The sequence below is a fragment of the Rhinolophus sinicus genome, chromosome 4 (assembly GCF_057876585.1).
Source record: "Rhinolophus sinicus isolate RSI-liver-muscle chromosome 4, RSI-T2T, whole genome shotgun sequence".
Lineage (NCBI taxonomy): Eukaryota > Metazoa > Chordata > Mammalia > Chiroptera > Rhinolophidae > Rhinolophus > Rhinolophus sinicus.
Window position 1 is genome coordinate 50099824 of NC_142504.1, and position 72089 is coordinate 50171912.

The 72089-nt window shown below is 39.6% G+C and overlaps 1 protein-coding gene across 4 annotated transcripts; it reads left to right on the plus strand.

The window, feature by feature from the left end:
* Positions 1–16671: 16671 nt before the first annotated feature.
* Positions 16672–48266, plus strand: PIK3CG (phosphatidylinositol-4,5-bisphosphate 3-kinase catalytic subunit gamma). Of its 4 annotated transcripts, none has more exons than XM_019745391.3 (11): positions 16672–16774; positions 19035–21041; positions 23979–24044; positions 24157–24382; positions 25943–26046; positions 29083–29229; positions 31099–31189; positions 31984–32114; positions 33019–33130; positions 34357–34514; positions 47115–47543. In XM_019745391.3, exons 2-11 carry the CDS (start codon positions 19047–19049, stop codon positions 47391–47393), a joined length of 3309 nt encoding a protein of 1102 aa, XP_019600950.2. In that variant the 5' UTR covers positions 16672–16774; positions 19035–19046; the 3' UTR covers positions 47394–47543. The 4 variants fall into 4 exon arrangements, with proteins under 4 accessions (XP_019600950.2, XP_019600952.2, XP_019600949.2 ...); XM_019745393.3 differs by having other exon boundaries at positions 16717–16850; positions 47115–48266; XM_019745390.3 differs by lacking the exon at positions 16672–16774 and adding an exon at positions 16863–17048.
* Positions 48267–72089: the final 23823 nt, after the last annotated feature.

The following is a 72089-nucleotide window of genomic DNA, read 5'->3' on the forward strand; positions in this document are numbered from 1 at the left end:
TTACAAAAGATGTTAAAGGGACTTCTTTAAGAAGAAGAAAAAAAGATTTAAAAAGTAAATTTTAAAATGGCAATAATGAGATATTTATCGACAATTACTTTAAATGTAAATAGATTAAATGCTCCAATCAAAAGACATAGGGTAGCTGAATGGATAGAAACCAATACTCTTGCATATGCTGCCTATAGGAGACTTACTTCAGACTGAAAGACACATACAGATTGAAAGTAAAAGGATGGGAAAAGATGTTTCATGAAAATGAATAGACAAAAAAAGCTGGGGTAGCAATACTTACACCAGACAAAATAGACTTTTTTAAAAAGTCTATAACAAGAGACAAAGAAAGACCCAATAATCCCACTTCTGGGTATTTATCCAAAGAAAACCAAAATACTTCTTTGAAGGGACATGGGCATCCATATTTTCATTGCAGTATTATTTACGATAGCCAAGATATGGAGGCAATCTGGATATCCATCAAGATATGAATAAATAAAGAAGAGGTGGTACATATATACAATAGAATATTACTCATCTACAAAAAAAGAATGGAATCTTGCCATCTGCAACAACACGAATGGACATAGAGGATATTGTGCTGAGTGGAGTAAGTCAGACAAAGACAAATGCCATATGAGTTACTTATATGTGGACTCTAAAGAACAAAATAAACAAACAAACAAAACAGAAACAAACTCATAGATACAGAGAACATTTTGAGGGTTGCCAAATGGGAGGGGGCTTGGAGGGATAGGTGAAAAAGGGGAAGTGATTAAGAAATATAATTGGTAGTTACAAAATTATCACAGGGATGTAAAGCACAGCACAGGGAATATAGTCAATAATATTGTTATAACCATGTATGGTGCCAAATGGGTACTAGATTTTTCAGGGTGACTATTTCATAAGTTACATAAATGTCTAATCAATATGTTGTATACCTGAAACTAATATAACATTGTGTGTCAACTATAATTTAAAATTTTTTAAAAATTATTTCAAAAAAGAAAAGAAAACACTAATTCAGAGAGGAAGTTATATTAAAATTGAATAGCTAACTTCAGGGTACTATGCTAGGTGCTAATTTACATACATTAAAAAAGCAGTCATACTGAAGCTAATTTAAGCTATTTCTACAATAGAATTCATCATAAAGTTAAAAGTTCATTATTATTTCACACATTTTCTTTAATAAGAATTTAATTCATTCAAAACTACATATGCTTATTTTGCTACGTTTAAAGATTATCTTTCGTCTGCAAGGTTCAAGACTAAAATTTTAAACAAATCCTTTAGAATCTAAAATATAAGTATAAATTATACACTTAAAATATTACCAAATGTTCAGTAATTCTTTTTTTTTTTTTTTTCAGTAATTCTTAAATACTAGGTTTATCTTGACATCAGCTGTCAGCAAATCCTTGAGTCAAAGTAAAACATATATTTGCTTAAAAGAATGGAGGAATGGATGAAGTCAGTCCCAGTTAAAAATAAACTTGAGCCCCCAATATAATAAGGGATGGTAAAGATATCGGGCCTTCAAATGTACTCCTTCCGGCTTTCCCATTTCTGCTAACAGTATCATTAATTCCCTCATCCACAGGCTTGACCTTTTAGAGATTCCTTTGCCTCTGCCCACTCCTTTCATACCTATTTCCAGCCTGTCTACAATGTTACTAATCTTCATCTTATTTTCAGAGCAACTACATGTTCTAAGCCATGGGTGTTTCAACTTGGGGAGTGAAATGGCTTCTGCTCCCAGTCTCTCCTAGTCCCAGTGTTCTCACCACTTCAGTTTTTTCTCGCCACCTGAATGTTTCGTACGATTCTGTGACTGCCCAAGTTTAAGAATGCTCAAAGGCTTTTTATTGTTTGTCACAAGAAAACCAAATTGGGAAACTGCGCCTCAGTTTCTTGGATTATAAAATGGTTGTGCTGGTCTTGAGGAGGGGTTTGCAAACTTTTGAGCAGCTCAAAACATACATAAACCAGATTAAAGCAGGGCATCTCAGGTTAAAGCATACGAAGGAACCAGACACTACCACTCCCACCACTTCCCCTTCCCCACTGCCCAGCAGCCTTTACAGATAAATCACTGACCTGAAAGATCTCTAAGTTCCTTTCTTGCAGCTGTAATGCTCTAGCATTCTCTCCTGAACTTAGATTTAATGTCCTCCATCAAATGGTCTTGCCTTCCTTTACCAAACTTAGGTTTCTCCATACCCTTTCAGGGTTCAGGACACAAGCCCAAATGCCTACGGACAGAGTGAGACTAACGCCATCCAGAAGTCCATCCTTCATCTAAGGGCTTATACGTCTGGAGTTGCCAGATCTTTCCACTTTTCAAAAGAAGCTTGAAATCTGGCTCTTCTTTTCTTTAAGATTTTTTATTGGGGAAGGAGAACAGGACTTTATTGGGGAATAGTGTGTATTTCCAGGACTTTTTTCCAAGTCAAGTTGTTGTCCTTTCAGTCTTAGTTGTGGAGGGCGCAGCTCAGCTCCAGGTCCAGTTGCCCTTAGTAGTTGCAGGGGGCACAGCCCACCATCCCTTGCGGGAGTCCAACCGGCAACCTTGTTGTTGAGAGGACACACTCCAACCAACTGAGCCATCCGGGAGCTCAGCGGCAGCTCAGCTCAAGGTGCCATATTCAATTTTAGTTACAGGGGGCGGAGCCCACCATCCCTTGTGGGACTCGAGGAATTGAACTGACAACCTTGTGGTTGAGAGCCCACTGGCCCATGTGGGAATCGAACCGGCAGCCTTCGGAGTTAGGAGCATGGAGCTCTAACCGCCTGAGCCACCGGGCCGGCCCTGGCTGTTCTTTTTAAAATCTAGAGATTTTTAGCGTTAGTAGCTGTGATGGTTAATTTATGTGTCAACATGGCTGGGCTAGAGCTCTGTTATTGAATCAAACATTAATATAAGTGTTGCTGTGAAGAGACTTTGTAGATGTGGTTAGTATCTACAGTTTACTTTAAGCTAAGGAGATTACCCTAGATAATGTGGGAGGGCCTTATCCAATCAGTTGAAGGTCCTAAGAGCAAAAATCTGAGGTTTTCTGAAGAAGAAAGAATAAGAAATTCTGCCTCAAAAATGTAACATAGAAATCCTACCTGAATTTCCTGTCAGCCAGCCTGCCCTCCAATCCCCACAATCACATGAACCAATTCCTTAAAAATCAATCAATCATTCAATCAATTTCTATATATCTAGATACAAACACACACACACACATACACAAACACACATGTACAGTCAACCCTCTGTATCCATGAATTCAACCAAACCCAGATTGAAAATATTCAGAAAAAAAAGTTACATTTTTCCTGATGTGTACTAAGTAGTTAAGCATTTGATGGCTGCATCTGTACTGAACATCTACAGATTTTTTTTCTTGCCTTATTCCCTAAACAATACAGTATAACAATTATTCACAGAACATTTACTTTGTATTAGGTATTATAAGAAATCTAGAGATGATTTAAAGTATAAAGGAGGATGTGCGTAGGTTATATACAAACAATGCCATTTTATATAAGACAAGCATCCACAGATTTTGGTATCCATGTGTGTGGGGAGAACTGGGGGGGCTGTCCTGGAATCAATCCCCTGTGAATACTGAGGGAAGACTGTATATAGTATATGTCACACACACACACACACGCACACTCACACACAAGGTTCTGTTTCTCTGAAGAACCCTGACAGATAATAAAAACCTCAAGTTTTTGTGAAACTCTGTAGGTCAAACAAAACACATATGTGAACCCAGATTCCAACTGCAAGACACCAGTTTGTAACCTCATTTTCCCATAACCCAGCTTGTCTCCTCATCTCCTCAGGAGAAAGTATTTCCTGCGCACCTGGTCTTGCTTCCACCGTGCCGTTTTTCCCCACCAGGAAAGTCTTTCTCATTTTATCTTCCCAGACATCCAATGCTTCCTAAAGGCACAGGCACAAGGCTCTTCTCTTTCAGGAAGCTTCTATAATAATATTTGATGCCATCATAATCTCTACACATGACTTTTAATTCCTGCTACATTTAATGTTCATAGATAGATAGTATGTGCTATGTTATGCTTTATGATTGTAAATTGCTCTCAAAACTTTATCAGCCTTGTCTCTCAAATAATAATAAAGATTTCACCTTTAGAGATTGTCTGCCATCGTTCTGCAATTAGTACTTAAGACACATTTTGCTCTAGAAATTAGAAAACATGAGTTCCACTCTCAACACTGCTATGAGTTAAAGGCATTTCCTTGGGAAGGTCACCAAACATCTCTGAGCTGTAGTCTCTGCATCTATAAAACAGGATAGAGCTAGTTAATGGCTAAAATTTACTCACTGCTTACCATGTACCAAACACTATTCTACAAGCCTTGTATATATTCATTCACTTAAAATTTCATGAGGTAGATACTGTTACAGAGAATAAACTAAAACACAGAAATATGCAGTAACTTGCCCAAGGCAGGCTGGCAAGCAATGGAACCAGGATATGGACCCAAGCAATCTGGTTCCTAAGTAACGTTGCTAACCATTACACTAAACAGACTCATAATACATATTGCATAATTCCCAGCAGCTCTAAAATTCTATGATTTAAAATCACCTTCACTTAGTATGCTCTTTATTATAAGACACAATAGGACTCATTAAATGTTTGTTAAAATGAATTAAGTGTGTGGACTAGATTTGACTGAGACCATTGTCACAGGTCACCAGTGATGGGTTCTAATCACAAGAACTGACTTGGCCGTCACTTCTACACTTCATCCTTTACTTAGATTTTAAGTCACTTACAGGTCAGATTTTACTGAACACTATTTCCTACAAGGCAAGATGAACATACTTTTCTAGAATTCATTTCTAGACAACCCTTTAAATATGCATCATGTGCTACTACTGATCATATAGTTGGTTAAAATAGGCATTTCCAGCTGGTAGCACAACCTCAGAATAAGTGATAAATTTTTGCCAATAGGAGCAGAAAAAACAATGCCTTTAAAAGACGGGAGTGGGGTGGCCAGATGGCTCAGTTGGTTACACTGAGAGCTCTGAACAACAGGATTGCCAGTTCAACTCCCACATGGGCCAGTAAGCTGTGCCCTCCACAACTAGATTGAAAACAACGAGCTGCCGCTGAGCTTCTGGAGGGGCGGCCAGATGGCTCAGTTGGTTAGAGTGCAGGCTCTCAACAACAAGGTTGCCGGTTCAATTCCTGCATGGGATGGTGGGCTACGCCCCCTGCAACTAAAGATTGAACACGGCAACTGCACCCTCGACAACTAGACTGAAGGACGATGACTTGGAGCGGATGGGCCCTGGAGAAACACACTGTTCCCCAATATTCACCAATAAAATTTAAAAAAAAGATGGTGTGAAATTGGATATAGCAGATGCTGTCAATAACTTCTTCATATCCCTTTGGCTCCCAGAGGTCTTCAGGAAACAGTTCCTACACACACCAGCAGCTTCCAACTTCAAGCCCCTATGTCTCTGCCCAAGGCCATGCTCAGCCCAACACAGCCCAGGTCAGAAGTGCTGAAGGACTTCTGTGGTCAGGAGCAACCCTCAACTGATGAGGGATAAATAATCAAGTTCCTCCCCCATCGGTAGGGTGGTTCTGGGCATGTTTCACACATTTTCTGGGAGCCTCTCAGAGGGATGGAGCCTCCGTGCCCCCATTGGTCATCCACACAGCCTTTATTGGCCTCCCTGCTTCTGTTTCCCCATCTCACTCTTCACTATGCTTCCTAGGATCATCTGCCAAATAAACTACTTGACCCAAATCCTTGTCACAGTTTTGGAGATTGATGTTTTACAGGAACATAGACTGAGACACTGAACTTTTCATTCCAAGTTGGTTCAGTTTCTAAAGCTGCAATCTTCATTCAAATCAACATGGCATCGTACTCCCCATAGTAGCCATCTAACAGTCAATGCTTTGAGTGTGCCATTCGGGAATGTTACCAATTGCGCATGACAACCCTGTAAGAGTGCATAAATACACATGGGGGCGGGGGGGGCGAGGGGCAGAGTGAGAGAGAGAGAGAAGGAGAGAGAGAGAGAGAGAGAGAGAGAGAGAGAGAGAGAGAGAGAGGACGAGAGAGGACGAGAGAGGACGAGAGAGGACGAGAGAGGGAAAGAGGATGAACAAGAGGAAGGAGGAGGAAGAAGAATATCATCAGCAGCAGCAGCAGAAGCAGCAGCAGAAGCAGCAGCAGCAGCTGGGGCAACACATCCTAAAATGTGCGTACTCTGGGGAACATTAGTTTCCACAGAATTTTAATAGATTTTACTTGAAAAAACATTTTAATGTCAAATAAATTTTGGAAATGCGGGGGTTGCTTAAAGAGTAGAGGGTAAAAGAAAATGGATCTACTTTCTATAGCCAACTTACCTTGCTCTTGAGCCTCTGTTCCTATCAATAGGGGAAAATTCGTGTTCAAATTAAAAGTCCTTCCATCTAATCAATTGAAAAAAATCTCTTTTGGGTAAATATTTACTCAAACTTCAATCTCCCAGTCAGAGAGGTCTCCCGCTCAAAAGGGTCACCATCTCTCATATCCCAAGGCAGCCTATAGGCACAGAGGCAGGTACACAAAACCTCACGACCAAGGAAGGATGAGGAGGCATGTGGCCCCATGTGCTGTCCTCTGGGGGTCCTCTGTGGCCTTTGCAGACATGGACCCAACTGTCACTTATAAAATCAACTGGAGAGATTGTTGGAAATGCAAAGCACCAGGTCCTTTTGATTCAGAGAGAAGGGAGTGAAACTAAGAACTTGTGTTTAACAAGTCAACCCAAGGGTTCTAATGTAGCCAGGCCAAAGCCTGGCATTTGGGACACACCAGGATAGCCCATTCTGTTTTCTACCAAGCTTTGAACTTCCTACTATATAGTAAAAGGGGAAAGACTCATGGCCTATTGTCTCCCATTGAGCTATATGTCATCTTTATTCAGTATGAGGCATATTGGGGCAGAGGATATAAGGCATCCACCGTGAATCTTGGCACCGGTGGCAAATATACTGATGTTGCAGTTAAAATACAGTCATCAGAATTTTTAAAGCAGAACTAAGGAGACAGAAAGAGAAAAAGGTCCTCTGTAACTAATTCCAGTTATTTCAATACCATTAAGAAGGAGGAGGTTCTGAGAAAAGCCACACAAAATCCCTGAGGGGAACAATCTTTGTGAAGAAAGACAAAAAGAACTATATATGATTTATTTTTACTAAAATTTACATCTGAAACTGAAAATTATACCTCATTTTTTAAATGCTGGAAAAAGAAATTACTTATAATTTTTCTGTAATTGTGTACCTTAAACATGAGATGTAATGTTTGCTGTTTCTCCAGTACTTTTTTTTTCCAGGACTTTATAGGGGAACAGTGTGTACTTCCAGGACTTTTTTCCAAGTCAAGCTGTTGTCCTTTCAATCTTAGTTCTGGAGGGTGCCATTCAGCTTCAAGTTGTTGTCCTTTTTCAGTCTTAGTTGTGGAGGGCACAGCTCAGCTCCAGGTCCAGTTGCCGTTGCTAGTTGCAGGGGGCGCAGCCCACCATCCCTTGCGGGACTCAAGGAATTGAACTAGCAACTTTGTGGTTGAGAGCCCGCGCTCCAACCAACTGAGCCATCCAAGAGGGAGCTCAGCTCAAAGTGCCGTGTTCAATCTTAGTTGCAGGGGGCGGAACCCACCATCTCTTGCAGGACTTGAGGAGTTGAACCGGCAACCTTGTGGTTGAGAGCCCACTGGCCCATGTGGGAATCGAACCAGCAGCCTTCAGAGTTAGAAGCATGGAGCTCCAACTGCCTGAGCCACCGGGCTGGCCCCTCTCCAGTACTTTTTATAAAAGAAGATTATAATATCACTTTGAAGCATTTTTAAATTGAAATTGTATTTTCATGAATAAATAGGATGGATTTATACCACTTAAACTTCATATCAACAAATTCTTCCACCCAAATCAGCTTTATATTTCAAATCCGGTAGAGTGAAATTCAACCTTTTAAAATCTTATCCAAAATATTATGTCAGCCTATTTTTCCAAGGAGTACCTACCTTTCCCTGACGTAGCAGTCAGAACATACTAGGTTGGACTGCTGTTACAAACAACTCCAAGATTTCAGCAGCTTGACCCACCAAAGGTGCATTTCCTGCCCATATGCGCAACATGAGTGAACTGGGCAGTTCTGCTGATCCCAGTCTTTTGGGCGCCAGGTTGACAAGGTTCATCTCACATGTGCTTCCAAGTTCTCCCCAGCAGACGGAAGGAAACATGGCAACTATGATCCATTTCTGCTCACTTGCATTGGTCAAAACAAATCAATGATCACTCCTAACTTCAAAGGGAGTGGGAATTGTCATCCAACTACTGCCTTCTAGAGGGACAACTGGAGTATTTGTCACCAGTCCTACTGACCATCACATCTGCTTTTGCTTTTTATCTTCTTTGGACCTTGGCACCATATAACGATCCACACTATATATCTCCCCATATAGAACTCATATGATCAATCCAACAAACTTAAACTATTAATTCAATAACAACAAAACATTTCCATCTTTTAAAACCATTGTATTAGGGCAAGATCTTTTTTTCTTAAAACTAACATCCCCAGTACATTTCATTTTGGCAGAGCCAGAGTACTGTATGTAAATCTAAAGAAGAGTGAACTTGGTGGTCCCACTGTGGCAGAGATGACTGGCTATTCACCAAAGCCTGATGACCCTCCCCACCACCACCATAGAACACAATTGTTGCTAAGTTGCAACTGAAGCTATTTCTCAGATCCTTGCAATAGGTGTGGTTACATGCTGAGTTCTGGCCAATGTAATATAGATGGAAGTACTATTCACCACTTTCAGGCCCAGCCCATAAAAATCTCTTGTCACTCTCATCTTCTGCTGGTTGTTAATGCCTGAGGCAACCTAGAAAGCCACATGTTGAAGATGACAGAGCCTCTGTCAGCCTGGTCTCCAAATGACTACATGACCCAGACCTTCCACTAATTGTCTACTCTGCTGATGATACATATAAACTTTTTATTAAAAATAGCTCTTTTTAACGTTTATAAAAATAAACTTTTATTATGCTAACTAAGCTTTTATAGGGATGGGTTAGTATAATAAATTGACAAAACACTCCAAAAGTGCGAATTTTTAAAAACATTTTGGTTGGCCTTGACAATGACAAACACAACTAACAATTCCTTAGCTATGTACTAATCTCTCTCCATTCTCTTATGTGCATTCTGTAGACAACTGCACTGCCTGATTGGAAGAGAATTTCCCAGCAAGTGAAGGAAGAACTGCATTATTGCAGAGGAGTTTGGAGAAGGCAACAGGGAGGACTGTCAGCTTCCAGTTTTGTAAAACCGTTTCCTCATCACTAAACACTTAATGTAGGGACAAGGTATAATTACAACATCAATGACTGCCTCAGTCTGACAGGCCATATTCTAAGTGTCTCATGATAGAAATAATTTATAACGCATGAAATTAGATATATGATAGTACTTAAATTTTATCATGCTCATCAAAACCCTATCCTATGTAATATGTTGCGGCAAACATAATGCTATGGCTTTGCCAAACCTTTCTTTTCCCCCATGGGCACACAGCATGGCTGTATTTTCCAGCTGCCCTTGGCATTTAATGGGTCATATGATAGAGTTCTGGCCAATGGAATGTGGGCACAAGAGATGTGAGCCATTCTCACATCTAAGATGTGAGACTCAATGGAGAACTCAAGGCCCAAGGGGAGAGCAAAAACACTAGTGGGAAGGAGCTGGGTCCTGAAGGAATGCTTAGAACAGTGCCACCCTACCCAACTGGCTTGGGACTATAATGTGAGAAAGATATAAACCACTGTGATTTTGTTATAGTGATGAACAGTTAGCATGCTCTAATGAATTCATTAGGACAGTTGTATTTGCCTCAGAGAATTATATGAAAGGTTAAAACTGAAGAGGACGATATATAAAGTATACCTCAATAAGACTGTTAAATTAAAAAAGAAAGTCCAGCCCTAAAGCTGTACTCTAACCCCACCTCTAATTCCACCCCACCCTGTTCAACCTGGCTCTCCCTAATTGTTTAACAACTGCCACAGGAAACGATATACAACCTGGCTCTTCCTAATTGTTTGACAACTGCCACAGGGGACGATGTATACAGATTTTAAGAAAGGAAAACTGTATTAAAAATGTAATACTCAATATATACCAATTACAAAAGATGAATACAAGTCATATTTGACTTCTGCAATTACAAGAGGTGCTCAAAATGGTTACCATCAGCGTCCAGACACTTCTGATTACGAGGAACTACTGCTTGGGCAATGTTGATCTAAGTGTCCACTTGTATACATTTTTTTGACAACCCTGGTATAAAGTATATCTCAATAAAGCTGTTAAATTAAAAAAGAAAGTCCAGCCCTAAAGATGTACTCTAACCCCACCCCACCCTGTTCAATCTGGCTCTTCTTAATTGTTTGACAACTGCCATGGAATGCTTCTGGAGATGACAAAGGGAGGGGTATGCTCCAGGGGAACTTGCCTTCATTGAGACACACCCACCAGGGCTTTTCCGCCATCTGCAAGTAATTCTCAGGTGCAGGGGAATAAGAGGCACGAACCTCCAATTCCCGGGGATGCAATGTACAGCATAGGGAAAAGTCAATATTATTATAACTTTGTACGGTGACAGATGATTACTAGATTTATTGTGATCATATTGTAAGAAATATAAATGTCAAATCACTATGTTGTACACCTGAAACTAATATAATATTGTGTGTCAACTATACTTTAATTTAAAAAAAACCAGACCCACAAAATGGGTATTGCAGAAAATGGGGACCCGGCTTTGGAGGAGAAAAGGGTTCCTCTGAGGTGCAGAGCAAGGTGGGTACAGTGGTGGCCACATGCAGCTGGTCCTGACCTTGCTCAGTACCCTCCATCCCCCTCTGCTCCCCAGGGAACCAGTGGGCTGAGCCTGCAGGGAGGCGGGCAAGGAGGCCTGGCACCTCCACCAGTGAGGTTCCCTCTGGCTATCACAGAAGGCCATGCTGGGCTGTGGCCTTCCTGCATCCAATACCAGGGAAGAGCCTGGCTCAGGGCCAGCACCCCCCCACTCCCCTTCCTACCTCCAGCCCACACTTCTGCTCCCTTTTTCTGAATTTGGAGAGGCGGGGCATCCTCTTGGCTTCCATCCAGCAGGACACTGACTCCTGCCAGACTCTAAGCTGAGAACTCAGGGCTTTGGAAGGAACAATGTTCCATATAAAGACCTAAGAGGCAGTTTCTGTTCACCCCCCGGGCCTCAGGACCACAGCCCTGAGAGCAGGCTCCATTCAAGCTTCTAAGGCTCTCTGCCTCCTACGACCCCCTGCTATGCCCTTGAACAGGAAAAATCCCATGAATGAAGGAACCATCTTTGATTTGGAAACTCCCTATTGCAAACAGCTTTGTCTATGGTCAGGATCATGCTATGTAAGAGGTAGATAGAGATGGGTAGGTGATTAAATAGGCATGTAGGTAGACACATAAAAAAAGCTGACAGTCTGTAGCTCATTCTAAAGGCACAGTCTCAGGGAAGGGTCTGAGTACCCATTATATGGGAGGAGTTCTTGATCCCAAGGAAGTGGTACCGACAGTTTGGTCTCATATTTCAGTCGATATTAATAAGGAACAACAAAGAAAACTAATGAATTGGGTCAGGCAGAGGGGCTATCAAGGGGATATTTCTAAAGCATTAATGGTTCCTTGTAATATTAACCAAACTGGGTTCCTTCCCAAGGTCCACACCCCACACCATTTTCTTTCCAAGTTTCCTGTTCTGAGGTTTCAGGAGGAGGCAGATTTCAGGGCTTGGGGTTAGGTGGTTAGATGGGACAGAGGGGATGCCTAGGTTTGCGCTGATCTGGTTCTTCAGGACTGTCACCCGATATTCCTGCTGCTTACTGTAAATCCAATGAACTCCACTGATTTTTTTTTTTTAAAGCAGATACTCTATACCATCTCTCCATTCTACAAATACTTATTGAAGCTCTTGTTTTGTCTGTGCCAAGCATGGTGGTAGCCTTGAGGAATTCAGTGATGAACAGAGCAGTGACTGTCCCTAAGCACTTACAGTCTGGTGGAGAAGGCAGCCTAGTAAACTGCTGTCCTTCCCAGGGAGAAGCACTATGGCAACTGCCACTTACCAGCCGTGGGACCTGGGGCAAGCCACTTAACTTCGCTGTGCCTCACCTTCACCACTTGTACATGGGGATAACAGTAGTGTCCCTCTCCTTGGGACGTGTGGGGATTAAAGGAATTAATGTATCAAAGTGCTTAGAACAATGTAAGACGCCCAGGAGGTGCTATGGGAGAGCTTGTTCTTGGTCGTGGAGACACCCTGGTAGTGGTGGAGGTGACTCATGGAGAAAAGCCTCCCCAACCCCGTGCTTTCCTAAGCCACAAAGCCCTCCCAGTAGAAGTCACACAAACTGGGGAGAAGAGGAGTTGGTCAAATGGCTGAGGGGGAGAAAGGAATGGGGGAGGGAGAGGAGAGAAAAGAACAAAGGGGAGGGGATGGAGCAGACGAAGCAGCATTGGGCCGCACAGAGGTTTGACAGCAGAGAACAGTTTGATTCAAATGTGGAGGCCATTTGGAAGAGGAGGCAGCGGGTTAAGGATAAACCGTAGATGTACACCATAAAGGTTCTGCTGTATCATGCTAGGGGATTTAGATGTTTAAAAATGAATCTACAGAATTTTTTTTCCAGAAATCTGTGAAGTGCTTTGTAAGCAAAGTTTAGCTGAATAAGGAAATTGAGAAAAGTGACCTCAGCGGCCAGTTTCTGATTAGAATATGAAGAATGTGTGGAATGGCCCATAGGCCTGGATCAGGCTGTAGACCCCTGGGGTGTATTGACTATGACTTCTTTCCTATAGTTTCTTTTCTCTGAACCTGGAGTGGCTCCCTTCTACCCACTTGGCATAACAGTCTACCTCCCTAACAGCATTCAAGGCTGTGACAAACTCTCCTCCCTGGTACCCCTTTGTCCTTACTGTCAGAGCCCTGACATTTTGTTCTGGTGCCTACCCTTGTCTGCCACCCAGGAACTCAGTGGGGGAATCCGGATTAACTCACATCACTCATGAAATTCTATCACTTATGCCAGTCATTGGCTGAGGGCTGAGCACTTGCCACCATTCTGGTCAGAGACATGAGGGATCCCAGAAGCTTCTGGGAAAGTTTTCCTTTCTGTCTGGAAAAGAAACACACCGGCTGACATGCCTCTGCCTCCTCTGTGTGTTGTGTTGTGTTGTATGTGACACCTGGCATCACATGTCCTCTAGAGTATCCAGCACAATGACTTGCATAGTATAGTTGGGTAAGTTTACATTCCATTGAAAATCGCAGATTTATGACAACTTCCTGTGAGACAAGTAGGATGGTTGTTATCCGTTTGGTAGAGTAGGGAGCTGAGAGATGAATTAGCATATATTAGGCCTGGAGACGAGCAGAGCTAAACCCAGCTCTCATGATTGCCAGTGATTTTACAACACCAAGATGCTTCTCTTACATCACACCAGACATAGACTGGAAAGAGTCAGAAAGATTGGCATTCATGCCCAGACAACAAAGCAAGGCATGAAGGTCAAGTAAATTGTTAGAGTAGATTAAAATGCCTTTTTGCATTTTTGTTCACATTGTATAAGCCATCTGAGGCTGAAAAAAAAAAAAAAACATGAAAAGATGGATTCAGCTTTTCAAGCTGAGAGATACACCCGTCTGGATCAGGTAGGAGACTTTTCACTTTAGCCCGGTATCAGAGTTGGTGCGGACGCTATAACACAGTACCACAGACTGAATGGCTGATCAACAACAGAAACTTATTTCTCATTGTTCGGAAGCCTGGAAGTCCGAGCTCAGGACACCAGCACGGTCACGTTCCAGTGAGCGCCCTCTTTCAGGCTGCAGACTACGCTCTTTGTACCCTTACGTGGCAGAGCGAGCAAGGGAGTGCTCTGGGGTCCCTTTTATGAAGGCACAAATTCTACTCATGAGGGTTTCACCCTCCTGACCTAATTCCCTCCAAAGGCCCGCCTACTAATGTCACTATATTGGGAGTTAGAATTTCAATATATGAATTTTGGGGGAACCCAAGCAGTCCATTGCACCCAGTGTGCCATGCAAATGTTATTACTATTTGCATGTACTGAGACATGAAATAAGTTTGGGAAGCACATGCCTCTGTCTCCATGTCATTCCCATATCTCCCACTGTTGTCTTTCACACACTCTCCATTTCAGCAAACTGATCCATTCACTGTTTTGTTTGTTCAAATTTTGGCTTGAAGACCTTCCCTGTGATTCCTCTTGCCTTAAATCCTGGGCCTCTCCCTGCATATTTGAAGCTTTTTTTATCCCACCCAAAGTGACCTCCTCCAGTAAAGTGTTGTAGTACGAGTATGTAATGAATGTTATCTGATACATTTAAGCCACTTGGCCTATACTTCCTAGCATGCTGCACATCTTACTTTTTCATCTGTGTATCTCGTCTCTCCAACTAGACCACAAATAATCTCTCTGAAGCCCATCACAAAGAGTCTTTCTCACGGAAATAATTCATTCTTAATCTGTTTATTGACCATTGATACATCTTTCTGTGTTCTTATTTTCTAACCTGTTCTATCTTCTCGTTCCTGTGATGGTTGGATATGATGTAGTAAGTCCAACTACTCGACAGTATTTTTTCCAACTAAAATGTATGAACACTACATACAAAGCATGGTGCTAAATGCATGGAGATTCACAAAAGAGAAAAAAAGAAGACAACAGAGAAACATATTGACAAAAACAGCGTAATGATGAGGTCTAGGGGTCTTCTGATCTAAAAATCTGGAGACAAAAGAGGCCCCAACTAGTTAAGTTTCCTCCACATAGAGGAAGTATCTACACAGAGGAAGGAGACACTGGCCACTACTTCTTCCTTGGAATATTTACTACATAGAGTCAAATTTTAGTGGCTATATTAGGATTTGGGGAAGAGGAGGGTAACTCTATTCTCAAACCACCAATAAAGCCTGACATATTTGCAAGTTTAGTCAGAGAACAGACAACCTTTGCATAATTCAACTTAGCTGTAGTTCCTGCAGAGCCAGGAAGACCCAGGAACCAGAGTCCAGCATTTCTGAAATAATGTATGTGCGTGCACGTGCGGCGTCAGGTTGGAACTTGGTCTCCTGGGTGTAACTGAACCAGGGCAGAGAAACAATCTGTTGCGGGAAGAAACCTACTGAATGGTCTGGAAAACAGAGCTGGCCAAGCTCATGTTCCCTCTGTGGTCAGCCCTACCAACACAAACCCCCACCCAGCTCACTCACCCCCCCCCATGAGCCCTCCCACAAACGCTGGGCGAAGCACAGCTTAGCAAGCTCCTGCAGTCTGACTCCTTAGTCCCTCCCTCAGAACCAACCAAGAGGTCCAGCTTTGAGATTTCTAAAGCTGCCAGCCTCCTAAGGGAGTAGTCCTATATAAAAATATATTTTGGGGTGCTGATAAGCCTCCTTTAAGTATTTGGGATGCATCCTTTGAATTTAATGGTTTAACTGCTGATGCCAACTATTATAATACGATATGTAGAAAGCTAAGACCCAAGAGGCCTACATGAAAGGAGACAGATCAGAGAACTTTAAATTATATACCACCAAGAAAACTGTGAGGCCAATGATATCCTACCTCTTGCCCTTGGGGCTCAGCTGTTGCCCATGAGAGCCCAGGTTGGAGGACGAACTCTAGTCTAGGAAACCCTGGAATGAAGGAGAGGGGGCACTGGTTCAGGATCTGAGTGTGCCTAGGGGTTCTGGAAGGAATTGAGGTCACCTGGAAGATCCAGAGCTGCTCTCAAAATGATTTAGGATGCCTTTCTATGGTCTCCACTCCCAGGACAGCCAGGAGCCACATCCCAGTGACTGTCTATCTCCCCCGAAACCAAAAACCTCCTATTTTGTCTGTAATCATTGCCGACAGTAAACCTCCACCTCAACTCTCATTCTCTCTCTCTCTCTCTCTCTCTCTCTCTCTCTCTCTCTCTCTCCCCCCCCACCCCCACCCCCTACACACACACACACACACAGTACTTTCAGTTTGAGCCAGTGATATTTTGGACCCTGAATGCTATGAAAACATAGGGAACTATCTCACCAAACTAAGGAAGTAAGCTCCCAGGCCTTGTCTTTACAAATGTTCAGCTTGGTAACTCAGGCCCCTAGATCACTAGGTTTCTCTTCCCCATCCCTCAGTTACAGCATATAAACAAGCGATCATTTGAATTACTGTGAGGAAAAATTAACTGAATGGGCTTTGCAGGACTAATGTGTTTAGTTTGGCTTCCTATCAGGCTGTTTCTCTAATATTGTGACTGTTAAGACTTTTCTTCTATTTAAAACTACCTAGAAAATATTTCATGTGTTTATGTCTCATGAATTTGTAGTTTTTGTTTGGATCTATGTAATTTTAATTCATTTCAGTCTCTCACAATTGTTTTTAAAAACTAGTTTAAAGAGTTTAAAACATATATGGTAAACATTGCTCACTTTCATGCCTCACTCTCTGTGCTATTAACAGGAAATGCATTTCTGACACTTTTCAAATGAGCAATCACACATATATAATCGACTTGGTTAAAACTTCCTTCCTGGTAAGTGCAACACTTCCTCTGCATCTGGATACGAAGGGGGACCCAGAAAAGCGGAAGAGTTTAGAGGCACACTGGGTAGGTTTGAATTTGTTTTGTTTTCAAAAATTAAACAAATGATCCTTCAGTATCATCATCTCCACTGCTTTATCAGGTATTTTTTGTCCTTTCTATTTTTTGCCCTTTGTTGGGTCTGACTTGGAATAGTGACACTTCCTTCTTAGCTAGCATATTTTTTATCTGGAACTGTTGTCTGTTCTTGAGATGATACTACCACTGAATGTCTCTGTTCCATCGCCTAGTCCAAACTACATGTGTGGATATCCACAAGGTTCCGGCAATAGCTTTGCAGGTGCATCAGTCTCTTTTTGTTTTTGTTTGGGAGGAAGAGGGAGGAGGGCACAGGAGCCTGTGTCAGCAGGCTTTGCATTCTTACAAGTGCATGCTTAGCCATTATTGTACTTAACGGTGTTTCTAACATCTCATAAGAGAACGCTTCATTGCCTCAACCATGACGGAAAGCAGTGAGTATTTAGTCCGCCTGTTTGCTTCTGCATCTTGTATCTTATAAGATTGTTTGAGATCACTGAGGCAAAGTTATTGCTGTGTATTCACTTGTATGTTGCCTAAATTCAGACCTGTTTTATTTCAAGATAGTGTCAATATTAATATATCTTACAGTTCTCCTCTGTTAGTTATTCTGTAATGTAGTGACAGACCAAATAGTGAATGTTTTAAACTGCAAGAGACAGTTGTATGGGACAGCTGGTTTCATGTATTTACTAAGTAGAACTTCGTAATATTTTACAAGAGGGAATATTGTGTTTAAAAGTAATTTTAAGCTAAGATTTGAACAGAAGTTTGAATCTAATGAAAATTGTCTTTCTTATCTTTTAATCAAGCTTTTCTTTTTGGTATGTAGCAAATGCTCCACTATTTCTTAAGGAAATAAATAGTTATGAGTCTCACTAACAATAATCCCTTATGAAAGTAAATGATATTTTCTGAAACATTAATTTTTGTGTCAATAGTTTATTCTTATTTATAATGTAGTGATACTAAATATTAAAATTAAAATCTTATTTATATTTCAATTTTAATATTTTTAGCACTTTAGTCATTATTTGAAGTGTTTCTTACTACAGTATGTCACATTTATACTTAAATGCTTTGTGCAGGGTAGGTACTTATTAAATATTTGTGGAAAGAGTGGATAAGTTGTTGAGAAGAAACTTGTGAATTCTCGTTATAAAGATGAAAATATTAGAGCAAAAAAGAAGTTAAATAATTGATTGGGATCCAAACAGCAGGTCACTGGAACCCAGAAATCCTTCCTCTCATCTGTCTAACGCAGAGAAAGATGGGATGAAATGGGACAACGTTAAAATTACCTGAATGCTCCTGTTAGGAGAGTGCAGCCTTGGGTGACTCCCTTAAGACACTGCCCTAATATAGCAATGACAGCCAGAATGTTTACACATTTCATAATTCAAAATATTAAATATCTGCAAACGTTCTTGGTTGCAACTTTACCAATTCTGATATTTCTGATTTTTATCAATGAAATGACTACCTTTCCTAAACCAGAAAGAAAAAAACGAAAAGAAAAAAGAATGGCAGGAAGTGCACTAGGCCACAGTTACCTGAACACGACAGTTTGAAAATAGAGTATGTGAAGTGAGGTTGGGTAAGGTGTCTAGGTTCCAAGGAGAAGTGTGAGACTAAACAAAGAGGAAATAAGTCAAAGGCTTGTGTTCAAAGTGGGTGTTTTAGCATCTTACAGTGCACCTTGCAAACTGGAACTGCATCCTTTAACTAGATTATTTTACTCGTCCATGCATTTCAGTATGCTTAAGAACAATGACCACTTTGACTTTGAGCCATTATAATATGTCAGACTTTGAACCGTTATAATATGGCAGACTTTGACCCGTTATAATATGTCAGACTTTGAGCCATTATAATATGTCAAACACTGTGCTAGATGAGTGCTTTATATATCTCCTTTATAAAAATTAAATTTTCAAACATTGCAAAAGTAGAGAGAATGATTACTAAACCCCATATACCCATCACCCTTATATACCTTTTCATTCTCACCTCCATCTTCTGAGTTAGTACTCCATTTGACAGGTGGGAAATAGGCTCAGAGGTCATTTAACTACCTCAAGTCACCAGACACTAAGCGGCAGGGTCAGGATTCATGGGCCCCAACCCAAGCCCCTGAATCCTCATGCGCACATCACCGTCATTAGTCTACGCCTTCTGCCATCTCACAGAAAAATGCAACCGAAAAGTGCCTTCCCCGTGACAGAGCCCTCTGTTTCTCCGCTCCCAGGTCACGCCGGGCATGGAGCTGGACAACGATGAGCAGCCCGTGGTTCTGAGAGAGGACAATCGCCGAAGACGCCGGAGGATGAAGCCGCGCGGCTCCGCGGCCAGCCTGTCCTCCATGGAGCTCGTCCCCATTGAGTTCGTGCTGCCCACCAGCCAGCGCACCAGCAAGACCCCGGAAACGGCGCTGCTGCACGTGGCCAGCCACGGCAACGTGGAGCAGATGAAGGCGCAGGTATGGCTGCGCGCGCTGGAGACCAGCGTGGCGGCCGACTTCTACCACCGGCTGGGCCCAGACCACTTCCTGCTGCTCTACCAGAAGAAGGGCCAGTGGTACGAGATCTACGACAAGTACCAGGTGGTGCAGACCCTGGACTGCCTGCGCTACTGGAAGGTGCTGCACAGGAGCCCGGGCCAGATCCACGTGGTGCAGCGGCACTCGCCCTCCGAGGACACGCTGGCCTTCCAGCGGCAGCTCACCGCCCTCATCGGCTACGACGTCACTGACGTCAGCAACGTGCACGACGACGAGCTCGAGTTCACACGCCGCCGCCTGGTCACCCCGCGCATGGCTGAGGTGGCGGGTCGCGACCCCAGGCTCTATGCCATGCACCCCTGGGTGACGTCCAAGCCCCTCCCGGAGTACTTGTTGAAGAAGATTACCAACAACTGCATCTTCATCATCATTCACCGCAGCACCACCAGCCAGACCATCAAGGTCTTGGCTGATGACACCCCAGGCACCATCCTCCAGAGCTTCTTCACCAAGATGGCCAAGAAGAAGTCTCTGATGGATATCCCCGAAAGCCAAAACGAACAGGACTTTGTGCTGCGCGTCTGTGGCCGGGATGAGTATCTGGTGGGCGAAACGCCCATCAAAAACTTCCAGTGGGTGAGGCATTGCCTCAAGAATGGGGAAGAGATTCACCTGGTGCTTGACACACCTCCGGACCCAGCCCAGGACGAGGTAAGGAAAGAAGAGTGGCCACTGGTGGATGACTGTACAGGAGTCACCGGCTACCATGAGCAGCTGACCATCCACGGGAAGGACCATGAGAGCGTGTTCACCGTGTCCTTGTGGGACTGTGACCGGAAGTTCAGGGTCAAAATCAGAGGCATTGATATCCCTGTCCTGCCCCGGAACGCTGACCTCACGGTTTTTGTGGAGGCAAACATCCAGCACGGGCAGCAAGTCCTTTGCCAAAGGAGAACCAGCCCCAAGCCCTTCACAGAGGAGGTGCTCTGGAATGTGTGGCTTGAGTTCAGCATCAAAATCAGAGACTTACCGAAAGGGGCGCTACTGAACCTCCAGATCTACTGTGGCAAAACTCCAGCGCTGTCTGGCAAGGCCTCCGCAGAGACTCCCAGTTCTGAGTCCAAAGGCAAAGCTCAGCTTCTCTACTACGTGAACCTGCTGCTGATAGACCACCGGTTCCTCCTGCGTCACGGGGAATATGTGCTCCACATGTGGCAGATATCCGGAAAAGGAGAAGACCAAGGGAGCTTCAGTGCAGACAAGCTCACGTCTGCAACCAACCCCGACAAGGAGAACTCAATGTCCATCTCCATTCTTCTGGACAATTACTGTCACCCAATAGCCTTGCCTAAGCATCGGCCCACCCCTGACCCGGAAGGGGACCGGGTTCGAGCCGAAATGCCCAACCAGCTTCGGAAGCAACTGGAGGCAATCATAGCCACTGATCCACTTAATCCTCTCACAGCAGAAGACAAAGAATTGCTCTGGCATTTCAGATATGAAAGCCTTAAGCATCCAAAAGCATATCCTAAGCTATTTAGCTCAGTGAAATGGGGAAAGCAAGAAATTGTGGCCAAGACATACCAACTGTTAGCCAAAAGGGAGGTCTGGGATCAAAGTGCTTTGGATGTTGGGCTAACCATGCAACTCCTGGACTGCAATTTTTCTGATGAAAATGTAAGAGCCATTGCAGTTCAGAAACTGGAGAGTTTGGAGGACGATGACGTTCTGCATTACCTGCTACAGCTGGTGCAGGTAGGGGATGCCTGTGTTATCAACAGAGCACTTTTCTGAGGAATTTATTTGCATGTGCACAGGCACCCCATTCAGTTGTCATCAAATGCCCTTTGTCCAGAACATCATGATTAGTCAAAGCAGATCTGATGAGGCCACCTCAAAAAGTAGTAAACTGTTCCATTTGCTTTTTTATGATCCTTGAGGGTTTGCTGACAAGCATTTTGAAGATGTTAGTATTTCCACTTTTTAGGAGAACTGGCCCTGTGGGAATACTTAGTTCTCATTTACTCTATTAATGATAGATTCAACTTAAGGAATGCTCCCTGTGCCAAAGCTCCAAGTGATTTACATGCTTTTCGTGCATTATCCCATTTAACTGTCCCAATAACTATGATGGAGATCAAGTTAATGTTTTGATTTTATTTAAAAGAAACTGAGGCACAGAGAGGCTAAGTAATGTACTTTGAAAGACCGGAGCTCAAACCCAGAAGGTCTGACTCCAGGCCCTGCACTTTTCGCTGCCTCCCGATACCCTGCATCAATCCAGTATCAGGATTGTGTGTCGTAGGGAGAAAAGGTCTGACCATGTTTATCACACTCCATGAAAAACAACTCAGATCTGGATGGGACCTTGAAAGCCTCTCTTTAGACAGGTTCAGTACTGTGTTTCCACTCCTGTTCTCATGCCTTTCCCTGGGGGTCAAGAGAGGCTAAGTCCTTTGCCTAAGGTTTTCTTAGGAAGTTAAAGAGGGGCCATTCTGCCAATCTCAAATTAGATGGTGCTGCTTGACAAGGAAGAGGAAGTTAAGGAATTAGAATAGAGATGCTGTTTTAAAGAGCAGACTGCTCATTAATTCAAGGAGTTCTGTTCTGGATGCTGGATATGGAGCAGTGATCAAAACAGGGCCTGTCTCTGCCCTCGTGTAACTTGTGGTACATGGAGAAGACTGACATTAAATGATACACATACAAGCAGATATTTAGTGACAAATTGTGATGAATGCTTTGGGAAGAAACTACAGAGTACTATGAGAAAATAGGAGTCCTGGGACACTTAATTTAGATTGAAGAAGCTAGGGACAGTTCTGAGTAGGTGATATTTGACCTGAGATCATTATGATTAGCGAGGTTAAGTGTTAGATACTAAGCTGTTTAATCATTGTCTGTATTGACAGGAAGGCCCCGGAGTTTTCTGATGAGCATTTTGGATGCCCTCATCTGTAACTCTGAATTTTCACCTTCCCATTAGGCAGATACTTGAATCATTACATTTGACCTTTGCCTTCATCTGTCAAATATATCCAATATTTTTCTCTGCCCCTGAGTGCAGGTATTGGCATAACACTAATGAAAACTTTAGAATAATCCAAGTATCTTCAGCTTTCTAGCTCTCCATTACAAATAAAACAAATTTGCATGAGATCTGTTCCAAGTCTCAAGACCACCATGAATTATTTTACATTATCATTTTCACAAGTAAACTTTGAAGAACTGGAAAATGAGTAGAGTTTTTGGAAGGGCTTCAATGAAAGAGGTCAGTAAGTAATATTTGCATTAAATCTGTGGTCGTAAATTTGAAAAAGAGTAGTCATTTGTAAAACTATTCGAGACATCTTCAGATGGCCAAATGACTCATTCCTGATGAAAATGGTCTCCTTGCTGAGATCTGCTTGTCTTTACAGAAGTGAAACACAAAGAAGGTCAAAAAGACTCACATTCAGGTTAGAATATTAAAACACTCCGAAGGAAGTACTGGTGGGGAAATAACCACATTCTCAGAATTGAGATCTTATTTGACCACACCCATGGAAAGCATCTTTGAAAGTATGGGGATAATTGAAATATTATCAGGACAGTGTTGATCATTTCCAAACTGGAAAGCCAGAGTAAGAATTGTAAATCATACCAAAAGCCCCCAGGCCCGAAAACATAAAGTAGCATGGGAATTTCTCCTGTTCCTTCTGAAAAACTAATAGACTATGTCTATTTATAAAGAAAATACTCTGAGATATTTAAGCCTCTCTTTGTACTTATATAGGACATCTGCCCTATAATCTTTAAATATGTATCTATAATAATCAAACAATAGTTGTTAGTCTGGCTGCCTTTAAAATTATGGACTATTGCAGACACAGAAAAGTACAGAGAATGATATACCAAATATCACGCACCCACCAGGATTTAATTATTTTTCACATTTTATTGATTCTTTTTCTACGCCATAGAGCTGTCATCTAAGTCGATATCTCTATATTAACCAAGTGATATGAAAACTAAGCACTACAAAACCTGAGGAAGCATATGAAATGAGAGATTTTCAGACAAAAAGCTCTGTATAGACTGCTGTGTGACACGGAGTAGTAATTGCTCTGTATCGACTGACTGATCCAGGCCTGCTGTTTACTTGCAGTAAAGAACCCGCGAGGCAGCCCAGTGACTTGCCAGTGAGATGCCAGACATCTTAAGAGAAGAGAAGCAATAGGATTTTTAGGATCTTCACATCTAACAAATATTATTCTCCTTGCATGTGCTCTGTCTGCTCTGTTGGTGTTCTTGCCAACAGCCTCCCTTACTGTCCACTTCTATAAATGTGTTACAGCCGCCTCCATCTTTCCCTTCTATCCTTCCAGTAAATCAAGTGAGCCTTTAATGGGAGCAAAAGCCCTCCTTCCCGTCTTTGCCTTTGAAGTTATTAAAAGCACATGACTGTGAGTCAAGCGTCTGGCTTCTACTCTCGGTCCTTAAGCAAGTGGTTCACTTCTACTCTCGGTCCTTAAGCAAGTGGTCCAAAGTGTCCTTGAAAAGAAAGGATTGAACTTAAGTGACTGGGAAGATTCTTAATACCCTCTCCATAAAAACACACTGAGACAGAGCACCAGTTTTTCTCCATTTGCTTTTCCCTGATTAACCAACACAGACTGCAGTCCTACAAATGCTGATGTGTTCTTCCTTTAGGCTGTGAAATTTGAACCTTACCATGACAGTGCCCTGGCCAGATTTCTGCTGAAGCGCGGTTTAAGAGTAAGTATTTCCGGTTTGATAATAGCATGACATTTTAAAAGTTATTGAGAATTAGCTGATAGATCTAGAGCCTTAGTCATAATAATTTCAACCTTGTCGTTCTCACCCTCAGAACAAAAGAATCGGTCACTTCTTGTTTTGGTTTTTGAGAAGTGAGATAGCCCAGTCCAGGCACTACCAGCAGAGGTTCGCTGTGATCCTGGAAGCCTACCTGAGGGGCTGTGGCACGGCCATGCTTCACGACTTTACCCAACAAGTCCGAGTAATTGAGATGTTACAAAAAGTCACCATTGATATTAAATCACTCTCTGCTGAAAAGTATGACGTCAGTTCCCAAGGTATTGTAGCTTTATTTCCTTGGTTCTCCTTCCAAATGATTTCATCTTCAAATGCCATTGTCCCTGCGATTCTCTTTCCTTCTGGAATGTAATTTGTACCCTCCTAAAGGAAGCGAAGAGTAAATTATTTAATTGTCTGCCTTCATGGAGCAAGCAAATTAAAGCCCTTTCTTCACGAATTAATATATTTTTTTTAATTATATATGTTTAATGATGAGCTTATGATAGATATTAAACTCTGAAAAATTTATAAAGCATTATGCAGACATAAGATGTATTTTTTAGAAACAATTGTGTACACACAAAAAGATTAGTTTTCAAATATATACATTTTCTCCCTATTTTTCAATATATACATATACTTTTCAAATTTCAGTCTTTTAAATTAATGAATTTTAAAGCTATTTAAAATCTTTGAGATATATTTATCTCCATATATATTATGTATGAATATATATACAGATATATCTCAGAGTGCTTCATATAAAAAATATATATCCCCTCCTCTTAAAGTCATTTCCAATATTATCTTTTTATCCCTAAGAAATCCTGTCCCTGCCCTAGGAAAATTAGTCACTCTTTCTCTGTATTTCCATAGGTTTTGGTTGATGCTGCATTAAATTATAGTCATCTTTCCGGTCTGGTAAACTATATGAGTCTTGAATCTAGGGATTATCTCTTATTCATGTTTGTATACCTAAACCCAGCACTGTAGCTCGTAAGACACACTCACTAAGATACACAGCCAGTATTTTAAACTTCTGAATATTTCAAATTTCTACTTTTTCCCTTTGATTCTTTTCCAATACACCAATAATGCTCTTTCCAAAAAAATAATGGTAATAATAATCTTACTCATTTTTATTCTTATTCTACATAAGAAAGGGGAACATTTGTACTGGCCTCTAGTCTATCTGTTATCCAGGGAATAATTTTTTTTAATTAAATTTATTGAGGTGACAATGGTTAGTAAAATGACATAGGTTTCAGGTGTACAATTCTATAATACATCATCTATATATCACAGTGTGTACTCACCACCCAGAGTCAGTTCCAGGGGGTAATTTTTAATTTATGTATTTGCCTTTAGAATTTTGAGGCTGTCATATCCTCTCCACAGAGCCTAACTTCCTCTTTTGAAAATAATTTACAGAACCCTAATCAAAATCCATTTAATATGGTCTGTTCCCCAAATCACATGGCAGTTTGAAGTTTCACATGTTGGTGGAAAGAAATTCAGTTCCTTAGCATTATCGATTCCTTAGCATTACCCTTAAAACATCCTTCTCTACCTGATTGTCTTGGTATCGCGTATCTATTCCCCATTTCTATCTCCTGTTATAGTACGCATGTATAAGGTTGTTTTGCTGACAATAGGCCTCGCTTATCTTGCCACCTCAGATGGTTAGGTCCTCAAAGACCGAAGCATACCTTTCTCCTACTCCACATCAGCCCAAATGTATAGAATTTTGTGAACAGAGGTGGCCTCAGGAAATGTTCTAGGTAATATTGGTAACTTCTTGAACTCACATAATTCTTATGTGCTTTTGACAATTACAGTTGTTTTACAACTTAAGCAAAAACTTGAAAACCTACAGAATTCGAACCTCCCCGAGAGCTTTAGAGTTCCATATGACCCTGGACTGAAAGCAGGAACGCTAGTGGTAGGTATCACGTTGCTGTCTCCCCATGGTCTTTATGTCTTCAAGATACCTGTCAAACCCTTCTCTAAACACCCGCTGCTAGAAATTTCAACACCAGGCAGTCTCCCACCCATTTTATTCTAAATCAGGTTTATGTGGAACATGTCCATATAATAAAATTTGTCCATTTTAAGTGTACAGTTCAATGAGTTTTGACAAATGTATACAATATAACTATCACTACAATCAAGATATAGAACATTTCCATAGAAATGTTATAGAAAAAGTTCTTCCATAGCCCTTTATAGTTAGTACTTTCCTCCTTCTGTGCCCCATTACAGACAACAGATCTGCTTTCTATCATGTAATTTTGCCTTTTTTAGAATTTCATGAAGTGGAGTCAAACAGTATATAGTTTCTGTATCTGGATTCACTTACTTAGCATAATGCTTTTAAGGTCCATCCATATTGCTGTATGTATCAATCTATTCCTTTTGATGACTGAGTATGGCTATGCCACAGTTTGTTTTTCATTCGCCTTTCTGAGTAAATTGTTTTCCCAAAGTGACTGTACCTTTTTACATTCCCACCAGCCGTGTATGCAAGTTCCAGTTTTTCCACATCCTAGCCAACACTTGTTATCATCAGTCTCTAATGTTAGCCATTGAAATGGCTATGAAGTGGTATTTCATTGTTGTTTTTATTTGCATTTCTCTAATGATGTTGAACATCTTCTCATGTGCCTGTTTTCCATCTTCTCTTGAGATGTTTCTGTTCTCATCTGTTGTTTTTCAATGTGTTTCCTTCTTATTTTTATTTATGAGTAATTTATATATTCTGAATACAAATCCTTTATCTATACAAATCTTTATCTTATTTTCTCCCAGTCTGTGGCTTGCCTTTTCATTTTCTTAGTAGTGTATTTCAAAGAGCAGAAGGTTTTAATTTTGATTAAGTCCAATTTATTACTTTTTCTTTTATGGCTCATGCATTTTTTGTCCTAAGAAATATTTGTTTAAACCAGTAATTTTCAACCCAGGTGACCACCCCCTCCCACATACATACACACCCCCCAAGGGACATTTGGCAATGTCTGGAGACATTTTAAATTCTTACAACTTGGAGAATGCTACTAGCATCTAGTGAGTCAAGGCCAGGCATGCTGTTAAATATCCTACAATGCACAGGATACTTTGTTATATCCCACAACAAAAAATGATTCAGCCCAAAATGTCAACAGTGCCCAAGTTGAGAAATACTGCCTCATTCAATGTAATAAATATTTTTCCTTGAAGTTTTATAGTTTTAACGCTTATATTTAAGTCTTTGATCCATTTTGAATTAGTTTTTGTGTATGGTGTGAGGTAAAGATCAGGTTTCATTTTTTTTTTTTTTTAATCTGAATATCCATTTTTCTAGCACCACTTGTTGAAAAGACTGTCGTTGTCCTGTTTAAATATGTTGGCACTATTTCTGTCAAATATCAACTAACCATATATACCTTTGGGGGTCTACGCATGTGTTTCGATTCTCTATTCCATTCCATTGATCTAAATATCTATTCTTACATCAATACCACATGCTCTTGATTACATTCAAATAATAAACCATTTCATGTGTGCATAAGAATCTTACAGCAGTATACTTCCATTAACCTGCTCCACCACTTATACTATTTTTGTTATGCTTTTAATTTCTGCATAGTATATTATAAACCTAATATGTTGTTATTCTTTTTGCTTTAAACAGTTAAAAATACATTTAACAGATTTAATAGATTAAACTTTCTTTATATTGACCCCCCAGTTTACCATTATTGGTACTCCTCATTACTTTGTATGCCATGTTTCCATCTGGCATAATTTTCCTTCAGCATTTAATATTATTATAGTGCAGGTCTTCTGGCAAGAAATTCTGTCATATTTTGTTTGTCTGTAAAACTCTTTATTCCACCTCACTTTTTGAAGATGATTCCCCTGGATAGAAGGGGAAATACCTCCCTTCACGTTTAATTTTACAGTGGTACCTCGTTTTTCGAACATCTCAGCTGAAGAACATTTTGGTTTACGAACACTGTAAATTTTATGAATCTATAGTATCATTAGATAGTAAAATTCATGCTAAATTTGCAGTTTTAGGGGTTGATTTTCAAGGTCTGGAATGGATTAATCCATTTTGCATTGCTTTCTATGGGGAAACCGTGCCTCAGTTTTTGAACATTTCAGAACTCGAACAGGCTTCCAGAACGGATTATGTTCGAAAACTGATGTACCAATGTATATCCAATTAGCAGTAAACTGGCCCTATAGCCAAAGTACACACTATCCACTGTCCTTATGCACTTAAGAGATTGACAGGAATAATAATATATTAGTACAGCTTCAAATTGTGTTTGGTTTTTAAAAAGACCACATCACATTTTTGATCCATGGTGAATTCACTTTTGGCTAAAACTCCTAAGTTTTTTTTTTTGTTGTTTTTTTTTTAAGTGAGTGAATGCTAAGCCACATTTTCCCCAAATTTCCTTGAATTTATTTAGATGTGTGGGTTCTTTTTGGAGAGTGCAGGTGTACCTGAGTGTTAGATTTCCATTTATTGCTGTTAAATTTCATCTTATATTTGGTCTATTGCTTCTGATTTTACAATAATAGTGTTTCGATACTGTAGTAGCAGTAGAATTCTTTTTTCCAAGTTAAATCTTAGAAGGAGGCCAACTTTAATACAAAGCTATATTAAAGAGACGGGGGAGTACCAGAGTCCCATGGGAGTGGAGCATGCAGAGGATAGGATCTGCCATACCTCTTAGGCACCTTTACAGACTCTTAGGGTTCCTTGGAACACACTTTGAGAACAACTGGTTTAAATGTTCTCAATTGCTCTCACTAGTATTTTCAGGTTTTGTGAGAACATTTTCTGTATTTTTTACCCAAATCACTGAAAATCATTTTCCAACTAGGACTTCGTCCTGGTTGTTTATAGTGATACTTTGCAAGAGGATGTATGTCCCCACAATGTGTATTTATTGTGTATAGAAAACACTTGACTGTTTCCTTACAGGTTGAAAAGTGTAAAGTGATGGCCTCCAAGAAAAAGCCCCTGTGGCTTGAGTTTAAATGTGCTGACCCTACAGCTCTATCAAATGAAACAATTGGAATTATCTTTAAACATGGTGATGATCTGCGCCAAGACATGCTTATTTTACAGGTATGCTACTCTTAGGAATTGTTTTTTAATTACCTGAAAAAATACTTCTATATTAGAGCTAAAAAATGCCTTCTAATTACCCTATTCCCATTCTCCTATCTTGTATCAGCTGAACAGTGATCAAAGATTACATAAGAGAGAGTTTTCATGGGGGACATATGGTCGTGGGCCATTAGCCACACAATCTAGTGAGCATCACAGTTCTGTCCATTCCTGAGAAGATGCATGTCCAGCATTCCCAAACAGCCACATATACTTCCCTCACCTAGCCTCTTTTTAATGCATCCCATTCCTGGTATGGTAACATGGAATATAAACATATTTACCCCCTAGCATCTACTTCATTCATATTCATACACATAGCTACACACCCACAGGTGCTCTCTCCTTAGATAGATCACCTTTGATACACACCCACATATACTCAAACTCAAGTGAATGATTTGATAGGAAGGAGAGAGAAGATGAATAGATGGGTGATTGGAGATATCACGCAGTTAAGTAATAAGAGCGAACAGATTACTAGACCAGGTGAATGGTGAAGGTATCAGTGTTAATCAATTTTATATTTTCTAACATTTCTGGATGAACTTTAGCTTCATAAATCCATAAGTAATATTCTCTATATTCTAGTTGTTCAACATTGTGGAGGTAACATAATTTCTAATATTTAATATGCCTTGTTTAAAATAGGCAAACCACAATGATTTAAATGTAGAGTACTTAAAAACTGGTTATGTTTTCAATTCCCTCTATGTTTCTGTTTTTACTTATTTTTAACACGGAAACAATAATACCCTTTGCTGTCTTTTCAAGAATGGTATGTGTATTGTCCTGGAAATAGTATTTTATAAAAAGAGAAAAATAAGTCCTTCAAACCTTTGAAAGTTTATTAAATTTCCAATAAATCTACAGATTCTTTTGAATTTTTCGAAGATGGGCACTTCAAAAACACAAAACATCACGCTTTTCCTCTCATTTTGAGGGAAAGTTTGCACTTGACCTTTATGTACTTTGTTTTGTTAGTAAGGCACTTTGCTTGGCAGATATGGACAAGTTATTGAAGCTCTCTAGGCCTTAGTCTCTTCATCTGCAGAATGGAAATAATCATCATATCCACACTATAGGGTTAATGCAAAGGATCGACATAAGACAGCATTCAGGCGTGGTAGAAGAGAGTAAATGGGGTCAAATATATGGTGCTGGAAGAACTGACTCTGGGTGGTAAACACACAATGTGATACACTGGGGGTGCCAAAAAAATGTATACACACAACTTGTATTCATCTTTTGTTATCGGTATATATTATTATAATTTTAATAGTATTTTCCCTTCTTAAAATGTATGTACGTTTTTTGAGCATCTTCCGTATAGATGTTCTACACTTGAAACCTATGTAATTTTACTAATCATCGTCACCCCAATAAATTTTAATTAAAAAATTTTTTAAATAAATAAATCAGCATTCAGTAAATGTTAGCTGTCATCATCGTTACTGTTGTCTTGGGTGTAGCCCAAGAGTGCCTTATGGATAAAAACGTATAGAAGTGTTAGAGTGGAACTTGTTTTTTATTGTCGTACAATATACATAACTAGAGTGGAACATTTGAATAAATGAAACACGGCCAAAGCCCTCAAAAGAAGTCCATTTATTTTTTTCCCCCAGGTACATCTCAGGGACCAAAATTAACAGCCTCCCAAGGAAGGGAATCTTTAGCGTACCAGGGTGATAAATAAAAGTATAATTGTTAATTATGTATTTTATGTTTCCTTCTTTATTTTGTCTTGCCAGCTAAGACAATTGTTTTTTTAAAGGAGAAGAAATATATACATTTATAATGGAAATATTTTTGTGTTTTGATGCCCAGATCCTACGAATCATGGAGTCTATTTGGGAGACTGAATCTTTGGATCTGTGCCTCTTGCCATATGGTTGCATTTCAACTGGTGACAAAATAGGTATGTGGTTACCTCAGGAGATGGATGTACCACTCAGCTAGTTTTAAAGGATCATAATTCCTTCAGTGTAGGCATTTAGTAACTAAAACCTTAAATTCATAATCCATATAAAAAGGAAGAACGTGTTCCAAGACTGGTGAATGTGACTCTCAATTTAATATGGATATGTTGAAGATACATGAATGCATGATTCAAATCCTTGAGACTATACATGGAAATGATGTTAGTAAGAACTTGTTCCCTCCTCTTTACTTTTCCACCTCTAAATTTGAACTCTTTTCATTGCACATTAAACTTTTCCCTCGCAAATAACATTTAAAAATAGAAAGATCTGTCACTTATTTTAATATCCCAGAATTCATATTATCATAGCTATTGCATATTCTACTCTTAGGTGCTTTTACAAACATTTAACATTTTAATTTCAGTCAAACATATTTTTATTCAAGTTTCCGATTTGAGAAGAGTACAAAGCCATTTACATTTGACCCTGTAATTTAAAAAAGGAAAAGGCACAGGTTGCCAAGTAAGGAAGGATATACTCAGTATGTAAAAAAGCTCTTCGTTATTACCTTTCGAAACCAACCTTTTCCTCTTTTCATCAGGGATATTGAAAGCGTGTCCCACACAATTTCCATATCCTCCTCCTTTTGTTTCTTTTGCTCCTAAGAAAACCAACAGCATGAACCTGGAAAATAGCTTTCTGCCCTCCCCTCAGCAAAGACATAGCCATCCTTCCCCTGGGTCAGGCCCTAGGCCCCAGTCTGCATCAAACTGTGTGCCTCCCCCTGTAGGAATGATCGAGATCGTGAAAGATGCCACAACTATTGCCAAAATTCAGCAAAGCACAGTGGGCAACACAGGCGCATTTAAAGACGAAGTCCTGAATCACTGGCTCAGAGAAAAATGCCCTATTGAAGAAAAGGTGAGCTCCTGCGTGCGGCTTTTGGTGAAACCCCTTTACTCATGCAGCCCACCGTGGGGGCTTTCACATATCTGTGTAAAACAGAGGCAGGCGCTCGGTTCAGAACTCCATGAGAATTTGCTTCTCCTTTGATTATCAGGCATGCTTTGCATAAAATTCAGTTCTGTGGAATAATTTGTTAGCACTTTCTATAATGGTCTATTTTTGTTGTTCAGCCAAAAAACAATTAGTTACGATATATAAATTGTTTCCTACCTGGGAAATACCACATACCCCATAAACTAATTTCTAACTTAACCACTGCACTCTGATCTGAATGGTAAATTATGGATGCTGAAACTGTCGGTTTCACCATTCCTCGGAAGTACATATGCTGAATCCTTCACAAGCTGTGTGGTAGGCTGTCTAGCTGTCATTTAAAGTTCTGCAGCACAGGATTAGCACTTCTTGTTTGCATGATTAGCAGCCTTTGGGGGAGGAAATGTAATTAGTAGCAATTATTAATCTGTTATATATGTGGATTCGTGACCCCATGTGTCCTTTAAGTGGTCACAAGCAAAACAAATGTTCACCAATCACGGAGAAATTATCATGGCTTCTGGATAACTGTTGGCAAGTGATGCATGGAGAGGAAGTGAACCCTTTGACTAAATTACTATTGCCCTTTAACTGTTGTTTCCTGCTTGTGCTTTTGTGATTCCTTGAATCTTCACCTAAAACCTACAGTAAGTAGAGCAATAAGAAGTTGACACTTCATAGATAGAACGTTAATGAAATCAGGCACAACTCACTTGCTCTCTGAAAATGGTTCCCAGAATACTGTCTTTTTGAAAGTCATTTGTAATAGATTCATGCTGCAATTTGTAGTTAGAACACAACTAATACTCAGATGCATTTTAATTAGTTTCAGGCAGCAGTGGAGAGATTTGTGTATTCCTGTGCCGGCTACTGTGTGGCAACCTTTGTTCTTGGAATAGGCGACCGGCACAATGACAACATTATGATCACAGAGACAGGTGAGATTATCTATTGTCATTTCTTTTTTATTGTGGTAAATATGCATAACATAAAATTTACCATTTTAACGAATTATAAGTGTATAGTTTAGTGGCACTAAGTATGTTCACATTGCTTTGCAACCATCACCACCATCCATCTCCAGAACTTTGTCATGCTCCCCAACTGATACCCTGTACCCATTGAACACTAACTCCCCATTCCTCCTCCCAGCATAGAGTAATTTTTAAATGGAGTCCAAGGTTGCAGTACATATCTAGAGGTCATTATTATTGTGTGTGTGTGTCTGTGTAGGGACACAGAAGTTGTGATCACCCAAGATCACCCAGGAGTGAATAATGGTAGAAGATGCAGGAAATGAGACTTAAAAAGGAAAAGTCAGAGTAGCTGGAAAGCTACCATAGGGTCATACCTTAGAAGGTAGTGAAGGTGGGCGTGATCACCTGTATCAGATGTTGCAGAGAAGTAACCAAAAGAACTCGTAGATATCCTTAAATCTGAAATGCTGTCCCTTCCTTACCTACCTCACCTCACTGGTCACAGTGATCAGTATTGGCTATCATGCCATGAATTTTTCCCCAAAAAATTGGACCAATGTAAGAGTAGAGTTTGGAAAAAGTACCATATTGGAAAAAATCACTTACTCTCCATGAGAATCAAAAGAGACAATGCACTTAAAGATCATACATGTGATAAAGGGCTATACAAATGAGAAGAGATTATGGTAATTGTGGTGGTAATGGTGACAGTGGTAGAAATCGACCCAAAGGAGATTCAAAATGATTGATTTTTATCATGCTACTCAAAAGTAAAAGGTGAATGACCCTCCCCCAAACAGAGTGAAACATCAGTCAATCCTGAGTTACACAAAGGGCATAAGACTCTTGGGCATAATGATGACATATTAGCCAGAGAGTTTTGATTTATATTTCTTTGAATAATTCTGAGATGAGAATTTTTGTAATGGCATTTGGCTGTCATTTAAAGAACACCGGAAGGATAAAAATACATACTTGGTTCAAAGAGTGCTTTGTGGCTACTACTACACACACCTGCTAAGACGAAAAATAACACAAGCTGATAAAACAGTGTAAAAATAGCTCTCTCGCCCAAGATAGCTCATTTTCAGGCAACTTAAAAAAATGTTTCAAGAAATAAACAAACAAGAGTATTGTTACGCGCACTTACGTCAGTGTAATGATGTCAGACATTTTCTTCTTTTAAGGAAATCTATTTCATATTGACTTTGGGCACATTCTTGGGAATTACAAAAGTTTCCTGGGCATTAATAAAGAGAGAGTGCCATTTGTGCTAACCCCAGACTTCCTGTTTGTGATGGGAACTTCTGGAAAGAAGATGAGCCTGCACTTCCAGAAATTTCAGGTAATTGGCCTCCCTCTTGATCACCTTTTGTGAACAGTAGCCAGATGGTACCTGCAGCTCACAGCTGCCCCCACCTCTCCTCCACTTTGAGGTTCTTCTCACCTCTGCCCACCCCCGTCTGGCGTGACCACCCCACCTCCTCCCCATCTCCTCCATTCCTTCCCCAAGTGCAAAATGAGGCTTCTCAGAAATCCTTCCACTAAAAACCAAACAGCAAGTAAATGTCTGCCACAATCGGTGGGCCTGGCAAATCTAGAACATCAGGATGACAGTGGCACAGAACAGGGAGCTTTAAGAAAGAGTGCCTGGCAAGCAGGTGTAGCCTCTGAGTATTTATCTATCTAAGACGTTGCCTAGAAGATCTAAAGTTTACATCTGTTTTCAGGACTCTTAAATAATTGTGAACTTCTCTTGATTTTTGGTACAGGTGTGTAGTTATTCAATTACTAACATAGGAATTCTTGTTAGAGCACTGTGTGCTTGTTTCATTTTTGCAAAAGATAGTCCCTTCTCTCATTTGAACTCTTGTCAGCTTGACTACAGGTCCTTCAAAGAGCTGCGCCTTGTACTGCTGACCTGTGACGCTCCTCCATGCGTCTGCCCAGCTCCCTGGGAGCCTTCACATTCTATCTTCCTTTTCATTCCTTCCTGGTCTACATCCACTGTGGGCTATCAAGTATTTCAAATACCCAATGAGTAAAATGTTTACACTTGCAAATTTAATAACTGTGAATGAACGTAACTCTGAGAAGTTGTCATTACTACTGTGATATACAGTTTTATAGCTAGACAAACACAAAACACATCAATAGAGGCAACAAGTGATTACTTTGTAAGTCCATTTGCCTTAGGTTCCCTTTAACTAGCCCCCTCCTTTAGTGCCTTTTAAACAGGGCTTGATTTGCAGTCAGCATTTCAGGAACAAGTCTTTTACCTGAATCTCTTTGTGAGTCCGTGTTACCCTGAGGAGGTGATACGGTTTCTGAAGTTCAGTGGAACAGGAACTAGACTGTATTGTTTTGAAACCTTGTTTATTCTCCTGGCTGATTTTCGCTTTGGTGATTACAGGACAACCTCCCACAGTTCCAGGAATGTTGTCAGAGAAACTGAGATCTCTGTGGCCAGATGGTCTTAGCATTTTTAGTGTGTATTTTTCTGTGTAAACTCAACTGGGTTTCAGACTATTTCCAGGGATTTGACACATTTCAGTCCTGTTTTCCTTTAAAGTTAAAAATCATATGTTTTGACAACTTCCTGGAAGAGAACAATTGTTACACACACACACACACACACACACACACACACACACACACACACACAGCACCTGGAAGAATTTCACCATTTAAAGGAGGGAAAACGATCAGTTCTCCTCTCCTGGAGGTGGGGCTTATCTGACTAGCTGTGAACAAACAGCAATAGTGTCATTTAAGGAATCTGAGACACAAGGCATTTGGCCTCACTAATAGGCTCTCCTGGTGTCTGTGTGTATGTTCCCCTCCTTTGTGCTGGTGGTTTTCCCCAGAATGATGGCCCATCTGTCCTGCTGCTGACATCATTCCCAAAGACCCAGAGTGCCGTGTCACCCTAAAATCTCAGGAATACTTTGCCTTTCTTTGCCTAGTGTTCTTTGTTGTTGTTTTAAATTTCAGAACATTCTTTAGTGAAAAGATTTGGGGTGTGGGGAGGCCAAGCAGAGGTTGCCTCCCCTCCGGCAGCTTCCACCCAAAGCAAGAAATTTTTGCAGGGAGACTTTGCACAAGCTGTCCTCTCAGTCTGGGAGTATTTCTCCTTCCTTTGTGACCAAAGCTGGTTTCTTAAGCCATTAAAACCTCTTTCACTAAAGTGACATCTGGGCAGTGTGCACCACTAAAAACACACCTTTATAAATTTTATTGTACTCATATGGAGAGACCTACATTTTGGAGTATTGCATACTATTTAAGTGCCTGTGCATATATGCACTTTGAGCGTTAAACAGATCCAGCATGGCATTGTGGTTGGAAGGAAGGATGGGCTCTGGAGCAGACAAACTTGAGTTTGAATCCTGGCCCTGCTACTTAATTGCTGTGTATGTGATACAAATTATTTATCCTTTCAGAACCTCAGTCTCCTCATCTGTAAAGTGGGAATACTAAGATCTACTTCATGTGTTTTTTTAGGGATCATTTAAATTAAATATGTAGAATGCTTAGCCCAGTGCCCAGACCACAGCAGAAACTCAATAGACTGTAGAGCCCTTTGTTATATGCATCACGACTCACTTGGAAAACTTTTAAGTTGAGAAGTCCATTCTGAAATGACATCTCCAGCACAAGTGTAACATGGAAAACATGGAAAAGTGACATTGTCCTGGTGAAAGAGCAAGTGGGGTCCGAGATATGCCTGCCCCCTTGTCTGCTTATCCTCTCTGCACTGTCCCCACCCTCACTCACAACAGGAAAAAAGCCAAACACTTACACATACATATGTACAGTTATACATATGCGGAATTTCTAAATTTTCCAGCTTGACAAAGATGAGCAGCAAGTTTTTTTCTTCATTTAACTCAGACCCTATAACAATACTTTTTTACATCCTACTAAGTCTTCAAGAGGATTTTTCTGTTTCTTAGTTCTGTGTTCCCTTTTCGAGATGAACTTCTTCAAGCTCAGGGAACACATCTCTAAACTCTCTAAACAGCACCTCCGGATCTTGTATAATAAAGCTGCCATTTTTAGGTAAGCAGGGAAATGTTGTATATATTTACATTTTGAATTAAAGGTGTCCTCGTTTCCCGTGAATCGCTAGTTTTGAATTGATATGATTAATTAATGCATGCAGCATATTTGAATACCTGTTAGGAAGGGTGGAAAATGCTGACCCAGTTTTTGTTCAGGATGAGAGGAGCATTCTCCAGAAAAGACTTAAAAATCAGGGAGTGGCCAGAGGATGGAAGTTAGGGGAACTGAAGCAGTCCTTTATTTTACCTCTTTCTTTCCAGGGTAGCTAGTTTAGCCCAGGGTCATATTCATAAATTATTTCTAGAATAGGGAGAGTTGAGGAGCAAAATATAATCAGACAGAGACACAAAACCAAGGCCTGCCATTTGTACCCAAGAATGTCCGTTAGCTTCTGGAGCAGCATCTGGCACACAGGCTGCCAAACAGATATATTTCAATTAGGACAATTTTGATAAACCAATTTTCCTTAGAAAAATCTCCCCCTTCCTGAAGAGATAAAAAAAAGAAAAACAGTGTTTTGCCCACTGGTGATTTATTTTAGAACCACTTTGTTTTAAATTTCACTGAACAGTTATAGAACACATATTACATACAAATACACTTATATCACTAGCAAATTAAATTTGACTTCCTATTTATTTTTATATAAGAATGTGGGGTTTACCCCTAATTTTAAAAGTAGTAAGTGCTTCTTTAAAAAAAAAAAAAAAAAAAAAAAGCCAGCAAAATATCAGGAAGCTCTAAAAAATCCATTATCCCTTCTTCCAAAAATAACAGTCAACATTTTCGTGTTTTTCATTTTTTGTTTTTTCATTCTGTGAAGTATCTGGTCTTTTAGAAGATTGTAAATTAATCAGAGCTTGGTTCAAAAGTGAATTTAATAAACAGATACAGTGTTACTCCCTTACTTGACACTGTTCAGTGGCATCTCGTCATGTCATCTGTACTAAAATCTAAGTATCCGATCTTGCCTTACAGGCCCTGTGCCGTGGAGCCTTGTTCCCCACCCCCCCACCCCAGCCCCCCATGGCACTCTCCCGACATTCTCTCACTCAGGTCACAGTGGCCATCCTCATATCTGCCCCATTCCAGCTGTGCCACCGCCCAGCCCCTCTCCCTGGAACGTCCTTCAGTGCCCGTTAGGTCCCCACTTAAATGCACCAGGACCCTGGCGTTATTCTTCGCCACAGCCCCCTGCATGCTGCCTTCACAGCATCTGTCACAGCGTGTAACTATTTGTACTAGTCTGTTTGTCTCTCCCTTCCCGGAGTAAGCTCTGTGCAACAGGGCAGTGTCTGGCCTGCATCCCTCGCGTGGGGCCTGAGACAAGCACTCAGGAGGTACTGGGAGTGAAGGAATGAAAGGTGGAGGGGCAATGCCTGCATCGGTAGGAGGTACATGAGACGAACTACCCCCTTGGCTTTCTTCCTTCTCCATAATACACTGTGTTCTATGAGTTTACGAAGTAGTAATAGCACAGATTGACAAACTACAATCCCATGGACGTCAATAAGCCTTCAGGGTGCAGGTTAAATATCTATATATCAGAAGAGGAAGTAAACCTAATTATGAAATCTAATATTTTATTAAATAATACAAATATGTGTCATACAAGGCATAGTCACATTTTTGTGATGAGTTCCTTACTGACAAACATTCCCTGTTTTCCCCAGTGAGAGCAGCAGTCCATGCAACGAGAATAGGCCTTGCGGTGCGTACCTGCACATTCAGTATAGGATAGTTTTCAGGGCGCATGGACCCTTTGGCCTTGTATAGACAAGCATTTGGAAGGTGTTCTTTGCACACAGTAGACACTGAGCAAGTGTGTGTCAGGTAAAGCCGAGAAGTCAGGGCAGCCACAGAGCACCTTCCCACGCCTGTCTGGACAGAGCAGACAGACTGGTGAGCAGCCTTACAAGGCACTTGCCCCTAGATGTCACTCTTAAGAAGCGTCACAGGAGAGCAGTTGGAACCCTTGGCTGTGTGTTTGTTATTTTAGCCTAGGATGCCAGTTTTGTCAGGCCGGCCGGTTTCTACTCCTGGCAGTGGTATCCCAGGCCCCTCGACCTGCAGGCTCAGCGCTGGACCCAGCCTCTATGCTGACTTGGGTTTTTCAGAACCTTTATTCCAAATCCGTCTCTGCTGTCACTTAGCTGTCATCTCAGATCCCAGGTGGTTTTAACTCCTTCTGCCTTAGGTCCTCCACCAGCGCCCTGCTTGTTCACCTGCTTGTAGTACTGGGGCCCTCCTCCCACCTGCCGTCTTTCTGGCTGGAGACTCACCTACTCTCCCTCAGCCCAGCCGCAGGGACCAGCGGTCAGAGACCGTCTGACACTCTCTGTTATTCCGCATTCCTGCTGTCTGACTCCCCTGCCTTGTGTGCTAACCCCTGCCTTGTCTCCACCTATAACTAACTGCCTGTGACCTGCCAGGCAGGACTTTCACAGCCTCCTGCTCCATCCTGTGGTGTCACCAGGCCCTGTTCTTCCGTATCCAAGAGAACACTCTTGTTCAGTGCACACTTACTAACTACCTACTACATTTCAGGGGCCGAGAAGCCTCAAGCACTGCTCTTGGAGAGGCAAGATGTCATTACAGCTTAATCCTCTTCAAATACGATTATTCCCCAATTCATCTGCACTTTAAAGCAATGAATCTTGCCCAACATTGATTGAACTTGGCTTCTGCATATGAAGGATTCTGCGTATTGTCTATAATGCCAGACACTGCTGGGCGCAGGTAACACACAGAGCAGAGGCATAGCCCCAGGGCACAGCAAAAGAGAGACATGGGAAGGTCTGTGAGGATTTCAACAACGGTTTGCAGAGGCAGCAATTAAATCCTGGGGCTAGAAAAGGGCTGTGGAGCGAGTGAAGGAAGAAGGGAAGGAACATCCAGGCAGAAAGGATAACAAGAGCAAGGGCATGACGTTGGTATTTGGTATCAGTACTTAGGAACAAAAGTAGAGTTGTCAATATTTTAGAACGTAGGTATACATGGGAGTGCGTAGTGGAATTTGAGTCAAGAAAAGAAATGTGGGTCCATGTTTGAGCAATGCAAGTTTGAGGGCTCGACTAGGGGGTAGAGAACAAAGCAAGTCATTCAGAACTCAACTGATTCATCACAATGACTATAATGAAGGCCTATTATAAAGGTCAACAGGGAGATGACGAGTTATCTATCAAATTGCCCAAAACGTGCTGAGTTGATAAAGAATTCTCTGTTAGGACTTGCACCCTGGCCCACTAACGAGGCCAAGGTTAGCCTCCTCTGCCCAGGTCTGAGGCTCTCAGTTCTTCACTCTCTGCCTTTGCTCCCACTGGAAGGGGTGCTCAGACAAGGGCCAGCATTGGCCATTTGGAGGAGTAAAAATATGTTGGTGTGACATCTGCCCCAGATGCAGACTTGCCTGGGGCTGTAGAATTGTTAGGACTTGGACAAGCTTGCTGAATTTCATCAGTTCTCTGGAAAAGACATGAATACAAAACTGACAGGCGGCCTTGGATTGGTTATGTGTTAATCTACCAGCGTGCAATACCACTCAGTGCCTCCTACACCGTTACTTTTAAATGTTTATCGAGAATAACTTTCCAAATGGCTTCATCCTCTCAATGTTTAGCGCCATTTAGAGAATTGTTTTGTCTACCATAAGAATATTATCAAGGACACTGTCCCTCATGTTGCAAAGTGTGCTCTTCACAAAGATCCTCTTGCAAAGTCTCTCAGGTCTCAGTCTCTAGAAAAGCTGTGTTTCTCCTAAACACTTTTTTGATTTTTGTTTTTTGTTTTTAATCTTCTGAACATTGGATGAAATAATGCATTCTATTTTCCTTTTGGCTGCAGATATATTTGAAGACCGCCCATAGCCAGTATTCGTGACATGTAGGATTAGTCTCTTTCCCACACTCACTGGGGGTCATTTCCTTTGTTAGTCCCTTTCCTTTATCTACTCATTTCTAGTTAATGACTTTTGTGTATCCAAATAATCTACCTTCAATCCTTTTTGGAACAAGGCTAGAAGATAAACACACACACACACACACACACACACACACACACACACTCACACTCACCTACATACAGTCTATTTAGAATATTTGACTAAAGTAGAATACTTTAATTCTAACCTTTACTTTTATAATGCGCTTCTAGCTACAGTGTTTTCCCGAAAATAAGACCTAGCCAGACAATCAGCTGTAATGCATCTTTTGGAGCAAAAATTAATTACATGTAATAATGTAATATAAGACCCGGTCTTGTATTAATTTTTGCTCCAAAAGACACATTAGAGCTGATGGTCCAGCTAGGTCTTATTTTCAGGGAAACACGGTAAATATTTGAGAAGATGGCAGTTTAGCCCTGTGCCTAGTAGACAGAGCTAGTCTGAGAATCATTTTTAAGAATACCTTAGAGGTAAGACTCCTAATTCCAACTCAACAAATGCATAGCCAAGTGTCAAACACACTCTTCTTTCAGATTTACCAAAAAGTGCTTCTTCCTGCATTACTAGGTCTGTTAATCGGTGACCCTTCTCTGTTTTGCCAAAATAACTTCTAAACACATTGCCTCGCCAATTCATTGATTTTTATAAAAAATAAAATCCTCTGTCTTTGACTGAAATGCTACTTTTCTCCACTTACTCCTTCCTCTAGCAGACAGAATCAACCTGACTTTTTAGGAAAAGTGGGTGAGAACATTTCTTCATTGATGAATATTTTTGAGTTTTTATTCTCTCTCTCCTCTGCCTACATTCTTTTCCGAGTTTCTGTTTTATGATTCTGAGATCACTTCCTCATTTTTGTGCATTATGTACAGTAATATTTCACTTCCACTTTGTTTCTAGATGAGAATGGAAGAGTTTAGTTTTTTTAAAAAAAAAAAAAGTAGGCCTATTTCACATGACCGTGGGCAGTCGAAAGCAGCCACAGCTCATTGGTGGTTATGAAATTAGTAGATTGTGCATAGAAAGTAGTTTCTTTTCAGTTTAATGAACTGATAAGTTATGCCAGTTTACAAATCAAGTCAAAGTTTTGAGCTCAAAATGGTAATGAATTCCTTTGTTCCCAAGAAGTATGGGAGTGGTAACTCTGTACAAGCAATCCATTCCTTGGTACTAGATGCTATAGTTGAGGCATTTAAGTCAACTATGAAGTTCAGAGCAGCTGTGCTATGGAAGCTCAGTCTATTTATGAGCTACCAAACGAGAGGGTTCCAGCTAATGACATGAAGAAAACTACAGTGTTTCCGCTTTCCACTCATTACACCAAGTCCCAGAATTCAGATTCTTCCCTAGCCCCTTCTCCTCCATTCAGTAACAGAGAACTCAACAGGCCGTGGAGAAGGCCAGAATGAGGGAGGACGTCTGAGGCCAGCTCTGGGCAGCCCTGGCAAAAGGGAAAATTCTGTTGCTACAGCCAGGAACTTCTGTGTTCTGTGCTTCCCCCTGAGCTCCCCAAGCCACATCCGCATGGTCCCTGAAACCACAGGCCTCTGGGCTGAGGCAGCACGGTCAGAACGCTCTCACAGACCCTGTGGCTCAGTACAAAGGGCAGAAATGAAACCTCTGGGGCTTGAGTGGGTGGAGCGAGTGTTCACGGTGCCTTCATTGCAAGAGAACCAGCTGCAGATGCACCAGCAAACGTGCTGTGCTCCCATCTTCTACCCCTCAGCAGGCCAGCACAAAGACTACGCTCCCTCTCCACATTGGTCGGAGGGAGGTTATCTCCCACCTCACCATCTGGTCTTTACTGTCCGAGGAGACATTTTGGGCAGGTGGTCTAGATGGGAAGGTGACCTCAGCATTGAGAAATGCAACTTCTCACACTATTATTAATAATAGGCAACCATTTGCATAGCACTTAAATCTCACCACAACCATATGAAATGGGTATTGTTATTATTATTATTATTATACAGATGAGGAAACTGAAGTCCAGAGAAGTTAAGTAACTTCTCAGATGACAAACAGCTTTTCAGTAATAAAGCAAAGTTTTGAATCCAGGCAGTGAGGCGTGAATCTGTGCTTTTAACCACTAGTCCATACTACCTTTAAGCCAAAGATAATTAAATCCACACCAAGTCTCTAAGTCTGCACGGCCAGTCAGAATTCAGACATTGCATCTGACAAGTATGGAACATGCGGTTAAATTTGGAAATGAAACTTCTTTTTCATAGAAGTGACCCCTGTATATGAAAATCAGAACAAACCGAGTAAATTCAAGCCAGCAGAAATTCCTTACCTAGGTGAAATGGCCTTCAAGAGAAACATTCCTTTTCTTTAACATCTCTTTGGGCTACAGCAATTGGTAAATCACTGTGTTGTCACTTAACAAATACTTACTGAGCACCTACAGATTGGTGGTGTCATAATAATTTGGCCCCAGATTAATTTCCCTCCTCAAAAATTATCTATCAAAGGGTTTGACCACACATGGATTCAGACAGTGGGGTGTTACCTGAAACCCCCAGTGTGCAGAAAGAATCGAAAATAATTAAAAATCGGAATGTAATCTAGTTCAAAATCAGAAGGCATCCCCATCTATGCCTTTGTGAAAATTGTGTGAGTTGGCAAATTAATAAGACTATTGCCTGGGATGAAGTCTGCCCTTAGCCTTGTGATTAGCAAGAAATGAGAGAGACCTCAGTGGGTCCTGTGGGTGAGCAAAAGAAAATGATTTCTGGACATAAATCACCAAGAATGCAAGGGCACTAATGCACTGGGGCCACTTCCAGGGACAAGTGGTACCTGGGTTGTGGCAGGAACTGCTCAGTCTTCTGGGCCTGTGGAGTCTCCCTCGGAGTCGATTTCCAGGTCGAAAAGGGAGAGGACTAGCATTTACTGAATCCTGTACCATCCGTCCTCTGGGCCAGGCATTTTATACGTATTGTCTCACTTTAGAAATGCCAGAGTAGTCATGGGTCTTTGTCCTCAGACAGCGCGACACATGCAGTCTCGTCTTGGCACCCACAATGACACAGGCATGGCCCTCATCGTCACTGCAGTCACCCTGTCACATGCAAATGACACTGAAAAGATCATCTAAAAGCAAAAAGAAAAATCGCTATTAATGTTTTGGCCTATAAATTTATATTCCTTTTTTTATCTAAATATTTTAAGTTCAGTTACCAAAATGGGACTATACTACGTGTTGTCTCATACCAACTTTTTAATTCAAATACTTTTACATATTTACTAAATATTTTTCTACAGTATCATTCTAGTAGTTGTAGAGCATACAATTTTAGGTATTTTCATAAACCCTTTTTATCAGTCCCAATTGTAGGATATTTAGGTTTGCTTTCAAGTTTCCACAATTTTAAACAGTGTTCTAATTAACATTCTTGTAGATAAATCAGCACAAAATTACCCAATTTTTTTAAAAAGGTAAATTTCCTAGCATGGAAATCTCTGGGCAAAAGGATATAGACATCTTTAAAGTCAAGTTTATTGAGGCATAATTCACATACAGCAGAATTGGGCCTTTTTAGGCAAATGCGTCAGTCATGTAGCCACCACCACAATTAAGTCACATAACACTTAGAAGTATTTCAAAGCTTTTGATGCATGTTATCAAATTATCTTCTAGTAAAATTATACCTATTCCTATCTACCATCAGCCTAGGAAAGGTGAACACTGAGTATTAACCTTTAAAAATGTTTTTTAGAACACTTTACAATTTAGTAAGTGAATGTTTCCACCTCATTTTAAGTTATATTTATTTGATTACTAATGAGGTTGTATATTTTTTCATATGTTTATCTGTTTTTATGTCTTATATGAATTCTCGTTTATATCCTTAGCCTGTATTCTAGCCAACTGTTTTTCTCTTTCTTATTGACTTGTGAGAGCTATTGGAGGGTTAAGGTGAAGAAGTGATCTATCATGTTGCAAATAGGTTTCTCTTGTCATCTGCCTCTCTTAATAATTTATGGCTTTTCCTTTTCTCAAAAATTTGAACTTTCCATAATCTCTCCATCTATTCCTCAAGGATTCCACTTTGGAAGTTATCTTCATAAAGTCCTTTCCCACTTCATGATTATTTAAATATTTTCCCTTTTTACATTTAAATCTTTAATTCTTCTGGAACTTATTCTGGTATATCACATGGGATAAACTTTATTTTTCCCCTAAATGATGAGCCAAATTGTACCAGCCCTGTTTATCAAATAATAGATCTTTCCCCCACTAATTTGAGACATCACCTTTATTATATCTTATATTTAATATGTACTTAGCTATATGTCTGGACTTTCCATTCTGTTCCACAAAATTTCTTATCTTTTTTGGAAAAGAATAGGTACTTTTCTACACAGTTTATAATATTGCAGTTTTATAATATGTTTTATATCTAGTATGGCAAGCAGTGTTTTTTATTACTATACTTTCTCAGAATTTCTCTCCGGCCCCAATTATTCCAGATGAAATTAAACCATATCTGAGAAGAAATATTCAATAGGAACTTTTATTGAGAGTTCATTATATTTATAGATTAATCTGAGAAGAAAGTCCATCTTTATAATAAACAATCATCACTGAGGAACATGCTATTGGCTCCACATGTTCAAATTTTCTTTTATGTGCTGCAGTAATTTTTAGTTTTAAAATATGGGTTCTGCGTGTTTTGTGTATGTGTTTATCCCAGGAATCATGGTATTTTTGTTACTAATATGCATACATCTGTCTTTTCAATATACTTTCTAACTTGTGGCTCCCATTTGTAGCATCCTATTTATTAATTTTATAAAAAGCTTGTTTAAAAAAACTAGTTAAAATACTATTTAGTTTTTTTCCCTTTGGTATTCCAAGAAGATGATTAAGTTATTTGTAAATATTAACAATTTTACCTTCATTTTTCTGATTTTATTTCTTTATTTCTTTTTCCTGTACTCATTATTCACAATGAGTGCTAATTTCAGATAATGCTTCACTCATTACGTTTTAGTTACATATTAAGTTGCATATTAGTTTTATAAAAATCAAAAGTGATTTTAATACAGTAATTTGTGATGAACTACTTTTGCAATTTTGGAATAAATCGTATTTGGCTATAGTGTATTATTCTTTTAACATTTTACTCAATACTTTATTTGAAATATTTATATCCGTAATTATTACCTTCAGTTTTTTTAATATGCTATCTTTGCCAAGTTATGATATTAATGTTGTCTTATTCTCATGTTATGCAATTGGGAATGTTGTATATTTGTCTGTGCTTTGAAACTACTTAATTGTCATAAGCATGCCTGTTACCTAGTAAGTGAATTTAACTCACCTGTATCATCTGTTCCAAGGCTTTTGGAGGAGACACCAGCTACAGCATTTTTTTCAAAGGCCTCTGTCTTACTCAATATTCAGAATTTGTATTAAAATTCTAAAGTTCATTCAACAATTTTGGGAGTCAGACAACAAAAAGCTAATTCACCTGTTTTCTTAGAATAGGGCAAATTGTAAAATAAAGACACCACGTTTTCATCATTTCTTTGGATTCCATTAGCTCTTGGCAAAGCTTATTTATGCTTACATAAAGTTTATTGATTCCAGTATAGTGTTCAAAAACTGATTCATTCCTGTTCAGAGACAACAGAAATTTCTACCCTCCATTTCCTAGGAAAGAATTGAAGTAAAAAGGTAGAGTAAGAACCTTAACTAGCTTTCCTTGAGCACACCCTGCATATATGCAATACACTGGAGTACTTAGGAGATTACAAAAACAGTTTCTGTTCTCTCATCAAGCTTTTCATCTGAGGCAGGGGACCTACTGTGTTTGTGACGGTTTCTTCTCACAAACAGAGTAATGCCATGTAAATTCCAATACAGCCCAGTTGTCTCCACCCGACTTAGTTACTGGAACAACAGTGACAGCCTTTTCTTCTTTCCAGGACGTCTGCGCTAAGGCTTATCTAGCCCTTCGTCATCACACAAACCTACTGATCATCCTGTTCTCCATGATGCTGATGACGGGAATGCCGCAGCTAACAAGCAAAGAAGATATCGAATATATTCGGGATGCCCTCACAGTGGGCAAAAATGAGGAGGATGCTAAAAAGTACTTTCTTGATCAGATTGAAGTTTGCAGAGATAAAGGATGGACTGTGCAGTTTAACTGGTTCCTCCATCTTGTTCTTGGCATCAAACAAGGAGAGAAACATTCAGCCTAATATTTTGGACTAGAATTAGAAGCAAGTTAATATTCCAGAGCTGTAAATGAGCATGTCAATCATCAGCCATGGATTTAAAATGTAATGGGACATTAGGAAAGCTGGCACTTCAAAAATATAGCTCTTTTCCCGCTGAGCTCTTCACTGGAAAAAAATATTGGCATATCTGATTGCTTAAGTAATGTTCAATTCTAGGCTATTTGCAGGGTTGTTTTTTTCTCATTTATCTCAGTGATTTTGGAGTTCTAAGTTTAAACAGACTAATCATTTCCTCATTGTGCCTGATGTTTTGACTATCTCATTATTGAATGCTTCTGGAAATTCTCTAGAATAATTGGTGACGTCTATTTTCATCTGGGTTTACTCTCAATTGTGGTTATCCCTGTATTCCTCCAGCTCTTTACAGAAAAAGGCATAATCATTGTAACCTTTGTCTCATTCCTGAGGCGCTAATCCAAACATCCCCTCCGTGTCTGCAGATGTTAGGGATGTGCTACAAGCACGGAAAGCAAGTTCATCTTTTCGGTGTCTTTTGCAATCAGGTTCTTTTACAGTATACAACTGAGATGCACAGACGCAAAATGGAAAATCTGAACCTTTGTGCCCTGGCCCTTCTCTGCTGGTCTGGTTCAAGGTTATGAATAGGAAAAAGAGAGATGAGACTATTTGTCTCCACTCTGTGTACAAAGTTAATTACCAAGTACAATCAAGTACAACTACTACCGTGTTTCTCTGAAAATAAGACCTACCCCGAAAATAAGCCCCAGTTAAGATGGTCAGCCAGATGGACGCATTTAGTACGTTATGATGATGTTCCAGAAAAAGATGACATGCCTGTATTTGAATGAATATAGATTGTTGCACATGAAAAAATAAGACATCCCCTGAAAATACTCCCTAATGCATTTTTTGGAGCAAAAATTAATATAAGACCCGGTTTTTGGGGAAATACGGTAGCATAGCTTTCTCCAGCATAGAAATAGGAAGTAACTAAAGGCACTCATTTTTTTTTTTTTTTTTTTTTTTGTGGCCTTTATATTTTCCTCCCTGCCTTCCTTCCTGCCTCCCTTCTTCCTCAATTGCCATCCTCCCACAACTCTCTACCCAGAGTTGTGAAATCTTCAAGAACCCTTTTACCCTGGATTCAAAAATTAGTTGAAAAGGAATTTCTCCTCTAGGCTTACTAGAATTTTAGACACTTATTTGTAAAGATGCTTGGAGGAGTTTTTGTTTTGTTTTGTTTAAAGTATATTATTAAAGGAGATATTCTATAAATTACGGATTAGTGTTAATCCATATGTGTTAATCCAAATGTGTTAATTTTAAATTTTGTTTTGAGCAGCTTTTTCTTTCTTTTTTAATGGAAAATGATGTTAGATAGCTAAGAAAGTATTCAAGTTAAAAAGAACACTACTTGCCTACCCACCTATCAGTATAAAGGACTTTCAAACTTTGACACATTCTTCAGATTTCTTAAAATTATTGAAATGTCTTCTTTAAAAATTATTTTCATCTCTTAAATATTTTGCTATTTATTGAAAGTGTTGTTTAACCTTAGAGAAATATCATTAAACTATTTATAAAATATTTTTAAATTACCTACACTTAATACTTTATATAGGATTATCTGTTAACAGTGTGTATATTTAAGTATATCAGATATAAATGTAGATTAAATTTAAAATTTTCTAAATAGATACCTGTTTGACTTTGGTGTAGCCCAAACCTTTTTGTGTGTGTGTGTATGCAAAAGCCCAGTGGTGCTTAACCCTGGCTGCAAATAAGAGTCACCAGGGATACTTAAAAACACCCTGCCTGAGCACCAATCTCAGGTTATAAATTAATGAGTTTGGGATTATGCCCAGACATCAGTGTTTTTCAAAGTACCCTGGGTGAATCTAACAAACAGTATTCAGAAGCCCTGCCTGACCTTGGAAGGTGGAGGTAGCCCTGTTTCCTTGCCTGCTGAGCCTTCCCTGTGGCTCATAACATATCCAGAAAGAACTCTTCCTTGGCAACTCGTCTTTTAAAATCATGTTCTGTCTCCCTGTACAGAGGACCATGCCCTATAATGAAATGTTTATTCCTCAGTGATAATGAAGGATAGACATCTTATGGTATTTTTGGACCAACTGTTCCCTACCATTCTTTTAAAGAAGAGTAGGAAGAATGATGCTTTCCAGTTCAGAAGAGGGTGTTTTCATTATTCTTATAGAGAATAGCCAAACTCAGACCTTGCACAAATTCTACTTTTTATTTGAATTGCTGAAATAATCATCTTCATGATGGAAGAATTACAGGAATGTATTTATATTTAGCTTATTGACGCGTGTGCATACACATTTACTCTTCAGATGAACAGGTTCTTTCATTATGCTGATATATATACAGAGGGTGCCAAAAAAATGTATACACATTTTAAGAAAGGAAAAAAACTGTATTAAAATTACGCTGATGGTAACTACTTTGAGTACCTCTTGTAATTGCAGAAGTCAAATATACTTGTATTCATCTTTTGTTATTGGTATATGTTGAGTATTACAATTTTAATACAGTTTTCCTTTCTTAAAATGTGTATACATTCTTTTGGTACCCTCTATACACACACACACACACACACACACACACACACACACTCATATGTATGTATGTATGTACACACACATACATATATATATATATATATATATCTCACATTGGGCATGATTCTTCTATATTCCAATGAAGGTATAATTTTAACTCTATACACTTGCAGATAAACAAAAATCACCTTTGTGTGTTTCCTTCCTTCAGTGTTCCCAGTGAATCACATGATCTACAACTTTTATGACTTTGAAAATGTCCTAGAACTAGGGTCATCTTGCTATTGAGAGGAAATGTTGGGAAACTACCCACAACTCTATCTTCAATGCCAAATGAAAACAGAGATCACGAGTCAGATGACTCAGGTCAAAACAGCTTTTATGTGTATTTAGAATTGGCTACGTAATTTTCAGAACCCAGTGCAAAATGAAAATGCCAGGCCTGTCATTCAAAAATGATTAAGAAATTCAAGATGGCAACAGAAGAACATTAAACCAAGCACAGGGCCCCTTCTGAGAGTGGGTCACTGCGCAGGTCACAAGCCCATGAAGCTGGCTCTGCATGTATCTGAAGAACGGCTTTGGTGCTCAGTTTTACATTTAGACAATGTCTGTATGAGTGCAGATAAAGTGCCCAGATCAAAATACATATGTAATAAAATTAATTTTTTAAAGTCAAGAACTTTCTCTAAGAATTGATATATTTTATCTCTAATATCTCCACTTCTGCCTACTTTCACCAAAGCCAGTCAAATGAGGGACAAAGTCTCAAATATCTGCAATGTTTTACTTTTAGTGGCCATAGTTCTCATCCAAAAGCAATGGGCCAGTGTTGTAGGACCTAATGCACAGCCACAGAAATGAGGTATTTCAATTCGAACAGAAGCAATACCAGCTACCAAAAAATGTATACACATGATTTGTATTCATCTGTTGTTAACAGTATATATTGAGTATTACAATTTGAATACAGTTTTTTTGCTTTCTTAAAATGTGTATACATTTTTTGGCACCCTCTGTATATATAATGGAATATTATTCAGCCATACAAAAGAATGAAATCTTATCATTTGAGAAAACGTGGATGGGCCTAAGGGATATTATGCTAAGTGAAATCAGTCAGCCTGAGAAACACTAATACCATATGTTCTCAGTGGAATCTGAAGAAAAAAATATACAAACAAAACAGAAACAGACTCGTAGATACAGAGAACAAACTGATGATTGCCAGAGGGAAGGGGGGATAGGGAGCATTAGAGAATATAGTACATAATGTTGCAACAACTACCGTGTTTCCCCGAAAATAAGGCCTAGCCGGACAATCAGCTCTAATGCATCTTTTGAAGCAAAAATTAATATAAGACCTGCTCTTATTTTACTATAAGAGCAGGTCTTATATAATATAAGACCAGGTCTAGTATAATATAATATAATATAATATAATATAATATAATATAATATAATATAATATAATATAATATAATATAATATATACCGGGTCTTATATTAATTTTTGCTCCAAAAGATGCATTAGAGCTGATTGTCCAGCTAGGTCTTATTTTCGGGGAAACATGGTATATATAGTGCCAGGTGGGTACTAGACTAATTGGATGGATCACTGCATAAATTATATAAATGTCTAACCGCTATGCTGTACACCTGAAACTAAAATAAAATAATATTGAATGTCAACTGTAACAAATTTTAGAAAGTAAACAGAAAAAAATAAAATGTAGGTTTGCATATGTATTAAAAGGCTGGGAGGATATACTCACCAAACTGTTAATAGTTATTTTCTTACTTTGCATTTATTTTTTCTCTTGGGTTTTGGGGAACTTGACTTTCTATTATTTGAATTTCTTAACAAGAGAAAAAAATGTCTTTTCATTTTGGGAAAAAATGCAGTCTGCTCGATAACTATCCTTTAGCTTCCATCAAGCCTCGTTAAAACTCAGAAAATTTTTTCAAACGGAAAATAATCATGCGAAGTCAGTAATTATCAGGCACTGGCATCAAAGCTGTTATTGGAACTTCTGGTATAAAATGACTATTCAAAGCTTCCTGCATCAGCTGACCTACCTGATTGTGATCTGTTATATGCCGAGGCTGGCCTGATCTATCCCCTCAGATGACGATGCTTTTGGAGAAGGAGGGCCTCCTAGGATGCTGTGTATTCAAGTCAGTGCGGGATGCATTGCCCAGCCCAGTTCTCATTCTGCAAACCTCACACAGCCCCATGGCCATGCTGGCTCTCTATTCAGTTAGGATCCTGATCAGAGGTGCAAACTGCCTCATTTTCACTTCTCATGAAAGTCGGAGTTTTTTTCTAAGCACTCACTCATTAGTACGGATTAAATCTCACTGCTTGCTGCTTTGGTAAGAATTTTCCCTTTTGAGAGCTGGGCTCTGAGTCTGTGTTCATAATGCACTTCTCATGTGACTTAGAGGGAGCAATGTGGATGGGGACATACCAAGGAATCCATTTGCAGCATTTCAGCAGCACTTCTCTTAACTCACAGCAGACGAACAGCCATCTAAAAAGTTTTCTAGTCAGAGAATCACACTCAGAATTCTTTTAATTATACTTCAGAGTTAAGATGGGTGCCTAATGTCTGCAGAGATGCACTCACCAGTATTCCTACCAGTTCTGGCCACGTGCAAGGTTTGTGGCTGAAGAGCACCTCCAATCACTAGATGTGTTTGGTGGCCAAAGCCATACTGGTCCCTAGCACCTCCCACCTGCACCTTTCCTGCATCATCACCAAGCACCTGTGCTACAAAACAACCAGCCCCACGACTACTGAGGGTTTCCACTGAGGAAATCCTCCTGCCACAAACCACTGCCAATCCCTGACTTTTCCCAGCCTCTCCTCTCTCTAACCTATGGTTCTGGAAACGAGGCAAGACAATTCCTCATTTTGGAAGCAACTCTTTCCATAGGAAGTAATTGCTTACACTGGCACATGACATTCTGCAGGCTTTTAGTAGGCAGATGTGTGGTTTGACTTATTTAATTTATTAGACTTAAAGGAGTCTGGACTTGAGAGATCCTGGTGGAAATACAGATTAAGCATATATGGATGTGGATAGAGGGTGGACTGTTAGCCAGGAACTTGGGGATAATCTATTTGAGAGTCTGAATGAGATTTTACAGGAGCAATTTATAGTAAGTAAGGCTGTACAAGACAGTAGGTAAGTGGTTTGAGCATTTGATCATCCCAACTTCAAGTATGATAGTTTGAAAAAGTTGATTTCTTGCAAATCAAAACCACAATGAGATATCACCTCACCCCAGTCAGAATGGCTATCATCAACAAGACAAATAGTAACAAGTGTTGGAGAGGCTGTGGAGAAAAAGGAACCCTCATACACTGTTGGTGGGAATGCAGCCTGGTGTAGCCGCTATGGAAGGCGGTGTGGAGGTTCCTCAAAAAATTACGAATAGAATTGCCATGTGACCCAGCAATCCCTCTCCTGGGTATCTACCCAAAAAATCTGAAAACATTTAGAGATAAAGACACGTGTGCTCCAATGTTCATTGCAGCTTTGTTTACGGTGGCCAAGACATGGAAACAACCAAAATGTCCTTCGATAGATGAATGGATAAAGAAGTTGTGGTATATATACATAATGGAATACTATTCGGCGGTAAGAAGAGATGATATAGGAACATTTGTGACAACATGGATGGATCTTGAGTGTGTAATGCTGAGCGAAATAATTCAGACAGAAAAAGCAGAGAACCATGTGATTTCACTGATATGTGGTATATAAACCAAAAACAACAAAAGAACAAGACAAACAAATGAGAAACAGAAACTCATAGACACAGACAATACTTTAGTGGTTACCAGAGGGTAAGGGGGGTGGGGGGTGGGGGTGGGGGGTGGGGGGTGGGAGATGAAGGTAAGGGGGATCACATATATGGTGATGGAAGGAGAACTGACTCTGGGTGATGAACACACTATGGGATTTATAGATGATGTAACACAGAATTGTACACCTGAAATCTATGTAATTTTACTAATAATTGTCACCCCAATAAATTTAATTTAAAATAAAAAAAGAAAAGAAAAAGTTGATTTCTCCAAGCTTCAGTTCTCTCCTCTGCAAACTGGACGGTAGTACCTCATTTGCAGAATTGCTCTGCAGATTAAATGAAATAATCTAAATGAAGCATTAAGTAGAAAGTCTGGCCTGGAGTTATTGCTCAATAAATGAAAACTACCACTTCTATGTTCCTTTTCAAGAAAGGCTGAAGAATCTTGTGAAATCAAAACGAAAAGTTCAATAGGATCATCCTTCAAGTGTGACTGTTAGGAACTTTTAAGTATGGTGTCTTCCCAGTAGGACATCAAAGGAGAAATAATTTCCATTCAGTGTCAACATGAGATACTAGAAATCTTTTAAATAGCATCCTTCTCTGATGAGTTATCTCATCAATGCAAATTAGTCCCTGGGTCCTGGGCCTCAGAAAATTTTCCACAAAAATAAGACCTAGCCGGACAATCATCTTTAATGCATCTTTTGGAGCAAAAATTAATATAAGACTGGTGTTATATTATATTATTATATTATATTATATTATATTATATTATATTATATTATATTATATAGACCCAGTATTATAGTAAAATAATACCAATAATCCCACTTCAGGGTATTCATCCAAAGAAACTCAAATGCTACTTCGAGAGGACGTGCGCATCCATATGTCACAGCAGCATTGTTTACAATGGCCAAGATGTGGAGGTAGCCTGGGTGTCCATCAATGGATGAATAGATAAGGAGGAGGTGGTACATATATACAAAGGAATATTGCTCAACCAGAGAAGGGAATGGGTTCTTGCCATCTCCGGCTGCATGGATGGACCTGGAGGTTTTTGTGCTGAGTGGAGCATGTCAGACAGAGACAGACAGATACAATGTGATTTTGCTTATCTGTGAAATCTAAAGAACAAAACAAACAAACAAATAAGACAAAAACAAATTCATAGATAATCATAAAACAAGGAACTAACACGGCTCTCCAATACCAAGTTTCTTCACTACAAGTCAAATAAAAGACATAGGACCTGACTTTATAAAGGCTGTGTGTTAGTCATTTCTTGCTGTGTAGATGTATAAGATGTGATCAAACAATACAGTGAATGTTTAAATAAAAAAATTATTACAGAAAAGACACATTGCCATTATTCCTCCTCAAAATACTCCCCCTCTCTTTGAACACACTTATCCCATGATTCTTGCCACTTTCTGAAGCAGTTCTGGCTGCCTCAATGTCCTGAATCATTTTTACTTTGGGAAGAGCCAGAAGTCACACAGTGCCAGATCTGGTGAATAAGGTGAATGAAGACACACCATCTTTTTTTTTTTTTTGAGAGAAATTGCCATACCAGCAGTGATGTGTGACACAGAACATTGTCGTGATGGAGGATTATTTACAGCACACTTTAAAACACAACTTCTCTCAACCGTAGCTCACACCCGACTGACTATACCGAACAAGCTGAAACATGTCACACACTGTTACTAAGGTTCAATGTTCTACCTCCCATATTGAAGATCCCTGCCTTTCCAGTTGATGGCACTCAGCGGCAGCATTCACCGTATTTTTCGATCACAACGGAAAGGCTTCATGTCACACACTGCTCCTGGTATGGCAATTTCTGTCGAATAAAAACATTACAGTGTGTCCTCATCCACCTTATTCACCGGATCTGGCACCGTGTGACTTCAAAATGACCATGAAGGGTCAACATTTTGAATTGATTCAAGACACCAAGGCAGCTATGACAGCACAACTGAAGACACTCACGGAAGAGGACTTCCAGAACTAGTTCAGAAAGTGGCAAGAATGATGGGATAAGTGTGTTCGAAGCAAGGGGGAGTATTTTGATGGGGATTAATGGCAATGTGTCTTTTACTGTAATAATTTTTTTTTTTAATTTAAACATTCACCTTATTGTTTGGTCACACCTAGTACATACATACATACATAAAATTTTAAAACTGTCCATTCTAGAGGCCGTCTGTTGGAGGGGAGAGAGTTTCCCCAGAAGCAAGAAAACCTCTACAACAGACGGGGCAAGAGATAAAATGGAACCAGGACAGATATCATGGGCCATGAGTGTGACATGAGTGTAACATGAACAAAGCAGTTGTTTGTTAGACAGTTGTGAGATACCTCACGCAGAGTATCTGGGGTTAAGAGAGAAGAGACATTTTAAGAAGAAAATTTGGGAATCATCTGTGTAATGAATATGATTTAGGGGGCCTGTGGTGCAAAGTCAAAACTTAGATTCATCTTTTATATCTTGTTTCTACCCATGTTAAATAAGTTTAGGTGACCTTGGTATGTTTTCATGGTTAATTTGATACCAGAACATGCACAGCCTAAGATAACGTAGCTTAAAGTTAGAGGAACACCAGACATATGGGTCCACTGAAAAACATTTACTCGTTCACATCACTTATGACTCATATTCTTCAATTTGCTTTAAAAATAAAATAAATATACTTAATATCATCACAAGACCATAAAATCCTTAGTCATATGTGTGGTATTGGTATCTTATTATGAATATTCCAAATACAGTACAGAAGGGAGAACCCAGGTGAAGTTCAGGACATGCTACTCCAAAATATGCCACTTTGGCATACTGATTATTTTAGGCTGAAAGCACTTGAGAAATAGCAGACGTGGGAAGAGTTCTCTGACCTCCCGTTTTCTACCTAAAAACAAGCCATAAAATTTCCCATGAGAGAGGTGCTCTTTGTACCAGGAAGAGAACATCCTTATCACCAGAGACTGAGAAATGCTGCTGAAATGGGTCCATACAAACACACTAAAATAGCCCTCATCTTCCACTAGCTTCCGTCCCCCACGTATCTTCTAGTCACTTCCTCACAATCACTGCCCCTAGTCCTAACCCCCTTGTCTTGTCATTTCTTCAAAAACTTATTGTTTCTTTATCTAACAGGTACAAAAGACTTCTGTTCCGGTCACTTCTTTGGGTCTCCATTCTCTTGCAAAGGTCCCCATGTACAAGTAAAATCTCAATAAAACTTGTATGCTTTTCTTCTGTTAATCTGTCCCAGTTTAATTCCTCGGCCCAGCCAGTGATCTTAAGAGGGAAGAAGAGAATTTTTTTCCTCCCCTAACAGAAATCTAAACCCTCCTTTCATTAAGAAAGTTCTAGAGGCAGAATGGGGTTGGGGCAAGAACGCTGTTCTGGAGGTGGGAGTCTTGGCTCCCCCCTCAGAGCAAACTAGTCAGCCTCCCCGGCTTCATGATTCTCATCTGGACACAGAAGAGGTGGAGCTGGACTCAGCATGAGTTTCCTTCCATATCTACCAGTTTATGATTATAAACCCAGAAGCTCCCCCATACTAGGAGTCTCCCTCCCAGGGAAAGTTCTGAATCTCCTCCAGTCAGCCTGCTATAGTTCTATAAAAAGCCTCGCTGACAATTCCACCAGAACCAGCACATGAGGATGGAGCAGCATTTCTGTGTGGATCACCCAACCACATCCAGTGTGAAGAACAAGTCTACAGAGAGCCCTCAAATGGCCAGTGCAGGACAGGAGGTCAGCATCCTTGTGGTACCACAAGAGGGCATCTACCACAGCCCCTGAGCAGGTCAGAAAGGACAAGACCAACAGCCGACAAACCTGGACCATTTGGAAAGAAATGTGGTAACAACTGATTCTAGCAAAGCTGGGTGTTTTATGAGGAGCCTTTTGATTGGAAGCAACAGAAAACCACTCTAACTTAAGAACATAATGGAATTTATTTTAAGGATATAAATCTATCTCATAAAACCTTGGATCAAGAACTACAGCAAGCCTCCCAGACGAAGAACCAGGAACTAAAAAGCCACCAAAAATCCTTCCAATCTCTGTCTCTTCTCTCTTACTTTTCTTTTGTGTGTGCTTCAATCTCTCCCTGTATAACAACTGTTCTCCTGTTGGTTGAGCAGGAGCTACACAGGGCTGCCCCCCAGCTCTTCCCTGGATTGATAGTCTAGTTCAAGCGGCCAGCATCTTTGCGTTCCAATTAAACTGCATTGAGGGTTGTGATTAGCTCAGCTCTCTGGTCAGGTGTCCAAATCAAGGTCAGTCAGTTAGGATTAGGGAGGCAGAATCAGACAGTGAAAACATGGTGCCAGGATTTACCCGCAGTACGCTGGAAACATGGGCAAGGCAAGAGGCCAAGCTTCTGCAAGTCTTTGGCTATGAATGGAGATGGACAGGTATAAGAACATTTTGGCCAAATTTTCAGTGATTTTCTCCCTCAAATATTTCTCCATATATTAAAAAAATACACAAAGACATTCTGTGGTATTCACATTTTCTACGTGGTCTAGAATGTATAGTATCTCAGTGCTCAATCTGAATATCACTGTCGTTCATTAGTAACCATCACCAACAACATGGAAGAAAAGCAGTTCAACGGCGTGGAGTTAGCTGTCCCTATCTTTCACCCCACAAATGAACCCAGGTCATTTAGTTCTCCCCAGCTGAGCATGCTGACATTTAGTGAAGGAAGCACTTAATGATTTCTGTGCTTCATACAGAAATGTGGGTGTGTTTCATACAAATGCTCTTCCTCAGCAGCTCTTTCTAATGAGAGCTTCAAGAACTAGCAGGCACGTTTAGTGCTTAATACCTTTAAGAAAAAAAGGAATAGAAGTTATATGGTTTCCCTGGAAACCTTTTCTAAAGAAATTTGCACATGTGCCTTCTCAAGAAGCCAGTGCTGCAGCCTGGGGATTCTTCCCAGCCCCAGGTCATCCATTAAAGTGTGAAGTCCAGGGCTCCTCAGCTATAGCTCTGGGAGCAGCAGCTGGGCTTATTTGGCTTAAGAGTACTGAGTATCAATTCTCTATGGTTCTGTGAGTAAATATGCCCAGGTAATTTTGCCATCTTTTGAAGCATTTGCAAGTTCTGGCTATCAAAGTTTGTGGAAGAAATCCTATATCAGAATGGGTGATGGGGGTTCCTCAAGGAACAAGGGGAGATAGCTTACTGATTATTAGTAGTTATTTAAATATGAATTCTCAATGCATTTGTGTTCCAATTAGAATAAAAATAAACTGTAAAAGGGCCATGTGCATTTGTGCAATTCTAGGATCTCTTTCAATAGCTGTGATCTTAACAGTTTTAGGGTAAGGTTACTAAACAAAACAAAACAAAGAAAAGAAAACTATCAGGTTTGCAGAATTTGAGGAAATTATTGATACTTTGATTTCCAAAGTGCCATGGGACCTATGTTGAAAATGATTCCTAACTGGCTTAAAGGGATATATACCGTGTTTCCCTGAAAATAAGACCTAGCTAGACAATCAGCTCTAATGCATCTTTTGGATCAAAAATTAATATAAGACCCAGTCTTATTTTACTACAATCTAAGACTGGGTCTTTATAATATGATATGATATATGATATGATATGATATGATATATGATATGATATGACATGACATGACATAACATCATATAACATAATATGATATAATACCGGGTCTTGTATAAGACTGGGTTTTATATTAATTTTTGCTCCAAAGGATGCATTAGAGCTGATTGTCCGGCTAGGTCTTATTCAGGGAAACACAGTAGTATGAGCCACTAGACTTGCCCTTCTTCCATTGCAACATTCACAATCCTCTTCCTGTTCCCCCTGTCCATCTCCATAACAACCAGGGTTATTAATCAAGAAGAAATCAGCCTGCCTCTTCAGCCTTTATTCTAATTTAGGGATGTTTATTTTGGGAGGTGCAGGTTATTTCTTCCTTGGAAACTCTTGACATTTTAAGGCATCAGTTCAATATCTTGGTTTCAAGGTCCTCCCCCATGTCCAATATCAATAGATCAGATAAAAGTCAAACAAAACACATAGGAAAAGAGGGTATCATTGTAAGATATGGAAGAAACCGCATGACTATTTAATAGGTTAGGACAGGCAGTACAACTATAATATTGCCTAGTCTTGGATAGACAAGAGAAAGAAATGTTAACCAGAACAGCACTTACTCCAGATTCCCTTACAGAGCAAGGCCTCCAAAAGTGCCCCATTTCCACGTGACGTCATCCTCAACATTTAGCATGCCATGAGGTCAACGCTGAAAGAACCCAACTTACTTTCAAGGTAATGTCCTTTCTCTTTCAATGTGATTATTAAACATTTATGTGAAACCATGTGAAATCTTTGGAATTCAGAATTCCTTCAGAGACGGAATAAATAAATTTCCTGCCGGTACCTTTTCCTGGCTCACTTTTAGAGAAAAGTCATGTTGTGCTTAGGAAAAACTTTCTTGAATCAACTAGGCTTTTTTAATTTTCTAAAACAATTTAAATTCTTCACATGTTTATCACTGATGAATGATTGCTATCCTTCCTGGCCTTTGCTCTTTTAGAGGGAAAATGGAGCCAGCAATCCAAATTAACATAGAATTTGTATAAGCAAGAACTGCCATCAGCTTGCCTACAAAGTTCAATAAAGGTTCATCATTTTGTTATTGGCCCTGCCCTGTAAATTCAACCCTCTGTTTCTGCAAATTGCGAGTGACATATACTGATGATTTATAACTAAAAGCTGCATTCCCTTTTCTCAAAAATCCTGGAGCTCTTTTAAAATTTTATACTTAGTGAAATATGTAAGCATATTTTGAATTGCTGGAATATTTTGTCTTTATCAAGTATGTCAATTGACTTGAGAATATTTTGAAGTTATACAGATCTAGATATAAAAACTGCAGAATAGAATGAAAGATTTTAGAGTGTGTAATTCATCGGACTAAATCATCAAATGACTGATATTGTGACAACTAAATTACTAGGATCTAAATATACTCAGATATTTAAGAAGTCCTTTCATGAATTTTCCTGAGACAACCACACAGTATACTGTGGACACTTGCAGATCTAGCATCCAGGAGTTCAACTACTGAAGGGCAACTCTGAAGGTTCATAGTGAGACAGCACAGGTACTTGGGCTCAGGGCTGAAGGAATGCGGGATGGCCAGGAGGAATGCCAGATAAGCTGACCACAAGAATGCCACGGCCCAATCACCCCGTACCTAAAAATGTAGAAATAGCTAATCATTATCTCCCTTCTAACCATTTATTTCTATACAAGTCGAAACCACTGTTCCACATGCACAGTTGGTCAAGATTTGACCTCTGTACGACCTTCCTGGGGTGGTGATAATGAGCAGTTGGCCATCTTGCCCCCACAGTGCAAGTGGGAACATAGTTACCAGGCGACGTAACCAGTGAAGAAAGCCCGCCTTTTCAAAAAGCCCTTCACATTCAAAAGGCCCACCTTTATGCACAAGCCCCATTTGTCCCCAGCTTATAAAAGCAGCCAAGCAGAGCTGGCCCCTGAGTCAGTTCAGAGGGACTTCTCTCCTCTGTGCTGCTTCCCTTGTGCTCTAGCATAGGCTTAATAAAATTTGTCTGGAAATTTTTCTGGGGTTTCCTCTTCATTTCTATCTTGGGAAACCCAAGGACCCCAACACCAGTTACAATGGTATGTACTAACTGATCATTTTTTGTAGGAAACCAACTTTGAAGCCAAGCTTTGAGGCTCATGTAAGGAGTTGAGGCATTTAGTTAATGAGTGATTATTTCTTACCCATCAATATTCATATCTCTACAATTCGTTTAAGTATACATAAAAAGCATACACAAGTATGATGTCAGTGTCATTTGTTTATTGCTTCATATGTTTAGTAGTTGTCTGTGTTATGCTTTTGTAGTTGAGAGATCCATTTATTCACTTGTGCACCAAAAATTAGTATTTATTAGTTATTGGGAATTCTGTAGTGAACAAACACAAGGAAAGTCATTGTTTTCATGGACTTATACTATGTGGTGGAAATAGTAACAAGTGAGATGATTATATATTGTAATGTGTGATTAAGGAAATAAAGTAGGTGATGTATTACCAAATAAATGCAGGAGGGCAGCCACACATAGATGGGTCAGGAAAGGCCTTCTGAGAATTGACATCTGTGTGAAGACCTGAAGGAAGAGAATTAAGCTGCCACTAGTTAATTATTAGCTGTTGCTGGAGAAAGTTAAGTATATAAAGAATAGACAATGCTATTCACTTATTCCCTAGATATTTGAGCATCAAAAGCCATCTATGGGATGTTTCAATGCCTTTGCGTTATGCGTCTGACTTTTGATGATGTATTTCAGTCCTCAGGACAAAACAAAGCCACTCCTTGGGCTATAATGTGCTATTTCATTAGCATAATCTATTTAGAACAAACAGTATTTCTTGTAGTTGTTTCCTGTTACCAGAATAAGTGTTATCTTAGAGCAAAAGTAAATGAAATATACAAAATGCAATTATATTTCGATACACTTTCAATAAACAGTCTGGAAATGAAATAAAGAAAAAATCCCATTTAAAGAAACATCCACAGAGGGTAAGGGGGGTGGGGGGTGGGAGATGAGGGTAAGGGGGATCAAATATATGGTGATGGAAGGAGAACTGACTCTGGGTGGTGAACACACAATGGGATTTATAGATGATGTAATACAGAATTGTACACCTGAAATCTATGTAATTTTACTAACAATTGTCACCCCAATAAATTAAAAAAATAAATTTAAAAAAAAAGGAACATCCAAAAGAATAAAATATTTAGGAATAAATTTAACAAAAGAAGTACAAAACTTATTTTCTGAAAAGTGCAAAACATTGAAAGAAAGATCTAAATAAATGGAGAAGCATCCATGTTCATGGATCAGAAGACAGTAGTGTTAAGATGGCAGTACTCCCCAAATTGATCTACCAAATCAACACAATCATCATCAAATCCCAGCTGGCTTCCTCATTGTAGAAATTGACAAACTGATCCAAATATGGAAGCACAAGGGACCCAGAATAACTGAAAGGATTTCAAAAAAGAACAAAGTTAGAGGACTCACAGATTTCAAACCTTAATATGAACAAAGGTACAGTAACCATGACCATGTGGTACCAGCATAAGAACAGACATAGATCAAAGGACTAGAATTGAAAGTCCAATTTAAAAATGAGCAAAGGATCCGAACAGACATTTTGCCATAGTAAATATTAAATAGTCAATAAAAAAGATGATCAACATCACTAAACACCAGGGAAATGTAAATCAAATGTACAATAAAATACTACTTCCTACCACTAGGATGGCTATAATCAAAGACAGAATAATGAATGTTGGCAAAAATGTGGAGAAATTGGAACCCTTATGCACTCCTAGTGGGAATGTAAAATGGCACAGCTGCTGTGTGAAACAGTCTGGCAGTTCCTCAAAAGATTAAACATTGAGTTACCATATGACCCAGTAACTCCACTCTCAGGTATATACCAAGATAAACGAAAACCTATATCCATATAAAAACTAGTACAAAATGTTTATAGCATCATTATTCATAATAAATAAAAATTAGAAACAACACAAGACCAATAGATTAATGGATTAAAATGTGGTACATAATATTATTCATCAACAAAAAGAATGAAGTACTAATATATGCTACAACATGCATTCATGTTGAAAACATTATACTAAGTTTGTGTGAAAGAGGCCAGTCACAAAAGACACCCATTGCATGATCTCATTTATATTAGATGTCCAGATTTGGCAAATCTATAGAGACAGAAAGTAGATTAGTGGTTATTTAGGCCTGGGGTGGGGAGTGGTAGGTAAGAAACGGGGAGTGACTATTAATGGTTATGGGGTTTCTTTATGAGGTGATGAAAATGTACTAAAACTGATTGTGATAATGGTTATAGAAATCTGTGAATGTATTAACACTGTATACTTTCAATGGGTGAATTGTACAGTATATGGATATCTCAATAAAACTTTTATATTAAAAAAAGTAAATCAGAGACAATACCAGGAAACATCAATTCTCCTAACCTTGGACCTTAATATCAGAAGAATCAACAAGAATTTATTAAGTCAACTTACCTATCTTGTTTTTAGGTACGACCTCTTTGTAATAACACCAGGTGAAAAGCTGTTCTGTTTTTTGGCCCTTAAGAAAAGAAGCATCCATCAGGTACTTCAATAAACTATTCCAGTTCTGACAACAACTCCATAAATCAACAGAGTCTTCCCTAGGACCAACCATGTGTTAGATTTTAGGCTAAGATTAATCTCCTTTGAGGAGAAAAGAATCAATATAGTAATTACTGTTTCCTGTTTTTCTGGGTGTTTCATTTTCTATTCTTGAACTAAGACTCTGGTACTAATGTATTATGCCTCTGCTCTACAGGTCTCATCTCAGGCTTGGTTCTTTATTGCAAATGCTGATTTTAAAAACCTCACATCATATTATAATTTAAGACAAAAGTGATGCTGCACAAATGAGTTAGTTTTTCCCTGCTTTCATTTCTCCCTGTTGTTATTTCTAAAATGAGGTTTCTAATCCTATCAATTTCATGGATAGTGTGTGATAAATAAGTCATATGCAAGAGGAAAAGAATACCAAATAGCAGTAGCATCATTTTTTTTGAAATATTGATTACTACTTTACAGTTTTTCCAAACCCCAAAGGTCCTTTTCTTCTTTCCATGGGTGCTTTTAAGTGTCTTAATTTAAGGTTATTAACTTCTCATTGCCTGACTGATGCCTTAGACAATTTAGTATCAGCAGATTTTAAAATACCACAGCCTTCTGAAAATCTGAAACCAGTCACTGGATAGTGTGAGGAAAAGGGCTGCAAAGAACTTTTCTTGGGAGAGAGGAGCTCTCCAAAAAGACAGAAAGGAGGAAGAGAAGAATGGCAGGAAAAAGCTATATGAGGCTTCTCATTTGGCGTTCTATCAGCTTTTGTCTCTTCTACCCTGCATTTTAAGATGGTAACCAGCTGTTAGGTTATACTTCATATTAGATTGTCTCCAAAGCTCTCCTAGAGAGTTCTGGCTGAGATATTCCTCATCTAGAAAAGTTCAATAATGGATACTGGAACAACTATATATTATTTTAATGCAATAAGAGCTTGCCACACTAAGACAGGCTTTTCCCCAGATTATGTTGTGTTTAATTTGTGCTGTTTTCAAAGTCCTATGCTGATGGGATCCTAGTTTCCTTAAAATAGTGAAATTTTTGTCTTTAAATAAAATTCCATTTTGGCACAATAAGTATTGAATACCATATGAAGCACTGTGGGGTTTAAGAAGATGCCTTAGCTACAACTCTCAAGGATCCTAGAGTCTAATGAGGGGATAAAGAGCACAGAGAACTTTGACACAAGACAGAGCATAACAGGTGTTGTCCATCAGCATCAGTGTTTAGTGATGATTTCCCAAAGCTTCCCTTCCATGTCTAATTCACAGTAGCTCCTAAGAATTTGAATAAAATACAAATATTAAACAATCACCCAAATAGGAGGTCATCTACTTTCTGTTACATATCATTTCCTCCAGTTTGCTGTCCTGGTAAAAACAACATTCAAGCCCTCTAATGTGCTAACATTTAGAACTACTTTCAGTGAGAGGTTTGTATCTTCTAAAAGAAATAACAATGACAAACCAGAAAAGCAAAGGAAGCTTTCAAAAGTAAGCCAGAGACTGTGGTGGAAAACTATTTATTTCTTTATGATCTTAAAAGATCCAGGTGTTCTTCGATTCCCTCAACGGTTGGATTTTTCTTTGGCTAGCTCTCACAAAAAAATACATGTAATAATAACACCTTAAAATCTGCCAGTGTGATGCATAAATATTTGAGACATTCACAGACAAATGCAAAACTCCAACTCCCTTTCCACACTGCAGAATTAATAGAGTGTTCTCTTAAAGCAAACAATGAGGTTTCTCTTTGGCAAAGTTACAGAAATACATTTCCTTTTCGAAGATAATTATAAAGACTTCTTTCTCAGGGTGTGAATGCCATCTATTTTCAGTATATGTCATATCCATTATATTTTCTCATTTTTCTCTAATGCTTCAACTGCTTACGCTAAGATCACACCAACTACTTACTAAACCTGAAAGTTTAGTCTTTGATAGGCCAATCAGATAAAGCTCACTGGTAAGTTTGCCCAGCAAGTCTAGTGAACTTATTAACTATTCTTAGCTGCACTGCTTTGATCCCATATGAATTCACCTGTGTTTCAAATGACCGATTGATTCTTCCCCCAAGAAATTTTGATGAAGTTCATTTGTTCATATTCAGAACCCCAAAGTAGATGTGGGTTTTTTTCCCCAAGAGCAGACATTAAAGAAAACAGAGAAAGTACTGCCCACATGTGTAATTCAGGGGAGGCACCAAATACATCAGCCATGGTACCTGCCCCAGCACAGTCCGTGCTAGGGAGCTCTGCTTTGTTCCAAGATACTGTGACCTCACCGACAACAGATGAATAGGAGCCAATCCATAGCTTGGCTAGTGACCTAAGAAGTATCTTGATGTGGAAAGTTAATGAGACCTTATCTTGGAAATTTAAACTGATAAATATTAAGATGATGAGAGGATAAGCACCTAACTCTCTCCATTTCTCAAGTCCATAATTGGAATGGTAATAAAAGCATTTACAACACAGCAGAGATTGAGTTGACCAGTAATATGAAAACACTTTACTCCCTAGGTATAGGGTCTGGCCCTTAAGGCCCTTAATAGGCATAGAATAAATGTATGGTCATCATCAACATCATTATTGTTTTGAATAGTTGTCTTCTATTCAAAAATCTTCCATAAGGATGCATGTGTGACAATGTATGTGTAATAAGCTGAAAATTTAAAGTAATCAGGGATGACTAGCCCTACCAGATATGAAAACAAAGAAAATAAAGCCACTTTAAGTAAAATGATATAGGATTCATGCAGAATGAGGCAAATATAAATTGATCTGAATCCCCTATTATAAAAACATTCATCCATATTTTTCTTCTATTACATTCATTCTATAGATTTAAATCTTTAACCTACCTAGAATTTATTTTGCTGTAAGAAGTAAGTTAGTGATTTTGTTTTATTTTATTTTTCCAAGTAGCTGCCAAGTTGTTCCAAAAACAGTTATTAATAATTTAATAATATATCTTTTCTTCACTACTTTGAAATGCTTTTTATCATACACTAAATTCGCATATATACATATACTATATATCTTTTAAAGTATTGCTTGATGAACCAAACAAAATGGATCTTTAGATTCGATGTAACTCATAGATAACCTACGTATTGTCTTAAGATTTCCTAGGTATTTATAGCCTCACCCCCCCCCCCAAAAAAAAAAAAACAACTTTAATGAAGAAAGTACTGTTCATTTTGTTTTTATGAAGAATATGGACAGTGACATTTTCATGATTTTGTAAATAATGCATCTGTTTCAGGGCAATTATAATTTCAAAGTCCATCATTTTGTTTTATTTTTTAATGCATTCACTTTTGCATTTAGGTGGTTTTTAATACCCTTTTTCTCTTCAGTTTGGTAATAAATGGCTCCACAATCTTGCTCCAGTTCAATGAAGGTTCTTTTAAAGGCAGTGCCAGCCAAAGTGTACACAGAGGTCTAACAATTAAGTTCGTGAACACATCCTAGAAAAAGTGCTACATACCTCATTGCTGAATATCCCTACGGTCACCTCTGAAGTACTCCCCTTGAAAAGCTATGCACTAAGCCAGCACCTAGTCCATCCTTCAAAGAAATTTTGGAACTCTTTTTCTGGAATGGCCATCAGAGCTGTCGTCGTGTTACCCTTGATGTCCTGAATGTCATCAAAATGTCTTCCTTCCAATATTTCTTTTATCTTTGGGTAAAGAAAGAAGTAATTGGGGGCCAGATCAGGAGAGTAGGGAGAGTGTGCCAATACAGTTATTTGTTTACTGGCTAAAACCTCCCTCACAGACAGAGCTCTGTGAGTTGGTACATTGTCGTGATGCAAGAGCCATGAATTGTTGGAGTAAAGTTCAGGTCATTCAACTTTTTCACGCAGCCTTTCCAGCACTTCCAAATAGTAAACTTAGTTAACTGTCCAGTTGGTACAAATTCGTAATGAATGATCCCTCTGGCTTGTCAGGCCTCCTAGCCATGGGTTTCCAGCCCTAGCGTGCAGATGTATTTGCAGAAACCAACCCCTAGGGGTCAGAATTAACAAACTAGAAGTGGCCTCAGGGGCTTAGTCATTAGCTCAGGAACCCTCAGCTCCTTTTCTCTGGACAGTAACCTCTTATCTTTTGTGAGAGAATTGGGGTTTTCCGCAAAGGATTTCTGACTTCTCTTCACCTGCTGATATAGGAGTAGGTCTGGATGACAAAGAGAAGACTATGTCAAGATCACTGTGCGTAGGCTAATGAACCTTTTATGCTGCACAAAAATGTTCCTGACTTGACAATTTTGATAACTATTTTAAGTCTTTCCTAATCCTCTAGCATGGAAAAATGTTCTCTGCTGATTTGCCAACTTAGATCAAATAAGCCCTATGTTCACACTGACAAAATTCTTTCTCCTTGTCATGAGACTACTATATGTACATTTTTTAGAAAAAAATGTTTAGAAAGATAGGTAGATAGATAGATTAGTGTACATATATGTGTGTGTGTGTATGTGTGTGTGTATATATATATATGTGTGTGTGTGTGTGTGTATATATATATATATATATATATATATATATATATATATTTAATAAAAACTCTTCAGAAAACCATTTTCACAGAAACACATTTGTATCTGACCACAGTTATAGATTGTGGCAAAGACAAACAGTTGAGAAGTGCTTAATGTTTAAAATGGATGTGGTATTAAAATTTCAGATTCACACTTAATACTTCTTGGTGATATTCCTATTAGAAGAAGCTGTGGGAGTTGATAAGTTCACTCAGGAAGAGTGCAATGTAAAAAGAGAAGAGAGAACTGGGAGAAGGTAAGTAGTCCACACAGACGAGGCGTTGGAGACAGTAGATGTACATGAAGAGGCAGGGGAGTGAAGTGACTGAGCATGGAGTCTGGTTGGGAAAGCCTGAAGGGAACACTAAATGGGTTTGACAGGCTGGAGAGAGTGGGTGGGATTCAGAACTGGAGGTGCCAGTCTGGTTGAATTGTGGCTATATTGTGGTGATCTGGAAAAATAAGATGTGGTCAGGAGGTGGGTATTTGAGTCTGAGATTTCAGAGATGGAGCAATTCTAGGGAGTAAAGGCAAGGTGTGGTCTTGAGACGTCAAGCACTATGAGACTATTGCTGCTTTAGATGAGAGTGTGAAACTACTGCCTTGGGAGGAAATGAAAGTCCCAGTTTCCTGCTCCCAGTTGACTTCACATTTGCACAATGGAAGGACAAAGAACAGCAAAGGCCATTGTGCATGGACAATGACCAGGCCTGAAGCATCGATGTTAACCCAACTTTCTTTCTAGTTCCAGCAATCCCACTGCCAACCTTGGACTTTATCAACATTGCAAACTCCTCTGATCATCTATCTTCTTTCCTGCTGTGCTCCTCAAATCCAATTTTCCACTATTTTCCTTCTTCTGAAGACTTACTGTTGGTTGTTATTCCCCATTTGATGGTAAACAAACCCCTTTATTATTCTCAACCTGTTCAAAGAGCTTCCCTGCCCTCTATGTTCTCTCCTTTCCCTGCAGAGAGGGAAAGTTCACTCTCCCTGAGGCTACCATTTTCTGCAGTCATCTGGCATAGAAGCTGTTCTGTATTTTCAAGCTCTGCTGTGTGCAGACTTCTCTCATTTCCACTTCCAAAATCATTAATATTTCCTTAAGTACCTCATCGTCATTCTCACCTCACTGCACATTCATTCTCAAACTCAGGCACTTGTATCACCATTTTCTCCTGGAGAACTTTAATCTCCATGCAAAAGACTATCCATGAGCTACCAGTCTCATAGTGCTTGACGTCTCAAGACCACACCTTGACTTTACTTCCTAGAGTTCCTCCATCCCTGAAATCTCAGACTCAAATACCCACCTCCTGACCACATCTTATTTTTCCAGATCACCACAATATAGCCACAATTCAACCAGACTGGCCCCTCCAGTTCTGAATCCCACCCACCTCTCCAGCCTGTCAAACCCATTTAGTGTTCCCTTCAGGTTTTCCCACCCAGACTCCATGTTCAGTCACTTCAGTCCCCTGCCTCTTCACGTACATCTACTGTCTCCAACGCCTCGTCTGTGTGGACTACTTACCTTCTCCCAGTTCTCTCTTCTTCTCTTTTCATATTACATACTCCTCCTAAGTGACCTTATCTACACCCACAGCTTTAACTGCCACTTATAAGCTAATGCTTCCTGAATCTCTAGCTCCATCCATAACTTTCTCCTAAATTCAGGAAGAGCCACATAACTGATTGTCTATTGAACATTTTTATAAGCACTTGTAAACTCAGTTTGTCAAAACTGAGCTACTCGTCCATCCCCACCGTTGGGGTGGGAAACATGACCCTCCTCTTACATCCCTCATCTAGTGAATGGTGCATCCCATCTATATCCCCAAATGTTCCTAGGCTATTTTGTACAATGCTTATCATAGCATTTTTCACACTGTTGTAGCAGCTGTTCATTTGTCTGGCTCCCACATTAGCCTACATTTTCACAGGACAAAGATTTTCCTTGCCTCAGCATACACAAAACAAACAAAGCACAGTGTTAGGCATATAGAGTGTTCAACAAATGTTTAGTGAATTAATGAACAAATAACTGATCCAATCAGTTTTGTTACCAGAGAGTGGGCCCTTCTTGGCGCGGTGTCCAGGTTCTAGGCGTCTCGAGCAAAGAGTTGAATGAGGCACAGAAATAAAGTGGTGAAAGAGTAGTTTTTTAGAAGAGATAGTACACTCCAAAGAAATAGAAAGTGGACCCGAGCAGCAGAGAATAGCTCAAGGGCCAAAGGTGGCATTATTGGGAGAAAAAGTGCATTCCAAAGAGTTTGGAGCAGGCCGAGCAAAAGAAGAGGCTCAAAAGGCCCTGAATGGTGAGGACTTGGAGTTTTTATCCCTTTTTTTCTCTAGAATGAGCTGTTCCTTTCCAGCCATGGGACCATTTGATTGACACCTGTGATTGACAAAGAGCCATTACCTCCTCTCTTTAGACTGTGCATGTTCCTTCCCAGAATTCAGTCTGTTATAATGATATTAATGAACTTCTGGGCATATGTATGATATTATAATATGGTATAATGAGGTCCAGGTGAAATGGAGGTCATTGTAGCCTTTACTGAGAAGGTATGAGTGGCCGGTTTAATCTAGTTGGGTATTTTGTACCCATTTGTTTCCTCATAGGGGTAGATAATTACAGTGAAAAGGGAAAGTTTTGGGCAGAGAGGGGATGTCGTTTGGGCAGTCGCATTCTATGGGTTGTGTTGGATGTACAAGAATGTAGAAACCCGATGTCTATCTCTAACTGCCTGCCTTGTTTTCCTCTTTAGAGACATGATCCGCTTAAAATCTCTATGGGCCATTGAGGAACAGGAGGTCTTTTCTTCTGTATCTGCTTCCTGCTGGGCAGGGGCGTAGAGCTGTCCCTACCTATTGAGGGATTCACGGAACTCTTGCCCTGTCTGATCTCAGATGAGAGGAAGGGGTTTTGAGATCCACCTGGAAGACCGCACTGGCTTCTTTGGCTGGGACTGGTAATCTTATTGGGGTATTATCTGTATCCCCAAGTCCCCTGAATGAGGAAAAATAGATTTTAATTAATAAATTTAAAAGTGTTGGCTTAAAGAGCAGAGCTCAAAGCTATTAATGTGAGGTGGCTACATGATGGAAAATTTGTCAGCTCTCTAGGGCCTGTGACCACTTAACCGGTTATTCAGGTGTTGTTAATTGTCCAGGAATTAGGCCTGGAACAGGTAGGAGAGAACATTAGGCTTCAATGACTACAATCAACAAGCACAAATCACAAGTTTCAGGGCAATTATCTAAAGGAGGGGGTAGGAGATTTCTATGATTCAGGTTAAAAACAATCTATTATTTATGATTAAGAAACTAATGGAGTTAAAACACGAAAGAAAGAAAACTTAAAGAGTTTCTATAGTGAGAAGCCCTTTCATTTGGCCTGTATCAGTTTCACATTTTTCAAAGTAGAATCTGAAATCAGTAGGTTTACAGGCAATATAAGAAAAGCAAAGTGAGAATTTCAGGCAGAGTTTGGGG

Excerpts from the sequence above, each read along its gene's own strand:
- PIK3CG (XM_019745390.3), top strand. The coding sequence starts at position 16,977 with ATGTCTCTGTTCCATCGCCTAGTCCAAACTACATGTGTGGATATCCAC. Across the intron at positions 24,045-24,156 it reads TGCTGAAGCGCGGTTTAAGA|AACAAAAGAATCGGTCACTT; the intron begins GTAAGTATTTCC and ends TCTCACCCTCAG. Across the intron at positions 31,190-31,983 it reads TTCAACTGGTGACAAAATAG|GAATGATCGAGATCGTGAAA; the intron begins GTATGTGGTTAC and ends CTCCCCCTGTAG.